At 38.5% G+C, this 72089-nt stretch overlaps 1 protein-coding gene across 1 annotated transcript; it reads left to right on the forward strand.

The window, feature by feature from the left end:
* The first annotated feature begins 6331 nt into the window (after positions 1–6331).
* Positions 6332–15450, forward strand: LOC107785592 (uncharacterized). The gene is made up of 10 exons (XM_016606934.2): positions 6332–6493; positions 6635–6862; positions 7483–7687; positions 8448–8538; positions 8901–9046; positions 12209–12452; positions 13124–13228; positions 13456–13638; positions 13736–13937; positions 14792–15450. The coding sequence occupies exons 2-10, from the start codon at positions 6640–6642 to the stop codon at positions 15277–15279; spliced, it is 1887 nt and encodes a 628-aa protein (XP_016462420.2). The 5' UTR covers positions 6332–6493; positions 6635–6639; the 3' UTR covers positions 15280–15450.
* The last annotated feature ends 56639 nt before the right edge of the window (positions 15451–72089 follow it).

The following is a 72089-nucleotide window of genomic DNA, read 5'->3' on the forward strand; positions in this document are numbered from 1 at the left end:
ATGACAGTTGTAAATCTGGCTATTTTTAAATCCCCCCCCCCCCCGCTTTTTTTGGGGGGGGGGGGTGTGAGGTACACAAATAGCCCCTCAAAGTAAATGGTCTTGAAAATTTAACCCAAATAGCCGCCCATCGAAACACTTAAACTAAAAATAATCGGTGAATAATTTATACTATATTATATGTGTATAATTATGCATAATTTATGTATATGGCTAGAAAAAGTAAACAATTATTATGGCCGGTTATTTGTGTAAAGATCTTTCCCCACTGGCCCCATGTGCAAAAGTTTAAGTTTAACAAGTGTTGCTCCTTGATTGTCCCATTGGCTACACTTAAAATATTTAGATTCGGCTCTAATATTTGTTCATATAATTTTCAATTTGCACTTAAAATATTAGATTGTGCTCTAGTGTTTACAATAACTTTCAAAACTTAAGATTGTGTTTAGCATTTTCTCATAAGATTTTTAGTTTGCTTAGCAAGAATCTTTAGATCATAGATTAAAAAGAACAACTGGACAATAAATTGATTACATTATTATACTCATAATTAAATTAATATATTAACTCCTCCCTCTCCCAAAATCAGTATTAAATTCAAAAATCTGAATTTTTTAAAAGTAAGTATAGATGGGAAATTAATTACATAATTGATGACCATGAGATCTTGGATCCTCACATTAGGGAAAATCTGATTTCTTGTTCACCATATTCTCTCACGAAAAATCAAAGTCTTTTTCTTTTTACTTCACTAATATATTGCTCTTTCCTTTTTATATTGTTCTTTGTACTAAAAAATGGACACATGTGCCTATCACATGATCACGATTTGCATTTAAAGAAATAAAAATATGAGTAATATAAAATGAAATACACAGAACAATTCTACTCAGATAAAAATTATTGAGATAAATAAAATATTTAATATTATTCTCCTAAATTTTTGAGTGATATGAGAATGTACCAAAAAGTTCCTTCTTGTTTGAACTTTTTACTCCATAGACCGAAGTGATTGCTCGTATCAAAGTTGGGATTTTTAACCCCACATGTTTTTTTTTTTTAATCTCCCTCTTTTATTCTTTATTTTTTGTGTATTGCATTTTATGTTAAAAATTTGTGAAGCAACATATTATCGGAAAAACAAATTAACTACTCTCTCCGTATCAATTTAGATAATGTAGTTTGACTTGGTACAAATTTTAAGGAAAAAAAAAAGACTTTTGAAATACGTGGTCTTAAAAGCTTAATGAGCAAAAACTTTGTGGGACCATGATATTTGTATGCCTATAAAAAAAAATTATTAAAGGTAAAGAGGGAAAATGAAAAGTTTAAAGTTGTAAGTTATTTTTAAATATAAAAATGTGTCATTCTTTTTGGAACAAATCAATAAAGACAGTGTCGTTTAACTAGAAACAGAGGGAGTATAACAATAACAAATTAATGTAAGTTCTCATGATATGTTGTACCATTGTTACGGCCCGAACTCATGACATGTATTGTCCGCTTTGGTCTAATAGATCTTACGAGTTTATACCTTGGCTTACGACATTATCGAGTCCAAAGATGTACGTAGCATATGAACTTGTAATATGACTTATAAAATTGTTCACAGTCCTCTCCTTATTCTAGCGGGGGTCGCCTAAAGTGTCATGTGCGCCCTTTCTTTAGAAATTTATCAGCCTAGAAGTTTGTCGATCCTTCTTTTTAACTCGCTTTTGTCAATCATTCTTTTTAACTCGCCTTTGTCAACCCTTCCTTCATCATGGGCGGCACAACTATTTTACAATGGACACTGCATATTGTATATTAGAAACAAGATTTCTAAGAAAAATATATTAGAAAACTTTAACCATATTGTATCTAATAAATATAGCAAGTTTCTACTATTTCTTAAAATGTAAGGATTTACTTTGGACAAACAATATGGATAATCATAGATATTTTGGTTGTAATAATGTTCAAACCAAATTTGATTTATCAAAGTTGTGGAGGGTGGGTAGGGGACCAACAACAAAAGTCTAGCTAGTGCAAGTTCTAGGCCAAAAACTCTTGGGACCAAATAGTTCCATGATTGCTTATTTGGTCCATTCACTTACTCATGAATTGACCAAGTTGGACCGAACATTATCATTTTCCAAAAATAACTTAATGTTTATATCAAGCTTATCTTCGAAATTGTCTATTTATGCCTTATTTCATACAAAAAGTATAATAGAACACCACATATTTTAGATATTTCTGAGATTTTCTATACTCTGTCACAAAGAAAAAATATCGAATGATCGATTCATCATTAAAAAAATATTTATATGAAATTAAAAAAATTCTCCATTGTGATGTTCTAAGGCAAATAAAACAAGAATTTGATGAGAGAAAGTCGCTAACAAAAAAAGGAGAAAGAATTATACATGTCAATTATATCGAATCGCGAGGTTCACACCGTGGTGAAGTTAGAAAATTCAATAAAGGTATTCAAGCTGGAGGCTGTGCAAGGGTGTTCAAAGTCTATTTTGTAGCAATAACAAAATATTTTAGGCAAAATACCTTAAAACCTCCCTAAACTTGACACAAATTATTAGTTACAGCCTTAAACTACTTGTGGTCTTAATTACCCCCTCAACTTGGCCTTTTAAGAGTCATTACCCCAGTGGATGCTGATGTGGCAAAGATTGTGGGTGCACTCGCCTGCCACGTGGATTTTTCCTGTATATGTGGCATTTTTTTTTTTGAAAAATAAAATTTATTTTTACCTTTTTAAGTATGCTACTTCTTTAGATAATTTTTTTCGAATACAATTTATGATAAACTTGGATAGAACTACATTATTTAGGCTAAATTTTTTTATTTGGCTAAAAGTAATAAAGTTTTAGGTAATCTTTTTTTGAATTTGACCTGAAAATAAAGTTTTATACAATTGAATTAAATAGTCAAGGTCATCTAAAAAGTTATAAAAAATAAATAGTTTGAAATTAATTATTTTGGTTATAATTTTTTATATACCTCTAAATTATGGTGCTTTAAAAATATTTTTTTTTTACAGACTTTACTTGGAAAAATAAAAATACACAGTTGAAATAAATAGCCATTGTATCAAAAAAAAGAAATAAAAAAAGTACACTCTTTTTATAGTTGAAGAAATTGTACACGGTTGAAGAAATAAAAATGCATAGTTGAAGAAATTGTACACTCTTTTTATTTCTTCTTTTGATGCAATGACTATTTATTTCAACTGTGTATTTTTATATTTTCAGGTAAAATCTGTAAAAAAAAAATATATATTTTTAGAGCACCATAAATTAGAGCTATATAAAAAATTAGCCAAAATAATTAATTTCAAACTATGTATTTTCTATAACTTTTTAGATGCCTTGACTATTTATTTCAATTGTATAAATCTTTATTTTCAGGTCAAATTCAAAAAAAGATTAACTAAAACTTTATTATTTTTAGCCAAATAAAGAAATTTAGCCTAAATAATGTAGTTCTATCTAAGTTTTGTTATAAATTGTATTCGAAAAAAATTATCTAAAGAAGTAACATACTGAAAAGGGTAAAAATATATTTTATTTTTCAAAAAAAATGTCACATATACCGGAAAAATCCACGTGGCAGCGAGTGCACCCACACTCTTTGCCACATCAGCATTCAGAGAGGTAATGACTCTCAAAAGGCTAAGTTGAGGGGGGTAATTAAGACTACGAATAGTTTAAGGTTGTAACTGATAATCCGTTGCAAGTTTAGGGATTTTTAAGGTACTTTGCCAATATTTTACCCTTTATATAGTATAATTAATCGGCGAAGATGTTCAGTTGACCACCATTGACCTCACATAACTTCGCCCCTGGGTTCACATGACCTCAAACTCCATTCATTATAAAGAAGGGGAAATCGATGTATTTATCCCGCCTATTCAATTGCCCGTCCAAGAGCATTTGGCTTCAGAATGTATTCTTTTTATTTTTCTCTTAATTGCATAAATCTTATCTTTCAGAAAATAATTGAAATGTCATAAGTTGGACCAAACATCACCATTAAAGAAAATTTATAAAAACATACAAAACATGAAAATATTGATTGTACCTATAACTACAGCTAGTAACAAGGCCAAATTCAAAGTAACAAACAATAAATTTTCGTGAACAATTGTCATGACAGCCATCGTCACATGTATTTCGTTGTTTGGTTATATATTGTCTAGAATTAATATTCTTTTTTTTTGGTTGTTTATTATATATATTTAATTAGACAACCTGTCTTAATTCTTTGTTCTCATTAGTGTAGACAAAATAACGGTGCTATACAATTGAAAATATCAAGAAAAAATTATACTATATACACAATATACATGGCCTACACCAATGAAATATCATGTGATTTGCTCCTTTTTTTTTTTTTTTGCCTTTTTGCCTAGTTAATATAGAAGTAAAGAAAAACTCAATAGGAACACTGATATAATTTAATATTCACTAAATTCAAAACTATTTATCGCATTAAATTTTTTAAAGTTTGCATTATTTTATTTCTATTAACTTTTTTTTGTTAAGTTACATATTTACCCCAATAGTTAGGTAGTGGAAAATGACAAAACCTATAGAACAACAACAACAACTCAGTAGAATTCCACTAGAGGGGTCCGAGGAGGATAAAGTTTACGCAGACCTTACCTCTACCCGAGGGTAAAAGTTATTTCCGGAAAACCTTCGGCTCATTACACGAGACAATAATATCCGAAAAGAACAAAATAATTAAAAAATCTATAGAACAAATTGAAAAGTAAAAAGTATAAGTGACGAAAAGTTTTTAAACTTTGTAGTCACTTCATTGTCATTTTTTGTACTTTAAAATAGTAATATTCCCTCTCCTCTGGAATAGAAACCAACATCAGAATAGTACAGCAGTGAGAAAGGGATGACGATTAATTACCAAGACAAGAAATTAGAAAAAAACAAAATTAATTAAGTGAAACCAACTCCAAAAAAGCCATCAAAATCGTGATGGAATGGATATGATTTCTTTACCTCTAATTAAAGATTCCGAGTTCAACCTTTGAGAATGAAAAAAATTTAGTAGGGATCACGTTCTTCTTTAATGAAGGGATCACCAAGGGGGTCAAAATATAAAAAAATTAGAAGTCAACGTGTATTAATGCATAACGTATGCATTAAAAAAAATTACCTAGTTAGACAAGTACTTAATTTTTTGACGAAGGGATGTCGGTTGACATCCCTAACCGATATCTCTCGAATACATTTGGCTCTGCCACTTTGCTTTAAATGACACAATCTGTATTAGGTGGGACCTAAAAAAGTATATCGGATACCAAATGAAAAAAAGGAAAAACTGTACTGTATAGCCGTTTTCAAAAAATAATAGTCGGCAAAATACATATTTTTTGTATATTGATGTATAATATGTATATATACAATCAGTATATATTAACTAGCAGATGTGATTATTTTTTACTAATCGGTTAAATATAAACGGCGCATTTGCATCTATACCCGCTTTTTGGGTCACGTTTTAACTTATACCCGCTTTGCAAAAAAAATTGCAAGCGTACCCACTTTTCGCGTAACTTCAGGCATACCGGCCTGAAGTAGCAAAGGGAATCGTGCAAACTTCAGCATTCTAGTAAACGGGCCTAAAGTAACAAATTGTTGAACAAAGTGTTTGCTGAAGTTTTTGTTTGTAATTGTTGAACTTAAGCATTCTAGTAGCTAGAGTTTTTTTTCTCTATTTGCTGAAGTTTTTGTTTGTAATTGCTGAACTTAAGCATTCTAGTAGCTGAAGTTTTGTTCTCTATTTGCTGAACTTCAGCAGAAGTTTTGTTCTATATTTGCTGAACTTCAGCACGTTTTAGCTGCACAACCCATGCTCTCAAGATACGTCAACAATCTTACCATAAGTTGAATATGAGGACAAAATCGTGAAGTACTCCGAAAACTCAACACATGTTTGTGAGGATTTCCCCATAAAACCATCAGATATGAATGAACTTCATATGATTTCAAGTAATATAATCTAATATATAGTTAAAAATCACATTGAAATTCTAATCTATAGTTATATATAAACTTCCAAATTTGGACTGAAACTAAATCATCAAGCTCAGGTGAAAACTGTAACCTATGAACTGAAGTTTCATAGCAGTACCAACAGCAGCAGAAGAAAAGAAGAAGAAAACAAAGGAGTAGAAGGAGGAGGAGAAAGAGAGCTGAAGTTATTTAAAAAATGAATACAAAATTAAAACTTTTAAAAAAATTGAATATAGGTTAAATGCGCCCGTGCAATTTTTACAATATAAACTTGCCAAGAAAATAAAACAATAGCTAACTCCTATATAGTCCCCTACCATGCTTTTCTCCCTAAGCCTTCCATTCAATTAAACAGTCCAAAAATTTCCCCCAACTAAAAAAACCCACCAAATTCTATCTTCAAAAAATCAACCAGAAGAAGAAAGCAAATAAGCTCTGGAGGCTTCATAATAATTTCAGTAAGCTCTTTTTTTTCTTCCATATTTACATATTTTATCATTTTCTGCCAAAAATATACCCAGAAAACAGTGAGTTTTGCTCTGTTTTTCAGTTCTATGTATCTGAATTTCATTCATTTTTTTTATTATGTTTTCTTGAAGGAGAAATGCAGAGGATAAAAATGGGATTTTTGATGAGAATTCTAGTGTTTTTTTGTTGGATGATATTAACAAAAGCAGAGTACATGAAATACAAAGATCCAAACAAGCCATTAGGCAGAAGAATCAAAGATTTAATGAGCAGAATGACTTTGGAGGAAAAAATTGGCCAAATGATACAAATTGATCGTACAGTTGCTACTCCTGAGGCCATGAAGAAGTATTATATAGGTAAATGCGACGGAACCCGCTAACTTTAAATTCTGAATCTGCCACTATAAATAGTAGTGCCCATATTTCAATTTTTTTTTGTCCTGTAAGTTTACTTATATACACAGTATAATTTTTCGATGAAGGGAATTCAGTTGAACCCCTAAAGCGAATGTGGCTTTATCAGTGACTATATAAAGAACATAATTCGCCGCTGATTTTGGTAAAGTTGTCTCCGTATGATCTAAGGTCATATGTTTGAGTCGAGTAATCAGCCACGAATGCTTGCATTAGGGTAGACTGTCTACATCATACCTCCTTGGGATGCGGTCTTTCTCCGGACCCTACATGAATGCGTGATGCTTCGTGCATCGGACTGCCCTTTTTTTACATAATTCATTGCTGATTCTAAATTCTTAATTCGCCCCTTAGGATGCGATCCTTCCCTGTACCCTGCGTGAATGCGGGATGCTTCGTGCACCACTAATTTCTTGACTACCCTTTTTTTAGAATTTATTGCTGATTATAAATCCTGAATCCGTCACTGTGAACATTAAGTGTCCATTTTTCAACATTTTATTGTGTGAGTTGTCGTATATGTGTGAACTTAATTTGATTTCTTGGTAATTTTTGATGAGCAGGGAGTGTATTGAGTGGAGGAGGAAGTGTGCCAAAGAAAGAAGCATCAGCAGAAAATTGGATTGATATGATAAATGGTTTTCAAAAGGGTTCATTATCAACTCGTCTTGGGATTCCGATGATTTATGGGATTGATGCAGTTCATGGCAACAATAATGTTTATAAAGCTACCATTTTTCCTCACAATGTTGGTCTTGGAGTAACCAGGTAACTTGAGACAATATACTTTATGTCAAATTTTTTAAACCATTTGGTGTTCAGTATTCATTGGTCCGACCAATTCAGATTCTGCGCTGCGTATGACCCATTAAAGGACGAGCGCCCCCTACCAAGAACTTTTTTTTAGAGTTTCATCCCTGACACCTCTAAAAGGAAGCCTTGGAGCAATGGTAAAGTTATTTTCGTGTGACCTATAGGTCACGGGTTCGAGACGTGGAAGTCAGGGGCGGATTTATGGGGCAGAAGGGGGTTCACGAACCCCCTACGCCGAAAAATTACACAGTATATATAAATTAAAATCTATTTTTTTATCTCTATCTATTATTTTTTGAACCCCCTTGACATAGCCCAAAAGCATAGATTAGTGGCCAAGGGGTTCAAAACCTTTGTAAAGTTATCGGTTCAATTTCCACTAGCCATAATTTTTTTAAAACTTTTTTTCTCTTTTAAACCCCCTTAGCGGAAATCTTGCCTCCGCCACTGATGAGTTGGTTGTCTACATCACATCTCTTGGGATGCGACGCTTCCTTGCATGAACGCGAAATGCCTTGTGAACCGGATTGTCCTTCTATCCCGACACCTCTAATTAGGGGTGGAAAAATTCCATAATGACAATATACTTTATGTCAGTTTTTTTTATGTTTGTAATAAGCTACCTTTGGATTAACCTTTCTTGAGATAGTTCATCACTTTTTTGATTGCTTTGTTGAGTTTTTCAATCTTGGATATACTTTCTTTTGATTAATAGGGATCCTCAATTGATCAAGAAGATTGGAGCTGCAACTGCATTAGAAGCTAGAGCAACTGGAATTCCTTATGTTTTTGCACCTTGTCTTGCGGTAATGCATATTTATAAGATCAGGTCACTTATTGTAAGTAGATTTTTAATAAACATTAATTAGTAACTTGGTAATGATAAGTTACCTACCATCATAGGTTAAGGTACACTTATGTAAAATATTCTTACATTATCAGTGTACAAAGACAGCCCGATGCATGAAGCATCTCGCGTTCACGCAAGGTTCGGGAAAGGGCCGCACCCCAAGGAGATGTAATGTATATAGCATACTCTGATGCAAGCATCAATGACTGGTTATACGGCTTGAACGTGTGACCTATAGGTCACACGGAGACTCCAAGTATTATATTATTAGTGTATATAACGTAAATCTTTTTATATATTAATTTAAATTTTTATCAGATTTGCAGAGATCCAAGATGGGGTAGATGTTATGAGAGCTATAGTGAAGATCCAAACATTGTTAGGGCAATGAGTGAGATGGTTCCTGGTTTACAAGGAGATGTTCCTTCTAATGGTAGATTAGGAGTCCCTTTTGTTGCTAACAAGTAAGTTTTTCTCCTTTCGGATTTAATTTATATTCACTGATAATATACTGAAACTTTTCTATTACAACCTCTCTATAGCAGTCACGTCTGTTTCGATAGGTTTTTGATGTTATTGTGAAGTGTTGTTATAGAGACATCTATTATAACATAACATAATAGATCGAATTCCGAAAAAAACTTACTTTTATAGTGAATTGTTGTTATATAAGAATGTTGTTATAGAGATATTTGACTGTATTAGTACAATTTAACCTATCGTAAGCGCACATAATTAAGTGTACTTTTTTAGACTAATGACTAGCTATTCTATAAGTTCTTGATCTATCTTTGTTTAATGTTGAAATTATATGTCATTAAAGAACACAAAAAGAACTAGTTCACTTTTGGTCATGTAGTGTCTACCCCTTCCGTTCCGGTGAACTTATTTTCTTTTTGGTCCGTTCCAAAAAGAATAACCCCTTTCTAAATTTGAAAACAATTTAGCTTAAACTTTCAATTCTACCCTTAATGAGAAGCTTTTATAACCACACAAATATTCTGGCCCCCATTTTGACTTGTTTATGACCACAAATTCAAAAAACTTTTATTTTTTCTTAAACTCCGTATCCAATCAAACAGATTTACATAAATTGTAACCGAGGGAGTACTATTTAATTATTAAATTTACCTTAGCAAAAAATGATTTATTGAGTTTATAAATCGTGATGTTGATTTCAGAAAGATATTTTGGCCTAACTCACATGGATTATCATAAGTCATAATCTTGAATTCAATCATATTCTGAAACTCACATGCATATATTGATAGCTAAGACGCGCTTTTTCTTTGACTTAAATGGATTTCTTGTCTTTATTTTTTCTTTGGTTGAAAGAGGTGGAGATTTTGTCAGTTTGATTTGATATCTTAGGATTTGGCAACATGCAAGAATAACCTTTTTTTCTATACAATAAAAAAAAAGTTCCAAAATAGTTAAAGTTGACTATATGAATAATAATTAATCATATTTTTTTATATTTATATTGTAAAAATTTATTATAAATTAACTAGTTTTACATTGGTTATCAGTCTACTCAACTCTCCAACTCTCATTTATTTAAATTCAGTACTGACAATGTGAGCAACCGATGGGCGGATTTAAGAATAACCCTTTTCTTTAACAAAAATAAATTCCTTTAGCGATTATTGTTTAAAGAATTAACCTAAATAATTGTTCAACTAGTCGCTTAAACTAAAAGAAAAAGAGCCCGGCGAATTTTTATACTAATGTGTGTGTGTAATTTTTATATAATAGTGTATAATTAGTGCGCAATTTATTTATACTAACTAAAAAAATAAATAATAAATTTAATTAATCATTTGTGTGAAGAAAAGTTGGAAAAAGTGGCATAATTGATTTTTAAGTTGGCATGTGATTTGGAGTTATTTGGTAGGATACAGAATTTTTGTGATCCATGTGATAATTTTAAAAAGCCAATAAGAAAAAGACAAGAATTGAAATAAAACAAGGTACAGCATTTTATTTTGGTCCCGTTGAGGATTAAAGTCTATCATTTGAATTATGACACAAAACAAAAGCATCTTTCTCGTATGGGATTTTGTAGCATGCCAATGGACCTACCAACATGGACCACCTTTTCCACTTATTAGAAACCAACAAAAAAGAAAAACAAAAACAAGGTAAAAATAATAATTAAATATTCAACCTTAAACAATTTAATTTGGTGACGTGTTATATCAAAAGCACAAGATTTCTACCTAATACATTATTCTTCAATTTTACATAAATATATATAATATAAATAAATAATATATAATGTATATAATTGATGTTAGAAAGTAAACAATTATTTAGTTGTAGGATGTGGGTGTGGTGTGGGTATGGTGTTTTTCAAGTGTTTTTTATGACATGACGTGTTGCACGGTGAACAGAGGCAGACACCTATGTGTATCCTTGATCGAACCCCGTAAATTTCAGTAGAAATATTGTATAGGTATATGTGTATATGTATATGTATATGCAGATGAATTTCACGTATAGACACTAAACTTTACCTGCTTCAAAAGTAAAATCACGACAGTATATTTTGTCACTTTATAGTTATTAAACTTTAACTATTAAAACAGTAAAGTCACAAAAATTTACTCACTATATATAGATATACATTCACTTTGATGGTTTATTTGTAGTACAAGGGATAAAGTCTAATAATTTTACTGTTATAATGGATAAAGTTCAGTTAATTTAACGTGACTGTATAACAGTAAATAAAATTCACTTACTTTGATGCGACAAGAGATAATTTTTTAACTTTTCTTTTATAATGGATAAAGTTCGTCAACCATACGTGAAATTACAAAGATAGGAGGTAATATGCCTTCTCCAAAGTTTAAGTGTAGAAATTCTGACTATGTCATGTTTAGGGGCGAAGTTATGTGTGGCCAACAGGGGCGGATGCACCTTTAGCGAAGCAGTGTCACGCGACACCGCTTCGTTGGAAATTTTTACCAAGTATATGTATTAAGACTGTCAGAAAACGGATAAATAGAAAAAAATGACATTATTTAACAAAAAAACGTCTCTTGATGGGTTGGTTATGTGCTTGATTTTGCGCTAAGAGGTCAAAGGTTCAAACCTCAACTAGTACATTTTTTTGTAAATATTTGAGAGAGCCGGCACTTATAAAAATTGCTGCGTACGACACCCTTCTCCGAAAGATTGTATTGTGTATAGGTTAAATGTTGCTTGTTATTAATCAAATTATAGGTAAAATGTTACTTGTTATTAATCAAATTATATATGTTGAATATATACTACCACCTTGCTCTGATGCTAAGCAACCTCCACTTCCAACCAAGAGGTTGTAAGTTCGAGTCTCCCCAAGAGCAAGGTGGGAAGTTCTTGGAGGGAAGGATGCCGGGGGTCTATTTGGAAACAACCTCTCTACCTCAGGGTAGGGGTAAGGTCTGCGTACACACTACCCTCCCTAGACCCCACTAAGTGGGATTATACTGGGTTGTTGTTGTGGTTGTTTGTTGTTGAATATCCTTGCATAGTTCACTGGCGAAGAGTTTTGAACACCTTTGGTTTTTGTTGAATATCCAACATTATATATGTTGAATATCCTCGCATAGTTCGTTGACTCACTATTGGTTTTTGTACAGGCAAAAGGTGGCTGCTTGTGCCAAGCATTATGTAGGTGATGGTGGGACAGTAAAAGGCATAAATGAGAACAACACAATAATTGATAGACATGGTTTGCTTAGTATCCATATGGCAGGTTACTATAATTCAATTATCAAGGGTGTTGCTACTGTTATGGTTTCTTATTCAAGTTGGAATGGTCTCAGAATGCATGGTAATAGAGAAATGGTCACTGGTTTTCTTAAAGGCACACTTCGTTTCAGAGTAAATTCCCCAATTCTCTCTTCAAATTTTGGCTTTGTAGTGTTCAATAGATAGGTTCAAGCCGTGGAGCCAGCCTCTTGCAGAAATGCAGGGTAACACTGCGTACAATAGACCCTTATGGTCCGGCCCTTCCCCGGACCCCACGCATAGCGGGAGCTTAGTGCACCGGGATGCCCTTAGTGTTCAATCGATACCATTTATTTTGTTTGAATCCTCCAAAAATATTGTTGCACTTGCGTCAGATCCTCCGAAAATGTATTTAGTTTGAAGGATTCGATTCGGTGCAATAATATTTTTGGAGAATCTGAGCAACATTATAGTGCTCAGTAGATGTAGTCTATATTGCTCAAATCCTCCAAAAATATTATAGCACTTACGTCAGATCGTCTGAAAAAGTATTTAGTTGGAAGGATTTGACTCGTTGCGGTAATATTTTTGGAGGATCTGAGCAACATTGTAGTGCTCAGTAGATGCAATCTATGTTGCTCGGATCCTCGAAAGATGTTGTCGCACTTGAGTCGGATCCTCCAAATTTTTTGGAGAATCTGACATAGGTGCTTTGACGGATCTGACATGGGTACAACGATATTTTTGAAGGATTCGAGCAACATATGATGCAACAGGACGGGGATTTCAAACTAATATTGTGAATGTTATGGAATTTGTTTCAGGGCTTTGTTATTTCAGATTGGGCAGGAATTGACAAGCTTACTTATCCTTGGCATGCAAACTATACATATTCCATTCTTGAAGGTGTCAATGCTGGCATTGACATGGTTAGTTACTAATCATCAATTTATTTAAAAAATGCAAGGTCATTTTCCTCTTTTCATTACATAATTTGTGCTATAATGTTCGAATCAAAACATATATTTATGATTGTTTAAATTCTGGATCTGCCTCATACTGTCACGTGATTCTAGAACCTCAAGAATGTGTTTCGACTCGATTTACATGACCTATAAAGAGCTAATTATTGCTCTTTCCTTGTTGTATATTGCAGGTAATGTTGCCTTACAACACAACAGAGTTCATTGATGGTCTAACCTATTTAGTGAAGAACAACTTTGTTTCAATGAGCCGAATCGACGATGCAGTTAAGAGAATTCTTAGAGTGAAGTTTCAAATGGGACTTTTTGAGAACCCTCTAGCTGATTATAGTATGGTGAAATATCTAGGTAGCGCGGTGAGTTCAACGTTTAGAGATAAACGAAATAACAAGTTACTATAAAATTAGAAAAAAATGATATCTTGATTCAACTTGTTGTGTTACAATATTGCAGGAGCATAGAGAATTGGCTAGAGAAGCAGTGAGAAGATCACTTGTTTTATTAAAGAATGGTGCAAATGCAGATGAACCAGTTTTACCACTTCCAAAGAAGGCATCAAGTATATTAGTTGCAGGAATCCATGCTAATAATATGGGCTATCAATGTGGTGGATGGACTATTACATGGCAAGGACTAAGTGGAAATACAACAATTGGTACATTTCTTTATCCCTCAACTTATTACCTTGTCTGCTCAAACAATGTTTCGATTCTCGATTCTAGTATTAAGCGAAAGGTTACGCCTAAAGTTTCTGTATTATGGGCCAATCCTACTCTACTAGCACTAATAAGCAGCATATGGGAAGAAGCATTACACCTAGGAATCAACAACACGAAAACTTTGTTCTAAGTCAGCCCTTTCCTTTGCGGGATTGGGACTAAAAGAATGGTTGGGACAACAAACGTTCATCTCGTTCATCCTTTGGACGCTTGTAAAGAGTCCTATTAAATCCAAGAATTATAGGCCTGCCTTTCATCCACACCAGAATAAATAGAGTTTTCCGGAAAAAACCTACTAGTAGAGGAAAACCTCTTAGGGATAAGAGATATAGGGCTAAAGAGAGAGCCAAAAAATGATCTTTTGTATATAATCTTGCATAATCTCGAAAGTTATCAGTTTCGGTACGTAGACCACTCCCACCCTCTCCCAAAAAAGAGAGAAGTTCGATGCACGAAGCATTTATGTTCATGCCCGATTTGAGGAAAGGCCGCATCCCATTGGGTTGCAATAAAGGCAGCCTTCCTTGACACAAGCTTTCAGTAAGTGGTTGACGACTCGAACCCATGATCTATAGTCACACGGTTCCCCTACTAAAAAAGAAAAAATGAAAAACTTGGAATATCAATCTTTTTTTAACCATAAGTGTTATATGTCCGAGTTTGAGTTGGACGGGTCCGACTACGACCCATTGCTTAACCTATTTTGACTCTACTGCAGTTTTCAAAATTTATTGAACAAGTCCATAACTCTATTGTGCACTAATCAATTAGTCACTTTTTTTTTTACTAGGTACTACAATCCTCTCAGCCATAGAGAATACAGTTGATCCAGAAACAAAAGTTGTGTTCAAGGAAAATCCAGATGCTGAATTCATCAAGCCCAACAACTTCTCCTACGCCATTGTCGTGGTGGGCGAGACACCATACGCGGAAGGCTCTGGTGACACCCTAAACTTAACAATCCCCGCACCTGGTCCGGACACCATGACCACGGTTTGTGCCACGGTGAAATGCGTGGTCGTGCTCCTCACGGGCCGGCCAGTCGTGATTCAACCATACCTAGCTCAAGTAGATGCACTTGTTGCAGCTTGGTTACCAGGAACAGAAGGGCAAGGTGTAGCTGATGTCTTATTTGGTGACTATGGTTTCACTGGTAAACTTGCTAGGACTTGGTTCAAGACTGTTGATCAACTCCCTATGAATGTTGGTGATTCACATTATGACCCTCTTTTCCCTTTTGGATTTGGACTGACCACAGAACCAACCAAGGCCTACTAATGAAACAACAGTTTTCACACACACACGCGCACAACAAGAAGTCCAAACATACACAGCTATATGTTACCTCTTTATGATTTGAGTTTAGCAAAGATTACATATGTAACAGAGGCAATGTCAGAAACTTTGACAATTAGAGTCATGGAAATGAAATTTTTTGTTTTGTCTCAATGTGTTATCTCCGCAGCTGGGGTTTGTTGGACTTTAAGCCATTGGGCTTTAAAGACTAGAAGTGTGAATTGGGAAATGGTGGGAAATAAAATGGAGGAAAATGAAAATTTTGGATAATTTGAATCAAGTGAGCTTTGTCAAATGAACTTTGTCCCTCATTGGTGAGGGACAACTACACTTGTGTGTATATATATAGGATCACTTCTTAGAGCTCTTAAAAGAAGTTGAAGAGAATGAAGTCTCGCGCCGTCGTTGTCGCTCGGCTTGGATTTGGAGTTGGATTTGGAAAATGATCGATGAGATTAATTTTTTGACAAAGTTTATTTAATTAATTATTTAAGAATTAATTAAGGGCCAGTCAGATAATTAACTGAAATCCAAAATGCTGAACGTTGGTTTTCCCTTTTGAACAAACACCTCTTCCTTTCAAATATCTGTTCACATTCGATCGATGAGATTAATTTTTTGACAAAGTTTATTTGATTAATTATTTAAGAATTAATTAAGGGCCAGTGAGTTAATTAACGGAATTAACTGAAATCCAAAATGTTGAACGTTGGTTTTCCCTTTTGAATAGACACCTCTTCCTTTCAAATATTTGTTCACACTATGAACAAATATCACACCTCTTCCGACAATTGCCTATAAATTTCCAAGGCATGGCTTCATTTTCACACACTGAAAAATACAGAACTTCCTTCTGAAAATCCTGCATTCTACTTCGCAGTTTCTCTTTCAAATTCGTAAGTGTGATTTTGCTCTGTTCTTTGAGTTCGTTGGTATCCTGCAGTTTGTATTGCCACTGTTACAGGAAGGCTTATTTTGTTTCATCATGGGAGGATTTAATCCATTACCTTGACAACTTGTGAGGGGGTTAAAATTCCTTAAGGACGCACAAGGAAATTGTGGACTCGGAATATTTCTTATAGTTTACTTATTTTTTTACAGTTTCTTCTAATAGTTTTTTTCTAATTTCTGTTTTAACACAGTAGCGACCACAAGGTTTACCAATTACATGACCCTTGATAGAAGGGTGTGATGATCGAGGATTAGAGTAGAAGGCTAGTACGTAGTCGAACGTTTTTCTTTTCTTTATCGGGTAATATTAGTGCTAGTATGGTATCCGTCTTATTCGTAGATTGCTATCACCACATATTGTTGATTGCTATCTTTCGCTTCGGTTTTCTTAATATCTTACTGTTGTTACTATTTTTTGCCACTGTTTTTTATTTATTTTCTATTTAGCCGAGGGGTCTATCGGAAACAACCCCTTTGCACTCCTAAGGTAGGGGTACTGCGTACACATTACCCTTTCGAGACCCTACTTGTGAAAATTTATTGGATTTATTATTGTTGTTGTCTCTATATGTAATCTTAAAGAATACAATCAAATAAGGGGAGCTACAGTGGCTGAAGAGTGATCAGTTGAATAACCTTCGCTGGAAAATTATACTATATATATATAGGTCAAATATTACTTTTTTACATATATATTAAATCTTGAACGCCCTTGATGCAATTGAGAGGGGTAGCCTAGAGGCAAATGGTGTTCAAAGCGATAAGGTTGCGCATACATTATTCTCCACAGATCCCACTTGTATGATTACACTGATTTTTTTTGTTGATATAGAATAAAAAATAAACATATTGTACAAGTGACTTGATATCGATGCTAGTGGGAGGTAACAAATACTACCGGATAGTCAAGGTATGCGCGCGTAAACGTGTCCTAACACCACTATTATAAAAATGATTTTCATGGTGCTCTATGTTTTCTCAAGTATTTCATCTTTGTCTATCTTTGGTTTGAGATTATCAGATTTGAACGCTTTGTAGGTTTAAGGCAGAGCTATTTTTGTTGATTCTCTTCAAAATACTAAATACATACACTTGTTTGACCAAACAATATAGACTTTCAGTTAAACTATTAAGTTTTATGTAACGAGGGGTTAAAGTTAGTAATAATATGAGTTATGACTATAAATAAATGGAATTTGCGGGACCCATCTATGCTGACCTATTGATATTGCAAAAAAAAAAAAAAGAAATAGTAAAGGATTTAACAATCGTCGCTGGTTGTACATGCGACCTATATGTTTGCACAGGGGTATCACGGTAAATAATCAAAAAAGACCTACTATGAGCTCGTTTGGACATAAGAATTTTTTCACTTTTTTCGATTTTTTTTTTCACTTTTTTCCGAAATTAGTATTTGACCATATAATTTCCAATTTTCACTTGAAGATGAATTCTGGAATTTTTCGAAAATTTGAAAAACTCCAAAAAGTTATTTTTCAAAATATTCACTCAGATCACTCACAAAACTTCAAAAACAACCCAAAATTATATTCATGTCCAAACACAACTATAATTTTCAAATATCATTTTTACTTGAAATTTTTTTTCACTTATTTGAAATTTTACGATTCTTGCGTCCAAACCCCCACTATATGTTTGCACGGGGATATGACTGTAAATAATCAAAAAGGGAGGTATGACTGCAAATAAATGAACATCAATCCTGACCTATTGATATTGCAAGTAGGGGTGTTCATAAAAATCCGAAAAACCGATCAAAAAATTAATACTTTTTGGTTTGGTTTGGTTTTGGTTTTGAAATTTAAAAATCGATCAAATTTGATTTGGTTTTGATTTTAAAAAAAAAAAAAAAACCGAACCAAACCGAATATAGGAGTAACTATTTTAAATTCATTATTACACCTATATATATGTATACTTTTATACAAAGTTTCAAAAATTTTATAGTATATGTTAATCGTTCGCACTTTTAGTACAGTTCTTTACCTTTACATTCTAGTTTGATTGGTAGTTTTCTTTTGTTAAGTGTAAGAATCTATTCATGTTAAAAATAATATATTTTTAATTGAGTTCTTAAATTATTCATCACTATTTGATTCAATTATCATCAATATATCTTGGTAAATAATAGATTTCTCAAAGGGCAATTGATTTGATAGTGTTACGTTAAAAATGTGGTCGCCGAAATATGTGTTTGGTAGTGTATGTCTTATATTTAAGAAAAAACCGACAAATAACCGGAAAAATCCAAAAACGACATAAACCGAATCGAGAAAAAATCGACTTAATTGGTTTGGTTTGGTTCTAATATTTGAAAAACCGACTTACTTGGTTTGGTTTCTTTTTAGGGAAAAACCGATCCAAACCAAATCATGAACACCCCTAATTGCAAGAAAAGGATTAAAAAAATAATTAAATCGTAGGGCCGTGTATACAATATGCGTGCTATATATTTGCGCAGGGGCTGAAAATAATCAAAATTGAAGGGTTGTTTTTACTGGAAATTGATGACTATTTGTGATGTGGAAAATTTAAAATCCGTGCAACTACACAGAGTGTCTTTTTTTTTTTTTTTTTGGTAATGAAAGACATACATTAATAATTAAGCAATTACAAATATGGACAAGTCTCGGCGATATGGTGCCTGCTTTGTCTCTTTCAAAAGAAGATACAACAAAAGAAGGCGGATAATAAAACAAGTTTAAATCCCCAAAAACATCAGAGCTGCTCCCTTTCTTAGCCAGCTTGTCTGCTAGTTCATTTGCCTCCCTAAAGATGTGCTTCAGCGATGGATCCTCCATCTCCTGTAATAGTGTCACGACCCAATTTAGGATCATGACCGGCGCTTAGGAGCAAGTGCCCCCAAGTAAGCCTCATCGATATTTTTCAGAAAATCGGACAGAGTTTCTTCTATTTTAGGACTATCCAAAAATTTAACTTGTCTCATAATTTAACAACAGAACCAACCTATATCAACCAAAATATCTCATAATCTTCATCAACTAATCAAACAGTTTTTCACCACTATTAATCAATAATTTGCAATACAAAAATCTTAAATTCATCTCCAAAATACTATAAGAGAATCTAATACTAGTCATGGGTCTAACAACGAATGAATACTCATGACACTAATAAAAATGACTATGGAGCGACTCTAAGAGTTCAAAAGGAAAAGACGATAACAAATAAATAAACTCTTCGCCCACGCGAACAAATGCGGGGCTCACCAGGAACTATCAACTCGTATACTCTAATTAACGGAATCCTCACATGCGTCTATTGCTGCCTCTGAAAAAAAATAATAGTGGGGAGTGAGTCGCTAGCCCAGTGAGTAATAATACTTAACCACAACCGTTTTTAATAGGGACAAGTCAGAAAACATGTTTGTATAATAATCACAAAATTAAATGCCCTTTTTAAAACGGTAATAACAATCAGTCTCATCATGTATTTCCTGGAACAAAATCAATTTAATAATTTAGTAATAAACTCTGTAAATACCGTGTCATAGCAAATCTTTATATTGGGAGGCTTCTAGAAAAGGATCATGTAATCTGTATCACTGTGGGGACCCCTTCGCAAAAGGAGTCAAATATAACTATAGGTCCCTACTCGAGAGAAAAACTGTAACTGTATGCTACCTTCCCACTAGCGATGGCTATAATTGTACTCGATAATCAGTAAATACAAGGTGCACCAGGTCTAACGAACCCGTCGTTAGCTACGGAATCCTTCAAAGTCTCCTCCTATTTATACTTTTTTCTTGTAACCAGTAAATATTCATAAAAAAGCATTTTCAAAATATCAAAGGGCATATCAATTCTTATCAAATCATGTAAATCCATTTCGGTAATGGTAACCATATCTCAAGTAACAGTAAAATATGTCTAGTAACAGTGAGAACATTTTAAATAACGGTAAACATCTCCAGTAAAATTTTCAGTACCATATCAAGTAAAGGACTTGTTGTGAGCACGTGATTTTTGCCTCGCAAGAACTACTCCAAAAGAAATCACAAATAATTTTTCTTTGCATGCAATTTTTGAATTTTCGTGACATTTCGTCTGTGCATGTGCATTTTATTCTAATTAAGGAAAAATACAGAGAAATAGTAATATAGGTACATGTGCATTTAGGAATTAATGTTGCATTTTTACAATTAATTAATCATTAGTTTATATAAAAGGATAAAATACAAAAATACATTTAGAAATTAATTAACCATAATTTGGTTTAAAAAAAAAATCACAAAAAATATAAATATGTGTTTCTTGTCTTTGGTTTATTTTATTTAATGTTTAACTTGTGTATTAATTATTATAGGTTAAACAGTATGTGTGAAATTTTATTTTTATTTCTTACGATTATTTAGGATTTTTTTTTGTTTAATTTTTGTAATTAAAGAAAAAAGGGAAAATGGATAAAGTAGTAAGGAAATTCGGACTGGGCCAGGAGAAATTCAGGCCCAAAACTCATCCCTGACCCAATCCAAACCAGCTGGTCTCAAAAGCAAACAAAACGACGTAGTAGGATGATAAAACTACCCCGTTTCGTCATCCTTCAATCTGAGCCGTTGATCGAACAAATCAAACGGTTCAGTGCAGCCCTGGTTTGGTTTGAAACGACACCGTTTCAAGTGCTCAATCTGAGCCGCCCATCTTCTTTGATCCAATGGCCTCCAGAGCTTGGACCAAACCCGATCTCACAACCCCGTTCACTTTTACCCGGTGAACCCAGTCTCTCAAAGAGACCAAACGACACCGTTTGTTTAAGTGAATTAATCCAGGCCATTGATCTCAATTGATCCAACGGCCAGGATCCATCCACCCCACCCCGTATATAAGTCCTAAACCATACCCCACCCCCAAACCAAACACCCCCCTTTTCTGTTCATTGTCTCCTTCAGAGACCAGATGAACCCCACCGTCAACCACCCACCGGAAATCGCCTCACGGCGGTTTCGGTGGTCCAAATGACTCCATTTTAACACCCTTAACTCCTCTCAACCTCCCCATTCCAACTATCATCATAGCTTACCTCGAATCAGACCCCAACATCTCGAATCTTCGATCAAAGTTTGGTCTGAAAACCTAACTTTCTCTGATGGCTTCCAAATCAACACCCTAGCTTATCCCGACTACCCTCGTCATAGATCCGGTAATGGCTTAGGTCGAATCTTCCTAGAACTGCTCGAATCTTCATTTGAAGATTCGAGCCAAACAAGAATTGCCCAGATCCTTTTCAAATTCATACCAGGTGACCCCCAGGCCTCCTTTACCCCTAAACCACCCTTGATTCCCTTCGAATCTGCCCAGAAATGTTCGAGCCCTAAATCTGAAAAAAACGGAACCCTAAAATTCCAATTATGGAATCTGACCAAATTAATTGAAGGGTTGGGGCCTAATAGACTTTAATCGAGGTGTTCTCAGTTGAGAACACTTCAATTAGAGTCTGTTCGACCTCAAAATGCTTAGGCCTGACTTTGAGCCTGGGTCCGTATAATTTTGAAGATTCAGAGGTATTTTCCCTATTTTTCTTTTGTACCCTATGTGTGTATTATTGCCTGTTTTAGTAATCTGTATAATTTTCCTACTTTTTTACTTGATTCTGTCTCATATCCACTATACCCCGTTTATTCGATCAAATTATAGCATTGTTTCTGTTTGTTGTAATTGTTTACAATGTGTGTAATCGACTCGATTAAGTTCGTCGATTAGTTGTCTTATTATAAATTCTTGTTCCTGTTAATGCTGATGGAAACAACCTGTTTGCCTAAATTGTCTGGGGTCTGATTGTTTGGTATCAGTTGTTATAAGCATGTCCATTAATTAGTTTCGACAGTTAATTCACTCTTGTTTGTTAAATCAGCAAGTTCGTCAAATGTTGTTGTGTATATTTGATCCAGGGCCATTTGATTTCAGGAATGAACTTGCATTCCTGATGTTTGTATTCATGTGCATATGTCAGTTTTTGTTTCAGGACATTGTCATTAAGCTGACAATGAACCTGCATTCACATTACCTTCATTCATGTGCATATTGATTCAAGTTTCAATTTCAGCTTCAATGATTCTGTTGAGTTCTGTGTTGTGTTAGTTTGGTTTTGATTTAATTTCAGTTCAGTTGTTTCAATAAGAACTCAGCTTTAGTCCTTCAGTAATCAGAAATAAGTTTGGGTACATTTGAAATCAGTTTTAATTTTAAATCTTTGTTAAAAGGTAAGCAGATTTTAAAAGTTGTAATACAATAATGTTTGTGTTAGGAGGGCAGTAATAACAGTAGGATTGCAGGGGTATTTTGGGAAGGGAAAATGGGCAGAATTGACTAATTTAGTGGTCCGTTAGTCAAGCACTAATAAAACAAGAGTTTATATATTAGTTTAAGGTTAGTGGAGGACAAGCCCATATATCATGCCTTGATTTAAGGAATAAAATAAGGAAAAACATTCCTTAGTGGGATTTTGTTGAAAATGGGCAGATTTTTTTTGGGATTTTGGTCGGGTTAAGTGAAGTTTTTCAAAGGAGGGAAGGTCTGTTTGGTTATTATATATACATAGAGTGAAGGAGATTTTTGGGAGAAGAATTTTTAGAAAGAGAGGAATTTTTTTAGGGGATTTTGGGGAGAGAACATTTTTGAGAGAGGAATACATTCTGAAAATTGGAAGAGAGTGTGATAGAGTTTAAAAAGAGAAAACAAAAATAAAGTGAGAAACGAGTTTAGTTTTGGGTTTTAATACACGCGTGGGTTGTTGCTGTTTAGTTTGTTTACATACTTTTGGGTTTGTTCTATTGAGTTGTTCGGTTTTTCTTCAAAGTTTTCTGGGCCTTGAATCTGGGCCGAATTGCTGCTGGGTTGCTGTTGTTGCTGTGTATTTACACTACTGCTGCTTCTACTGATCTTCATCTTCTTTCCTTGCTTTCCAAATACCAGGTACACAAGCTGATACACTAGTTCATCTTGTAAGCCACTCGAAACATGAATGCAAAAATGAGAAAGATATGAAGTTGTAGTTTAATGTAGTCTTTTCTTTCTTTTCCTGTCTGTATATAGAACATTATATCCGTTGTCCATGTAAACTCTTTAAACGACTCATTTTCGAAACTTGACTATAATAACTCGAAAGTATGTAAATAAAGTAGGACATTTTCTTCATTTATTTTAGAAAACGAACTTAATAGAAAAAATGTAGTCACTATAGGTTTATCCTTTTAAAAATAATGAGACGAGCCTCGCCAAATAAAAAAATGCAAATTGCGGGGCCCTCACTAATTGGTCATAATAAATAGTTAGAATTTGGGATGGACTGTTTAGTGAATTTCACTTCCTTTTCCAAAGATAATAACGCACTAGACTCTTTAGGCGCGACTTTAATAATTTAATTTTCTTAAACTCGGGTGCACATTTATGTGACCCAAATCCAAATCTCAACGGAGTGGAAATGTGCCAACAACCACGGGTGCATTGATGTGATGTGGTTCGAGATGTATTTCCATGATGTTGCAATTCTTGATAAAAAAATAATAATAATGACAAAAGCGGTTAAAAGTTAAAATTCGCACATAGGTTAAACATGTATAAAATCAGATAAACAAGCCGAATATGACAGTTGAGCGACCGTGCTAGAACTACAAAACTCGGGAATGCCTAACACCTTCTCCCGGGGTAACATAATTCCTTATCCGGATTTTTGGTTCGCAGACTGTAATACAGAGTCATTCTTTTCCTCGATTCGGGATTAAATTGGTGACTTGGGACACCCTAAATCTCCCAAGTGGCGACTCTGAAATAAACAAACAAATCCCGTTTCGATTGTCCTTTAATTGGAAAAAACTCCTTGTACCCTCGCGGCGGCGGAAAAAGGAGGTGTGACAGCTCTGGCGACTCTGCTGGGGAATATGATCCAGAACCACTGGTTCAGGGTTAGAAATTCGAGCTTAGATGAATTGTTATATTTGGTTTTATCTTATTTTGTTACATGATACATGCCTAATGTGCTAATTGATTGTCTTTACCGTTTTGATATTATGTGAACTGTATATAAACTGTGCCGAAACCCTTCTCTTCTTACCTCCGGGGAGAAGCTCGCTAGTCGAGACTCCCTATTCTGTTAGTGTCAATACCCGAAATAAGAAAGAGGCTCGGATAAGTTACAAAGCCGGATGACCCCGCGGGTCCCCGGTACGTAGCCCCCTTCTCGACTCGAGTTGTCCGCTCGGGTAAGCCAGGTCTAGAACAAAGCCCAGTTTGAAACTTAGTAAAACATGACTTCATGCCGGATCCCTAGTAGGAAAACGCTTATTTGCATCACGTTGCATCTGACTTAGGGGACTCAACACAGGGGTTGAGTCCGTCTAGGACTAGCAACCTGAAATGTAAAGACCATCCTGCTGCATCCTGTTTGCTTTATGCATTTATTTGCTTTAGACTTGCATGCTGACCGGCTTTAGAAAATCAGAGATATTGAAAATTGAAAAAAAAGGGACGAAGTAATAGTGTAGAGAATTAATTGCCTATTTTAGAAAACAAAAATAGTTTGTATTACCTGAACGAAGTAACAGTGTAGAGAATTAATTGCCTATTTTAGAAAAAAAATAGTTGGTATTACCTGGACGAAGTAATAGTGTAGAGAATTAATTGCCTATTTTAGGAAAAAAAAAACAATAGTTTGTATTACCATGAAAAAACGTTTTGTTTTTAAAATGATTTTTTATTTGTTTATTTATCTACAAAAAATGCCAAAAATAAATAAAAAGGCCGTATTTAAAGAATCAATTTTTCTTTTCCTCAAAATTAGGAAAAATAAGAAAATTAGTTATGAGTCAAATAAAGATTTTGCTTTGTCTAAATCCCTTAATAAATGTGCAGAATGAGCACGAGTAGGAATTCATCTGAGGCCATGGTAAATGGGATCCCTTTAGGCTTATGCATGTGGTGGAACGACTTAGAAGAATCAGGGCGAGATACAGTCAAGATGTACTTAGGAAACTTTGTTGGGCTACTGGACATTGTTCCGAGAGGGGACATTATAAGGGCACTAATCTCATTCTGGGACCCAGCACACAATGTATGTCATTTCTCAGACTTTGAGCTCACACCAACACTGGAAGAACTGGCAGGGTACATCGGGAGTCCCAAAGTCCCTATGAGAGAGCACTATCTTATTGCACCAAGGACCGTGACCATACACAAATTTCTAGACACCGTGAAGATCCGCAGAGTTATACACAACCCAGAATTATCTGAAGGTTTTTGTAGTTTTGCATTCTTGTACGACAGATACGGTCATTTTGGAGGGTTTAACAATCCTGAGGGAAAGATCTGCAGCGGGGAAAATCAGTTGAAATGGGAAGAACATAGGTGTATTGCTTTCATGGTAGCCTTTCTGGGCCTTCTGGTATTCCCTAGAAAAGACACGAAAATCAACATACAAGTCGCTGGGGTCGTCAGCACTTTGCTCAAGCAGAACAACAGCACTCTGGCGCCAATGATTATAGCAGACATCTTCCGCGCTCTCACTATTTGCAAAACCGGAGGAGGTTTCTTTGAGGGTTACAATGTATTACTGCAAATGTGGATGATAGAACACCTATGTCATCGCCCTCAGTTCCTGAAATATGAGTCGTCACAAAAGACTTGTATAGAAGAGTTTTCCACAAGGGTCAATGGGTTTAGCCTGCCAGAAGGGGTCGCCGAATGGGTCACTTTGTTGCGTTCAGTCTCAGCAAACCAGATAGAATGGGCATTTGGGTGGCTACCCATAGATGAAGTCGTACACATGTCAGCCACCGAATCTCATTTGTTGTTGATGGGCCTCCAAAGTATCCAGCCTTACGCACCATACAGAGTGTTGAGACAGTGGGGCGATACCAAATAGTCCCGAAGGAAGAGGATCTCAGTGGCCAAGTAATCGAAATCGGGCCTGGTGGGCAGTTCCCTGAAGCAGTCGTTCGGAGAATCTGGAATGAATGTCAAACCCTGAAAATAAATAGTCATGTACAAGACCGGGCCAAAGGCGAAGTATTGCCAAAATACCTCACATGGTACAGAAGAGAGCTTGAGCACCAGAGACCAACTAAGAGAGCTCACGTCCAAGACTTTGCAGAATCATCGCAAGCACAATGGGGTTGGCTAGCAAAAGAGAAGGAATATCGGGTCGAGATTGGCAAGTTAAAACAGCAAATTGAGGGGCTAAAATACCAAAACAGCTTGTGTCACACCTCCTTTTTCGCGCCCCGCCCCGAAGGGTAACTGCGCGAGGGAGTTTTTCCAATTTAAGTGACAATATTCGAAATGGGATTATTTATTTAATTCAGAGTCGCCACTTGGGAAAGGTTTGGCTTTTGGTGTCCCAAGTCACCGGTTTATCTTGAATCCCAAAATCGAGGAAATTTTTCGACTTTTCCAAATGAAGTCTGCGAACCAGAAATTCTAAGTAAGGAATTCTGTTGATCCGAGGGAAGGTGTTAGGCACCCTCGAATCCCGTGGTTCTAGCACGGTCGCTTAAATTGTTATAATGGCTAAATATCTGATTTAAATACATGTTGTGACTTATGTGCTTTTATTAAGTTTAAACCGCTTTTATTATTGTCATTTTTATTTTTTATAGGATTGCAACGTCGTGAAAATGCATCTCGAACCACGTCACAATCAATGCACCAGTGGTCGTCGACACATTTAGACTCCGTTGAGATTTGGATTTGGGCCACATCAATGTGTACCCGAATTTAAGAATGTAATTTAATTAAGTCGCACCTAGAGCAACTAACGTACTGTTATTTTGGGAAGGCCGTAAAATTCGCTAAACGGCCTGTCCCGAATTCTAAGTATTTTAGTATATACATTTAGAGGGCCCCGCAGCTTGTTCATTTTTGTTTGTCGAGGCTCGTCTCAATTTTATTTAAAGGATAAACCTATAGTGACTATATTTTTCTATTACGTTTGTCTCTAAAAAATAAAGGGAAGAGGATACCAAATTTACTTGTTTAAACAACTACATACTAAATCTTTAATATGTTTGCCGAATCCGAATTTTTTGTTTTATTACGTGATTGGTTGTTTATGAGAGTTACCTCATGACTTGTCTTCAACGAGTGAATACGCTTGTTAATTGGCTAAGGGAGATGGCAAACAAACTAATAACATATACTAAACTTACATTAAACGACCTTCAAATTTGAATTTTAAAACTAGCTTATTTGGGCTTTGATTAATGGAATCGGCTGTTTTATTAGGAAAACTACTACTAATTAAACTCAAAAATGCCTATTAGTTTTCCTCAAAAAGTCGTCTCATTATTTCGAAATAGTGAATCTATATCGAAACCCATATCGAGCCTATATCGGAACAAGTAATCTAACAAGGGAGTTGGCGTACATGGCCGAACTGTTAACGTAACCACATGAGAATTGTTTGGGGTACATTCATCCTGAAATCAAACGGAATCAAATACAACAGATTTGACAGTTCAGAGGTCTAGACCAAACACATACAGATGCTTGCCATGATTCTATGTTATAATGTCATAACTAAAACAAAACCCAATGGTTATATGCATTAAAACACGTCTGATCTAACAAACAAATGATATCTAATAGTTCATCTCAAATCAGAATGTATGTTAATTCATACAGAGCAATTGAAGTTTGAAGTTAAACAAATGTAGGCCAACTTATCATTTAAACTATGGCTATATTTTGAACATAAGCATCGTGAAGTAAACAACATTCGTTTCTTTATTTCTGCTTCAAAACTTCAAGCTTTCAACAACACATGGTTTCAGAAGTTGTGTACCTGGAAGTGTTTACAGTTGAAGAAGAAGGGAAGTCAGCAGAGTAACAATGGCAACAAATGCAGCAGCAGTAACAGCAGACAACAACAGGGACAAATCCCAGAACAAAGTGCAACTATAGCCGATAGAACAAGTAGTAACAACACAAACAACAACACCCAGTGCAGTAGACACAATGCTTCAAGACAAAACCAAGTCCAGGAGAACAAACAATGCTACCCAAACAATAGACTTAGTCGAGACTTGGAAGAAATCAGGATTGATTGAACAGGTTGAACAAATGAAGCCCAAACAACAGTAGGAAGAAACAGTTTATGATTTTTGTATGTTTTTCTCTCTTGTTTATGTGTCTGTATATGCCTCTCTGTGATATCCCTCTCACTATCTCTGTTCTTTTCAAAATCCAGTGCCAATTTCCAGTCTCGAAATCTGTCTGAGTTGCTCAAAAATCCAGTGCCCGTCCTAATGGAAGTTCTTCTCCCTTTTATATCCTAAATTCAAGCTATTCACAGCTTGTTAAACAACCAGAAACCCCTCCCATGTGGTCTGTCCTCTTTCAGTTTCCACTTACTATTTAAATATAAACAAACTCCCATGATATTCCCCTGGCAGACTTACCTTTTAAGTGAGGTTTATTATTTCTAAACTAAAGCAGGATATGGGCAGCAGAATATAATCTGACAGCATATGCTGTCAAACTATTTTAATCTTAACAAAGGCCTTTATGCACAAGTTGTGCACAAGTGCACATGCCCTCCAATTCAGCCGGGCCTGAACCGGACCAGACCGGGACCGCGGTCCTAACGGGCCTGGTGGGCCTGGTGGGCCGGTCCTGGGTGGGCCGGTCCTGGGTGGGCCGGTCTTGGTCATCCTCCTGAGCCCGTCACGGGCTGGTCTTCAAGGTTGAGCCCACGAGCCCGGGACCGTTTAGCCCGGGACCGGCAGGCGGGCCCAACGGCTATTTTTTTTAAAAAAAAAAATATTTAAAATTCTCCAACGGCCATATTTAAAATCTAGCCGTTTGGGCTGAAAATATGACCGTTTTTAAGTTTAAAAAATGGCCATTTGGCCCCCAAACTTTATTTTAACCCCAAACTTTATATAATTACACTTTTTCCCATTTCTCAACTATAAATACCCCCTCATTCTTTCATTTTTATTCACCAATTCATCAATATCTCTCAATATCTCTCAATCTCTCTACTACAATTACTTAATTTATTGTTGAAATTTCGTGAAAAATTGTGAAGTTGTTGAATTGAAGTTTTCAAGTGTTCAACGATTTTCAATTTTCAAGAAGTTGTTCGGCAATCCGGTAAATTTGTTTCAACTCTTACGTTTTTAGAATATATTTTTGTGTGGTTTAGTTTGCATAATTATAATTAATATGGCATTTACTTTGAAAAAAATGTTTGGTAAAGGAAAAGATAAAACCGGTGAAAGTAGTGGCCAACCAACTACCCTTCCCCCGGCTCCCCGACCTTGAAAAGATAAGCAAGTTGAAAGTAGTCGACAACCTAGACGTCCTCCTCCTTCCGTAATTCTTGATAGTGATCACCCTTGTTTTCAATTTACCGATAGTGAATTTTATCATAATGTTGCACCAGGTGATAGATTAGATGATGAAATTATGAATGCTTTTTATCCTAATGAAACCATCTTAGAAAATAATGAGGAAAATGAGGATGATGATGAAACCCAAGCACCGGATTTAGATGATACACCTACTAGTCCTCTTAATAACCCAAGTGATGCACCGGTCGACCCACCTGTAGAAACTCCTACTTTTAATAGAGAACCTGCTAAACGCCTAGAAACATCATTAGTTTGGAATTTTTTTACTCAAGTAAGAGAACAAAATAAGGCTAAGTGTAAAACTTGTGGGAAATTAATGTCGCATAAATATACTGGAGACCGTAGCGGCACAGGTAGTTTGACTAGACACATAAAAACACACCCTAGAGATAAGGCTAGATTTTTTCAAATGAAAGCGCAGCTAGAGGGGACAAGTGTAGATTCTGCGCTTAACCCTAGTACAGGTTCAAATTTAGTTCAACCAGGAATTAACACTGTCACCGGAGGTATTTTATATTACGATCCAAATAGAGATCGTGAAGAATTAGCAAAGATGATTACTGTTATGTGCTTACCTTATACTTTTGCTTCTAATCCTAATTGGGTTCATTATATTAGAAGAGTGTTTAATCCTACTTATAAAGGTTGGCCTCGCGCAACAGTTAAGAGTGATATTTATAAATTCAAACATGAATATGAACAATATTTGCGGTATTTATTTACTCATATACCTAATCGGATTTCTATTACTACTGATATTGGTAGAAGTGGTAATGATTGTGATTATCTAACGGTTACAAGTCATTGGATAGATGAGGAATGGATAATGCAAAAACGCATAATTGCATATAGAATAATTAATTCGCGTCACACAGGTAAGTTTATAGCTAACACTGTTGCAGATATTTGTAGATATTTTTGCTTTAGCGATAAAATAATGGCAATTTCAATGGATAATGCTTCTAGTAACACCAGTGCTATAGGCATGCTTACAACAACACTAAATCCTGCATTTACTAATATTTTCCATGTTAGATGTATTTGTCATATTTATCATTTAATTGTCGGTGATGGTATGCGAATATTAAACATAGAAATTGAAAAGGTTAGAATGGCTCTTAATTGACTTTTTTATTCAAATCGTAGAAGTAGACTTAGAGAGTATTTTAAAAAATGTGATGAATATGGCCTTAGAGAAAGAAAGGTTCCTAAACCTTGCCCGACTAGATGGAATTGTATGTATGAAAGTTTAGTAGTAGCATATGAATATAGAAACCCAATTAATGCAACGTTTAATTCTCGGGTAGGTGGTGAGGATGATGATGAAATGCTTACCACTCAAGATTGGACTAATGTTAAAATTCTTTTAGATTTTTTAGAACATTTTCAAATTGCTACAAATGCATTTTCTGGGCAATATTATCCTACTATTTCAAACTGTTTAGTTTATATTGCAGCACTATCTGATTTGTTTGTTGAATTTAGTGAGGGTGGGGATATTTATGAACTTTCTATAAATGAAATGAAACAAAAGTTTAAAAAATATTTTTTTCCTATCCCTCCTATTTATGGTCTTGCTGCAATGCTAAATCCTACAATGAAATTGGGAGGTCCTCATTTTTGGTATTCAAATATTTATAAGGCTTTAGATCTTTCAAATGAGGAAATTGCGACACTTGCAGATGCAAAAGCTTCAATTAAGATTAACGCTCAAACAGTTTATAATGCTTATCACCTTGCCTTAGAGCATGCTAGGCCAACTATTCCAACCCCTACTTCGTCTAGCTCACAATCCTCTAAAAGAGTTGCGGGCTTAAAAGCTCTTAAATCTTGGACGGAGTTCAGGGGGTCTCAAGGTGAAAATTATGATGAAACTTCACATCTAAATGAGCTTCAAGTTTATTTGTTTCAGGGACTTGAAAAGGAGAATCCAGACGACTCTTTTGATCTTTTGGAATGGTGGAAGGCAAGGGAAAAACATTTTCCTGTTCTTGCAAGGATGGCTCGGGATATTTTATCAATTCAAGCTTCAACTGTTGCATCAGAGAGCGCTTTCAGTCAAGCAAGACTGCAAATAGGTGATCATAGAGCGTCTATGAGGGATAGCTTGAAAAAATCAGTATTGTTTAGAGATTGGATCCGCTTGGAAAGAAGAAACTTTGGAATTGCAGAAGCACAACCGGCGATAGATGAAGCTTATGAAGAAATGATAGCGGAACTTGCGGAGGATTCGGCTTCGCCCGGAAGTGGTGATGAACAAGCTTCTTTTCCACCACCACCAACGCAACCTCCTCCGAACCTTGAAGGATTTATGAGATTTGTTAGAGATAATACATAGAATAATATGTAACTTGTATTTTGGCACATCTTCCTTAGTTTTTTTCCTTCTAATGGTGGTATTAGTACCTTGTTGTGCTCATTCCATTGGGGGAAGGATGACTAAGAAAGATATGTCATTTTTTGGTAATAAAATTTATTGCTTCTACCCATGAGCTTCTTTTCGCAATATTTCTTTGTCTATACTTAGAATTATTTATATGCTACAATATATACATAATATACAATATATATACTACAAGAAAATATATTTATAAGCTACAATATATACATAAGATACAATATATATACTACAAGAAAATATATAAGAGAATATATATACATAAGATACAATATAATATACTACAAGAAAATATATTATGCTACAATATATACATAATATACAATATATATACTACAAGAAAATATATTATGCGAACATATATACATAAGATACAATATATATACATAAGATACAATATATTATGCGAATATATATACATAAGATACAATATATATACTACAAGAAAATATATAAGAGAATATATATACATAAGATACAATATAATATACTACAAGAAAATATATTATGCATGACAATTTAGTGTTTTACTATTGTTTTGTTATTTTCTTTTTCGTCAAGCACTTTAATAATTAGATATACATATATACTACATATATATTTTTAATATAGCCATGATACTACAAGAAATTGTCTTAAAAAAAAAATAACCCGCTAGGCCCGCGAAGCCCACGAGCCCGGCCCGTTAAGCACAGGACCATGTGGGCTTAGGCCCGTCACGGGCCGGTTCCACCCATTGAGCCCACGAAGACCGGGATCGCCAGGCCCGGGACCGCCAGAGCCCAGGACCACGAAGCCCGGGACCGCGAGGCCCGGCCCGTTAGGCCCACTAAGGCCCGGGCCCGGGACAAAATACAGCATTACAAGTGCACATGCCCTCCAATTCAGACTGCAGTTACAGACCAGACCCTTAAATTTCTGATTCAAATACAACAACTATTAGTAGTTATACTCAATTCCTAATTTGATTTAAGTAGGACTTCAGTAGTGAAACAGATCGTATTGTTATCATTCAAACAGCTGAACTATTTGACGACACGTATCGAATCGACTATACTAATTACAACATATACAATCAAAGCCAAGGATTGGAATCAAACAGTATTGCACCAAGGGTTCAGATTGCACTGTCAAAACAGAGATTAACTTGGGGATTGATTACTCAAACAATTTCAATTCAGTCGATTATGCAGTTTACATACACACACATTATCGGTGAATGAGGAACCATTTGACCAAATACAGAGGTCCAGGCAAGGTGTGCAAAAACAGTTGGTAAAATTCAAAACACAAATTAAACAAGACGTTTGGCCATACGAACAGACCTTTAACAAACACACGAACTGAAATAAAGAAAAGAAAACAAACTTACCTTAAAATCTTTGAAAGAAAAAATCAAAAAAATCAGCTCGTGTTTGAACAGACCCTTTTTAGGGTTGAACGGACTTTAATCGAAGTGTTCTCAGCTGAGAACACTTCGATTAAGGTCCATTAGACCCTAATCACTTTAGCTCAAACGGACACAGACCAGGCTTGGGGTTTCTGGGGTTCATAGATGGTAGATTTGGGATTTGGGTTTCCATGGTTAGATTCGGACCAAACCAAGCATGGTTTGGTCACGAGGGAGGTCCGGGGACTGTCTGGTGTGAAGCTGGGGTACATCGGTGTAAGTCTAGGTTCTGCTCGAATCTTCAAATGAAGATTCGAGACGATGGGGGAAGGTTCGAGATCAATGGTTTGCAGATCTATATTCAGGGTGTCAAGGTGGTCCTAGGGTGTTAAGGTGGGGGTCACCGACGTCCATGCCGCCGGGTTTCTGGTGAGGGGAAAGGGGGCGGCTCTAGGGTTCCGGGGTTGGGTCTGTTGGAAGGGATGAGGACGAAGGAGGGGTATTTGGATAGGGGGTGGGGTACGGGTGGAAAGCTTATATATGGGGTGGATGGCCTGATCTCAGCCGTTAGATCAATCGAGATCAACGGCCTGGATCTGGAGGTTTAAGTGAAACGATGTCGTTTGCTTTCATACTGGGGTGGATTAGGCTGGGTTTCATTGGGTCGAGTCTGATAACGGGTAAAGGAGATGGAACGAGGGCTGTTAGATCAGCCCAGCTTGAACGACTGAGATTAGACGGCCTTATACGGCGTCGTTTGGGTAAAGGATTGGTCTGATCTGGACCGATCCCCTGAATCAATCAACGGCTCAAAAGGATGACGCCTATACGGCGTCGTTTGGGGCATCTCGCAGAAAGCCTGGTTGGACTGGGTCATTTGTATGAGTTTGGGCCTGATTTCATTTGAAATTATGGCCCAAATCCAATGTTTTCCTTCTTACAACTTAATAAAATTCCTAATAAAATCATACCAATATTAATTAATACTCAAAACAACAATTATCACTCACATTGACATTTAATTAAAATAAAATCACTTAATGACAACAAAAAATAGAATAAAAGACGCATATTTTTTACGATTTTCCTACACACGACACATTTTTTTTTGTATTTTGTTTTAATAAAAAATAAAATGGGCAAAAATCATAAATAATTAACAACATACCACGTAAAAATCCAAAAATTGTACAGCAAGACCGATTGCTATTATTTTTATTTCTTTTGGAGTGATTGTCGCGTAAAACAAAAATCACGCGCTCACAGCTGCCCCTCTTTGTTCGGAAACACGAAGAGTTTTCGTGCAAAGATAAAGTGAGCGGATATGAGCGATTTTTGCCTATTGTACTACTCCGTGTGAAGCATGTTTTGAAAGATCTGACCGAATCTTTGCTTCAAAGATTTCCTACATATCCTGGGCTAAACAGGAATCAGGTCAATGTAGTTCGGGAAGCTTTGGTAGCTGGGACTACCATGGGACTGCAATTCTTGCCGTTACTGCTGTTGCCGCTGCTGTTGCTGCTTACCGACTCCCTTATTACAAACAAAGGAAAATTGAAACTATACTAACTACGTATGCATGTCAACCGCTAGTTACAAGATTCCTATCTATGATCCTTTGGCGACTTGATCTTGGGTCTTAGCTGATTCTGCTTGTAGACTCCAATCTGAATCTTGATGCTTGCAAGTTGTAGTCGCCTATTTATTTCTGCGACACTGAGTAAGACGGGGTTGGTAGAATTCGGGACCTTGATTAAACCTTTGAACGATCCGCCCTTCGCCTTTCCGAATATCTCGGCACATCTTCTTTTTGTCTTTTTCTTCTTTTATTCTGAGTTGAGACTCATCTTGTAGGTCGTCTCCATCCATGTGTCTCGAGGTCAGACCTGCGGGGAAAAACAAACGAACGAAATTTTCTGCCCCAGTTCTACTAGGAAAATTTCGTGAGTTAGTTGCCGGGAAGTTTACAAAGCTGATGAAGGGATTGGACCATAAAATGCAACTTCGGGATTGGATCCCTAATATTGCCATAAGGTAAAAATGCTCAGTTCAGGGTTGGAGCCCTAATACTGACTAGCTGGGGAGAAGTTCAGTTTAGAGTTGAAACCCTAATACTGACTAACTGGGGAAAAGTTCAGTTTAGGGTTGGGGCCCTAATACTGACTGAATGGAAAAGTTCAGTTTAGGGTTTAAAAACCTAATACTGACTGACTGGAAAAAGTTCAGTTTAGGGTTTAAAACCCTAATGCTAACTAACTAGAAAAGTTCAGTTCAGGGTTTAAAACCCAAATGTTGGCTAAAGAAAAAGTTCAGTTTAGGGTTTAAAACCCTAATACTGACTGGATGGAAAAAGTTTAGTTTAGGGTTTAAAACCCTAATGCTGACTGAATGGAAAAAGTTCAGTTTAGGGTTTAAAACCCTAATGCTGACTAAAGGAAAGAGTTCAGTTTAGGATTTAAAACCCTAATGCTGACTGAATGGAAAAAGTTCAGTTTAGGGTTTAAAACCCTAATGCTGACTAAAGGAAAGAGTTCAGTTTAGGGTTTAAAACCCTAATGCTGACTGAATGGAAAAAGTTCAGTTTAGGGTTTAAAACCCTAATGCTGACTGAAGGAAAGAGTTCAGTTTAGGGTTTAAAACCCTAATGCTGACTGAAGGAAAGAGTTTAGTTTAGGGTTTAAAACCCTAATGCTGACTCAAGGGAAAGTTCAGTTTAGGGTTTAAAACCCTAATACTGACTGGCTGGAAAGAGTTCAGTTTAGGGTTTAAAACCCTAATACTGACTGAATGGAAAAAGTTCAGTTTATGGTTTAAAACCCTAATACTGACTGGCTGGAAAGAGTTCAGTTTAGGGTTTAAAACCCTAATGCTGACTGAATGGAAAAAGTTCAGTTTAGGGTTTAAAACCCTAATGCTGACTGAATGGAAAAGTTCAGTTTAGGGTTTAAAACCCTAATGCTGACTGAAGGAAAGAGTTCAGTTTAGGGTTTAAAACCCTAATGCTGACTAAAGGGAAAGTTCAGTTTAGGGTTTAAAACCCTAATACTTACTGGCTGGAAAGAGTTCAGTTTAGGGTTTAAAACCCTAATGCTGACTGAATGGAAAAAGTTCAGTTTAGGGTTTAAAACCCTAATACTGACTGAAGGAAAGAGTTCAGTTTAGGGTTTAAAACCCTAATACTGACTGAAGGAAAGAGTTCAGTTTAGGGTTTAAAACCCTAATGCTGACTGAATGGAAAAAGTTCAATTTAGGGTTTAAAACCCTAATACTGACTGAAGGAAAGAGTTCAGTTTAGGGTTTAAAACCCTAACACTGACTAAAGGGAAGAGTTCAGTTTAGGGTTTAAAACCCTAATCCTGATTAAAGGGAAAAGTTCAGTTTAGGGTTTAAAACCCTAATGCTGACTGAATGGAAAACGTTCAGTTTAGGGTTTAAAACCCTAATGCTGACTAAAGGAAAGAGTCCAGTTTAGGGTTTAAAACCCTAATACTGACTGGCTGGAAAGAGTTCAGTTTAAGGGTTTAAAACCCTAATGCTGACTGAATGGAAAAAGTTCAGTTTAGGGTTTAAAACCCTAATGCTGACTAAATGGAAAAAGTTCAGTTTAGGGTTTAAAACCCTAATGCTGACTAAAGGAAAAAGTTCAGTTTAGGGTTTAAAACCCTAATGCTGACTAAAGGAAAAAGTTCAGTTTAGGGTTTAAAACCCTAATGCTGACTGAATGGAAAAAGTTCAGTTTAGGGTTTAAAACCCTAATGCTGACTGAAGGAAAGAGTTCAGTTTAGGGTTTAAAACCCTAATGCTGACTGAGTGGAAAAGTTCAGTTTAGGGTTTAACCCTAATGCTGACTGAATGGAAAAAGTTCAGTTTAGGGTTTAAAACCCTAATGCTGACTAAATGGAAAAGTTCAGTTTAGGGTTTAAAACCCTAATGCTGACTAAATGGAAAAAGTTCAGTTTAGGGTTTAAAACCCTAATGCTGACTAAATGGAAAAGTTCAGTTTAGGGTTTAAAACCCTAATGCTGACTGGCTGGGGACAAAGTTCGAGGATACCAACTGACCTCTTTTTTTGAATTTTCTTGTTTTAGTAGAAGATAAAAGGGAATCTCTTGGAAACTTACCTTTCGAGTGAATTCCTTATTGCCAAACTGTTTCTTGTACTCATGTACCTTCTTCGTTGGGTGACACCTGCTTTTTGCATGGTTGTCTTGGATTACACTTGTTTCAACTTCTCGAACAAAGAACAATTGTTAGTTCGGAAATGGCGGTTGGTTCGGTGACCTTGATTGTTCCCGTTGCTTTGTTGCGTCCTTATTTCTGTTGAGAAATCCTGCCATTGATTGGATTCAAATGGCGAAACCCTTTTGGACTGCTCAGGCTTGTATTTCCAAATTCCGTGATGATTTGCCTTGTGATGCTCCCCTTTTTGTGTCCCGTTTTGCTTGGGGATTCTCAACGGGGATTTTATTGGGGATACTCTGTGGGAATTTGTACAAAGGGAAGCTCTGTGGGGGAATATTTACGAAGTGGATTCTTTGTGTGGATTTTTTTACAACGGGAACATGCTGGGGATTTGTTTCAAAATGGACTTTCCAGGATTTGTTGGGGTAAGCTCGCTGGGGAATTTTTACAAAGGGACTCGCTGGGGATTTGCTGGGGAAATCCTCTTTTTTTTTTTTATTAACAAAGGGAAGACCTTGTGGGGATCTGTACAAGAGAGAAAATCTGTGTGGATTTCGTTGGGGCAGACTCTTTGGGGAATATTTACGCAGTGGATTCTTTGTGCAGATTTGTACAAAGGGAAACCCTGTTGGGATTTGTACGAGGCGGACTTGCTGGGGAAATTTCTCTCTTTCCTCTTTACTTTGAACGCAGTCAAACATCATGATTCATCAGGTTTGGACAAACGTACCAATGAAATGAGGTGTTTTCCTTCATGAAACGGAATTCCGTGAAACCAAACCTGCCACCTATCCTTTCCGGTATATCTGGAACTTGGGGTTAAACATGAAAGGGATTCGAAGAAAAACAAAGAAAGGAGAAAGCAAATTTCAGAAAAGGAGTGTCCCTTTCGGGACGAGAAAGACTTATCTGAGGAAGACAATGCTGGCTTTAAATGGACATGACATGCTCTTTGGACTGGACGCCTGACCTTCAATGAACTTGCGTTTCCCCGAACCAAAACGAATCTGTCATCCCAAACTGGTGGAACTTTTGCCGAGACCTCCTTGGGTGGAGTCATTCTTTCGGCCAACAGCGCCCTTTGCGGGTTTTCGCTGGCTGACCTCTCTCATTTCTCTTCCTGTCATCGCTTGATAGCACTCTTTGCGAGTTTTTAATAAACAAGCTCTCTCATTTTGGTTTCTCTACTCCCGTCGCCTCGCGGTGCCCGAAGGTTTTCACCGACGAGACTCTCTCATTTTATCTCTCTTAATTTAGAGTGTGCCGGCCTCCATTCGTGACGATTCTTTGCTTCCCGCTATCTTTGGTAATTGATCTGAAGGCTTGTGCTTGGTAAAGAGAGGTAGATGATACTAACTTCTAAACCGCTTGACGTGCCCCGGTTTCAATTTCAGGGTAAATGGGATTTTATTGGTGGTGTGACTGAACCTCAGGGAGAGGCTGCCTACGTATCCTTTCGGAATCAAGTCAAACGTAGTTCAGGACTCGATCAATGTTTTGTTTTGTTTGTTTTTGTTTATTTTTTTTCTTTCTTCTTTTTTTTTCTCTTTTTTTTTGTAACCGGCTCAAAGGCCTGTAGAGAGAGTTGATAGTGGGAACAAAACCTTCAGCATTTCAAATGTGTCAGGACCGCTGGGACGTCACTCAGACATAGTATCTTTTGACCGCGTTTGCATTTATTGCTGTTTCGGGATCATTTCCTTCAATGTCACCTAGGTACAATGCTCATCTCGGCAATATTTTCCTGATGATGTATGGGCCTTTCCAATTTGGAGCAAATTTCCTTTTGCTTCCTGGTGATGTGGCAGAATACGCCTCAGTACCAGCTGACCTACTTCGAAATTCCTGGGTCAGACTTTCTTGTTGTAAGCGCGGGCCATTCTTCGTTGGTACAACTGTCCGTGACAAACCGCGGCCATTCGTTTTTCATCAATCAAAGTCAACTGCTCCAATCGAGTCTTAACCCATTCGCTGTCCTCGATTTCTGCTTCGACAATGGTTCGAAGCGAAGGAATTTCTACTTCTGCTGGTATCACAGCCTCGGTCCCATAAACCAAAAGATAAGGAGTTTCTCCTACTGACGTGCGTACCGTAGTGCGATATCCCAACAATGCAAATGGTAACTGCTCATGCCACTGTCGGGAACTTTGGATCGTTTTCCTCAAAATCTTCTTGATGTTTTTTGTTCGCCGCTTCTACAGCGCCATTGGCCTTTGGCCGATAAGGAGTAGAATTCCTATGCGTTATTTTGAATTGCTCGCATACATCTCCTATCAAGTGACTGTTCAAGTTTGCTGCGTTATCTGTAATGATAGTCGCAGGAATACCGAAACGACAGATAAGATTTGAGTGTACAAAATCCACTACAACTTTTTTAGTGACCGACTTGAGAGTGATAGCCTCTACCCATTTTGTGAAGTAGTCGATGGCAACCAGTATAAATCTGTGTCCATTTGAAGCCTTTGGCTCGATTGGTCCAATGACGTCCATGCCCCATGCAACAAATGACCAAGGTGCAGACATGGGATGCAGTTCCGTGGGAGGTGCATGAATCAAATCACCGTGCACCTGACACTGATGACACTTCCGAACGAAGCTAAAGCAGTCCTTTTCCATGGTCATCCAGTAATAACCTGCTCGAAGGATTTTCTTCGCTAAGACATACCCGTTCATGTGAGGTCCGCACACACCTGCGTGTACTTCGTGCATGATCTTTCTCGCCTCCTCGGCGTCGACACATCTTAGTAGGTTGAGGTCCGGGGTCCTCTTGTACAACAATTCACCGCTCAGAAAGAAACCACTTGCATGCCGCCTAATGGTTCTCTTTTGATCTCCAGTAGCATGCTCAGGGTATTCTTGTGTCTTCAAGAACCTCCTGATGTCATGGTACCAAAGCTGCGTATCTGATCCTGCCTCGATTATGTTGCAGTAACCGTGTCTTTCCCTGATTTGGATTTCCAAAGGATCGACGTGGGCGTTGCCCGGGTAGGGTAGCATTGAAGCCAGAGTAGCAAGTGTATCCGCTAGTTCATTGTGACACCTCGGGATATACCTGAACTCTATTGTTTTAAAACGCTTGCCGAGGTCCTCCACGTGCTGTCGGTAAGGGATAAGCTTGACATCCCGAGTTTCCCATTCACCTTGGGCTTGCCGGATAATCAGGTCAGAATCTCCCATGATCAGTAAGTCTTCGACATCCTGATCGATCGCCATATGCATGCCCATGATGCAGGCTTCATACTCAGCTGTATTGTTTGTGCAAAAGAAACGCAGTCTAGCTGTGGCTAGATAATGCTGACCGGAGGGCGAGATCAAAATTTCCCCAATCCCTACACCTTTGGCGTTTACAGCTCCATCAAAGAACAACTTCCAAACATGAGCGTCCTCCGAGACCACTTCTACGGTGTTTACTTCTTCATCTGGAAAGTAGGTACTCAATGGCTGGTATTCCTCATCGGCCGGATTTTCGGCCAAGTGATCTGCTAGCGCCTGGGCTTTTATTGCCGTGCGAGTAACATAGACTATGTTGAATTCAGTAAGCAAGATTTGCCACTTAGCCAGTCTTCCAGTAGGCATTGGTTTCTGAAATATATACTTCAAAGGATCCAACCTGCTTATGAGGAAGGTAGTGTGAGTTTGAAGATATTGTCTCAGTTTTTGAGCAACCCATGTCAGAGCGCAACATGTTCTTTCCAGCAGAGTGTACTTGGCCTCATAGCCAGTAAATTTCTTGCTCAAGTAGTAGATTGCTTGCTCCTTCTTTCTGGTTATGTCATGTTGCTCGAGGACGCAACCGAAAGAGTTTTCCAAGACTGTCAGATACAAGAACAGCGGTCTCCCTGGCTCTGGAGGGACCAAAACTGGGGGATTCGAAAGGTAATTCTTTGACTTTATCAAAGGCTTCTTGACACTCAGCTGTCCATTTGATCGCCGCATCTTTCCTTAACAGCTTGAATATGGGCTCACCCGTGCTTGTCAGCTGGGCAATAAATCGATTGATGTAGTTCAACCTGCCCAACAAACTCATCACGTCTTTCTTCGTTCTCGGGGGAGGTAGATCTCTGATAGATTTTATCTTAGTTGGATCTAGTTCGATACCTCTCCTGCTTACGATGAAGCCCAAAAGTTTGCCCGACGGAACTCCGAAAGCACATTTGGCTGGGTTCAGCTTCAAGTCATACTTCCTTAGTCTCTCGAAGAACTTCCTCAAGTCTTGGATGTGATTATCCTGCGTCCTGGACTTGACTATCACGTCGTCCACGTACACCTCTATTTCCTGATGCATCATGTCATGAAAAATGGCAGTCATGGCCCTCATGTAAGTAGCCCCAGCATTCTTCAGACCAAATGGCATGACCCGATAACAGTAGGTGCCCCAAGGCGTGGTGAAGGCAGTTTTCTCGGCGTCCTCTTCATCCATCAATACCTGATGATACCCAGCATAACAATCTACGAAAGATTGTATCTCGTATTTGGCGCAATTATCAACGAGGATGTGGATGTTGGGCAGTGGGAAATTATCTTTGGGACTTGCTCTATTCAAATCTCGGTAATCTACACATACCCGAGTTTTCCCGTCCTTTTTCGGTACTGGAACCACATTTGCCAACCATGTTGTATACTGGACTACCCGAATCACTCCCATTTTCAGTTGTTTGGTGATCTCCTCTTTAATCTTGTCACTGACCTCAGTTTTGAACTTTCGTTGCTTTTGTTGAACTGGAGGACAATCAGGATGAATTGGCAATTTATGAACTACTAGATCAACACCTAATCCCGGCATGTCATCGTATGACCAAGCAAACACGTCTTTAAATTCAAAAAGAAGTTGAATTATCGCATCTCGCGTTTTCTTGTCCGTGTGAATGCTTATTTTGGTCTCCCGGATTTCTTCAGGAGTTCCTAAATTAACCAGTTCGTTGTCATTCAGATTTGGCTTAGGTTTATTCTCAAAATGTTCCAACTCTCGGTTTATTTCCCTAAAAGCTTCTTCTTCATCATATTCCGGTTATGGGTTCATTAATTCACAGTTAAATAGCTCGTTGTGATCTTCACGTGAAGTCCGCAAGCATGTCATATTTAAAGCCGCATTATTATAACTGAAAGGAAAGATAAAAGGAAAAATAACAAAAAATCAGAACAAAAGAAAAAAAAAATGGGAAAGCAATGATGATTTTTTTTCATTTTCTTTGGGAAGTTGGAAGACAACATTGTTTACAACTTAGGAATTCAAAACAACAATTGAAAGGAAGAAAACGTTCAAGTTATGTCCTGGAGATAACTTGTGACACAGGAAAGGTGGCAGGACAGGTCTACCCGGACTTCCGTCTAGTCGGGAATGGCGTGGCCTCCCAGTTTCGAAGTTTGGCATTCGGCCCCACGTACAGCATCTCAGTAGTGCTTGTGCCTTCAACTGGTTGAACCATGTGAGTCTCGTAGAGCATTTCTCTCATTGCCCCACATATCTCCTCGATTTCCTCAACCGTGAAGACCTCATCGTCTTCTTCTTCGGTGTGCCTTGGCCTGATGAAAGTTTCATATAAATCCGGCAATGGTCGAGGTAACTTCCAACCCTCATTTTTCCTTTTCTTTGCCCACTCTTCATCTCCTGGAGTGGGTTTGAAACCTAGTCCAAAAGGTTTCTTGGTGGTCGGTAAGGTGACGGGTTCTGTTATTCCCTGCAGGGTTCGTCCAAGCCCTTTCCCTGGCCTAAATCCGTGTCGGATCATCTCTTTGGCCACCATAACCGAGGCGTTAGACAAGAAAGGCTGGGGGCAAGGTATTCCCTCTTCATGCCGCTCTGCTAGTACAATCTCGAAAGCTTGATAGACCGTGTGTTCGCTCCCCTCTCTTGGTTCAAGATATGGGATGGATGGGTCCCGATAAATATCATGCTCGTCTTCTCCATGGACCACGATCTCTCGGTCTTCGTACTCAAACTTCCCCATCTAGTGAAGAGTGGAAGGCACAGCTCCTGCCGTATGGATCCAAGGTCTGCCGAGGAGAAAATTGTAGGATGTATCCATGTCGAGCACCTGGAAGGTTACTTCAAACTCGACTGGTCCTATGACCAACAACAGGTCTATTTCCCCCATGGTATCTCTCTTGATGCCGTCGAAAGCCCTTACGCAGACATTATTGGGTCGGATTCTTCCGGTCCCAATTTCCATTCTTTGTAGCGTGGAGAGCGGGCAAATGTCGACACCTGAACCTCCGTCCAACATCACCCTCTTGACATAGTAGTCTTCGCATTTAACTGTTAGATGCAGGGCTTTGTTGTGAGCTGCTCCCTCTGGAGGTAAGTCATTCTTGCTGAAAGAGATCTGGTTAATGGCGAAGAACCTCTCCGTCATCCGTTCCAGTTGTTCAACTGAGGTTTCAACTGGTACGTATGCTTCATTCAAAGTCTTGAGCAAGATCTTTTGGTGCTCGGCCGACCTCATCAATAACGATAGCATGGACATTTGCTCGGGGCATTGGCGTAGTTGGTCTACCACTTCGTAGTCTGGCATTTTCATTTGTTGGAAGAAAACTTCTGCTTCTTCAACGCTTACAGGCTTCTTTGGTGGGAAGCGTCTCCGTGTGGCGTTGTTCAGCTCTTGGGTGTTTGAATACCTTCCAATGAGAGTACCTTCTGGAAGTTCCCCTGTGACTTCTTTACCTTTGTATATTACCACGTCCTCTGATAGTTCCATGGTACTGTGGACGGGTTTGTCATCGGCTTTTGTGGCACGCGTCCGATAACCACTGGCTCATTTAGCCGAGGTGGTTGAATCATCCCCCGGACCACATATGCCCCTTTTGGTACGTACATAGGTTTTGCCTTTTTGACCTCGAAGTTCTGCGGCTTCTCTGCTCGACCTCGTGGAATGTAAAGAACTCCATCCTTTACCGGTACCGCTTTTTTCTCCACCTTCTTTTCAGGCTCACGCTTTGCAGTATTGGCCTTTTCCCTTTTTTCTGGTTTCTGGGCTGTTTCAGGCTTTTTCTCTGCGTCGACAATGGCGATTATAGCTTTCAAAGCAGGGTCAAATTCTTTGTCTTCGCAAATCATCCCGATCAGCGGTCCGTTATTATGAGCAGGTAATGGATTGTTAGTCACATTTGGGACCTCCTCGTCCCTTAGCACTATTTTCCCTTGCTCTATCAAATTCTCGACCACTCTTTTCAACGACCAACAGTCATTTGTATCGTGCCCCTCGGCCCCTGAATGATAGGCGCATCTGACTCCAGCTTTGTAAGAAGGTGACGTCGGGTTTTGCCTTGTTTGAGGGACTGGTTGCAGGAAGCCCAACTGGACTAGCTTCGGGAACAAAGTAGAGTATGGTTTACCGATGGGCGTGAAAGTCCGCTTTCTAGGCGGCTCCTAAGGGCGGAAGTTATTCTGCGGAGGTTGTGGGTTATAGTGGTTGCGGTAAGGAGGCTGATTTCTGGGAGGTGGAGCTTGGCCTCGGTTGGCTTGTTGCGACAGATGGACATAAGGCTGGGCATTCATGACCATATAGGGTTGATGAGCATATGCCAGATTTGAGTGGGGGTAGTAGTGTTGTGGGGTTCTTTCCGGAAAACGGGGTCGGGGATTACGATATTCCCTTGTTCCTGAGGCTGCCATGGCCGTTTCTTCCTTTTTCTTCCCTCTTGCCATTCCTCCGGACCCGCTTTGGACGGCTTGGGAGGTCGCCCTTATGGCTGCTTGACTCAAAATCCTACCTGTTTTCAGACCATTCTCCACCATCTCTCCAATCTTAATTGCTTCTGCAAACGACTTTCCCATGGCTGACATCATGTTTTGGAAATAGTCAGACTCTTGAGCCTGGAGAAAGGTAGTGACCATTTCCACTTCATCCATGGGAGGCTTCACCCTCGACGCCTGCTCGCGCCACTTAATAGCATACTCTCTGAAGGTTTCTTTTTCAAGTTCGACAGAGAATTTCGGTCTGGTGCGATGTCGATGTTATACTGGAATTGTCTCACAAAATCTCTAGCGAGATCATCCCAGACATGCCATCGGGACATGTCCTTGTCCATGTACCATTCCGAGGCTATTCCTACCAGACTTTCCCCGAAATATGCCATTAGTAATTCCTCTTTTCCGCCGGCTCCCCTTAATTGGTTGCAATATTTCTTTAGGTGAGCAATGGGGTCACCGTGCCCGTCGTACTTCTCAAACTTTGGGGTCTTGAAACCCACTGGTAGGTGTACGTGAGGGAACATGCATAGGTCGGCGTAAGAGACGCTTTTCTGTCCGCTCAAACCTTGCATATTCTTCAAACTCTGTTCAAGGTTTCTCATTCTTTTGGCTATCTCATTTTGTTCCGCAATTCTGGGGTTCTGATCCTGCCCAGGTGCAAGCTCGCACTGAGGCTGTGGAGGATTAGTGCTGGTAGCGAACCTAGTTGGTTCCATCGAGAAAGATGGGGCTTGGAATGTAAACGAGGACGAGTCAAAAGTCGGCTTGTATACAGCAGGTTGTGCCGTGATCGAGCAAGGTGGTGCAGTAAAGATATTGGTGTTTACATCCGTCGTTGACACTCGAGGATGAGACTCAGAGGGCGATCCCGCAGAGAAGGCTGAAATGGTTGGGTATCCGAATGGGGTAGCAGGATAACTTATGGGGACATTAGAAGTCCCGCTTGTCCTGGAGAATAACTCAGGGAATCTAGGGACGATGCTTGGTGGCTCTTTTCCATTATTCCAGTCATCAAGCATTTCGAGCATGCGAAGCTGCAAGATTCTATTTTCCTCCGCAGTTGCGGATTCGGGCGTGGGGACGGCTGAGATAGAACTTTCCTCGGAAACAGGGATTGTTGGCAACGGAATCTCTGAAGACATTTCTACACTTCCTTTTGACCTTGTGAAGTAAGTGTGAGCACTGCCTCCTGTCTTAACAATAGGTAATTGAACACTCCCTTTGGATCTCGTGAAATACGGGTGCGAGGCCAGACTTTCACCAAACCAACCACCTTTTCCAAAACCTGGAGGAAACTCAATGACATACGAATGGTTAATTCGAATCAAATAACAGATAAGCAATCTCACGTTGGGGCATGATGCACCTATACAGTTAAATGGATTCCTACATGTTTGGGACGAAAGCATGTGTCATTCCGGCATTCTTTTAGGCTTTTATTATTTTTCCCCTTTTTTTTTCAATTTTTCTCTTTGGTTAAACCGCGACCGGATCCGATGAGGATTGCCTACGTATCACGATGCCACGTGAATCAGATCATTACGTAGTTCAAAAACACAAATGAGCGTAAAAGAAACACACCTTTTATTGTTGAAACGGTCTATTACAAACTACATTTTGCAAAGAAAGAGCAAACTTTGAAAATAAACCTAGACTCAACATAGACTAAAACAAACTGATGGGAAAAACAGGCAGAAGATGCTAAGATACAGACTCGACTTATGAGTACATTATGGTTTTGAAAATTGGTGCCCGCGGGGCATCATTCGTCCTCACCGCGGTCCTAGGTGTGAGATCCTTCTCAAGATGCTCCAGCTCATGCATGGTCTGTTTGACATAACCCATCACTGCCGAGAGGACGGTAACACTGGTCATGTCCTCACATCGTAGACATCGTCTGGTGATGGCATGGGCAATGGCCTTGATCCTATCTCTGGTTTGCTTCTTCTCTATGAGTAGGCGTTTTATCTGATCGCTACACATCTTGAATACCTGAGAATCCTGTATATGCTGATTCTTCAGTCGCCGTACTTCTAACTTCATTTGGGCTAACAAGTCGTACCAGTATCTGCTCTCAATTTGGAAATCCTTGGCCTGATTAGCTGCTTTGATCTCAAGTATAGCCATCTCTCTCTTCATTTTGGCAACAGTTTTCTCGTGGTCGCGTTTCAATTGGTTCAAGTATCGGCGATGCTTCTCTACTCTTATTCCCCACTGTGCCTTGTGCTTTGCCATAATCTTTCCCGATTCTTCTAAACCATCTCGCCATTCCGCGACTTCTCTTTTTAAACCCTTAATCAACTGCTGGTCTGATCGACTTCTGGGCTGTTCATCAAGAGACAATCTCAATTTTTGGATTTGGGCCTTAAGTTCTTCATTCTCTTGGACCAATTTATTCTTTTCGCTTCGATCCGCCGCGATTTGTATGCTGTTATTGAATTTCAGACTGTTAATTTGTAGCTTCAAATCACCGATCTCTGCCCGATACCCCTTTTCTTTTGCTAACCAGTTCCATTGCCCTTGGGACGATTCTACAAAATCTTTGAGATGCGGTCTCTTAGCTGGTCTTTCGCAAGATAGGTCGCCTCTAAACCAAGCGTGATACCCTGGGGCAACTTCCCCTTTTGCTATATCCATCACACAAGTTCTTGCTGTCAGATGTTGGCACTCACTCCAGATTTGGCGAACTTCTTCTTCGGGGAAACGACCGTCTGGACTGATTTCAATCACTTGGGTACTCAGATCTTCATCTTTCGGCACCACTTGATATCTCCCAAGTTGCCTCAAAACCCGATATGGTGCGTAGGGTTGGATGCTTTTAAGTCCTATCAACAGAAAGTGGGGCCTGGTTGCCGGCATGTATATGATTTCCTCAATAGGAGACCATCCGAGCGTCCACTGGATTTGGCTAGCAGTGAGAGTTCGGAAAAATGAGGTCCATGATGTGACGCCCTCAGGTAGATTGAAACCTTTGATTCTAGTGTAGAATTCTCCAATACAAGTTTTTTCGGGCGAACCGTAACCCAAGAGCGGGGAGCGGTGGCATAAATGATCGGTCATCCATATTTGCAACAGTAGGTTACATCCTTCGAAAAAGTCGCCCCTGGCTCGACAAGCAGTGAGAGCCCGGAAAATGTCAGCCATAATCATAGGCGCCAGAGTACTTTTATCTTGGGTAAGCAAAGTACTGACGACCCCAGTTATTTTTAGATCGATGTTTCCGTCCTTCCTTGGGAACACTATAAGACCCAAGAAGGCCGTCATAAAAGCTAACAGCCTGTGTTCGTCCCACTTTTGTCGGTTGCCTTTACTACACAGTTTGAAATCCAGCTTATTGAACCCGCCCTCGTGACCGTATCTAGCATACATGAGGTGGAGACTGCAGAAACCTTTGGCAAGATCTGGATGGTGAAATGTTCGGGGTATTTTCAGAAAATCCAGAAACCGGTGTACCGTGACGGCCCTAGGTGCAATTAAGTATTTGAACCTTAACGGAGCTTTATTACCCCCAATGTATCCCGCTATTTCTTCCAAAGTCGGGGTGAGCTCGAAGTCTGAGAAATGAAATACATTGTGCGCCGAATCCCAGTAAGTGACCAATGATCTGATAATATCGCCCCGAGGCTGAATGTCTAGTAAATTCGGGAGATTTTTCAGATATTTCCTCACTTTGCCTTGCCCCTCCTTGCCTAAGTCGTTCCACCATAATCGCAACTCAAAAGGGATCTTGGTCATCATTGAAAAAGGTTCGTTTTGTATCGTGCTCATCCTGCACATTTATTTAGGGTGATTAAAAAAAAACTTTTATTAGACTCAAAAATTAAAATTATCTAGATCTTTTTTTTTTAAAAGATTTTTTTTTTGCAAAACGGGAGGTTGGACCCGATGAGAGTTGCATACGTATCTCACACCGTGTGAGAATCAAACCAGCGTAGTTCGGTCGGATCAAAATAGGGGAAACAAAAATAAAATCCTTTAAAGAAAAGAAGAATAACTCTTTTTTTTTTGGAATTTTGTTATATATATTTTTTTATTATAGTATTTATTTTTGAAAAGAGACCAAGGAAATACTTATACATTTTAAACTTCCTTTTTTTCATTTTTTTGAAGTTTCGAAAATCTTTTAAAGAGGTACTACAAATGAAACAAATTTTTTTTTTTGATTTTTGTTTTATTTATATGTATTTTGGATTTTGAAAGTGATTAAAAGGAATAGTCAAACTGAAAGACAAGCTTTGTTTTTTCATTTTTTTTTATGTATATTTTTTAAAAGAAAATTCCGGTGAGGTTTTGACATTACTTGGACATTGGTTTTTTTTCAAAATAATAAGTAATTATCTCCCTACCCCGCTATTCTCTTTTTTTTTTGAAAATTTTTCGGAAACCGGTCGACATGCGGATCTGAAGCAAATAGATGCGCAAAACAAATGGGATGCAGCGGGATGGTGTTTTCATTCCAGGTTGCCTGTCCTAGACGGACCCAACCCTTGTGTTGAGTCCCCTATGTCAAATGCAACATGATGCAGATAAACGTTCCTACTAGGGATCCGGCATGAGGTTTCGTTATACTATGTTTATAACCTGGGTAGATGTTCTAGACTGTGTACCCGAGCGGACAACTCGAGTCGAGGAGGGGCAACTTACCGGGAACCAAAAGGCCGTCCGGCTTTGTAACTTATCCGTCCTCTTTCTTATTTCAGGTATCGACACTAACAGAATAGGGAGCCTCGACCATCGAGCTTCTCCCCGGAGGTGAAGAGAGAAGGGTTCGGCACAGTTTATATACAGTTCAGATAATATCAAAGCAGTAAAAAACAAACATTGCAGCACGTTATGTCAAAACATGTAATAAATATCAGATAATAAAGCCAAATATAACAATTATTCTAAGCTCGAATTCTTGAACCCTGAACCGGAGGTTCTGGGTATAATTTCCCCAGCAGAGTCGCCAGAGCTGTCACACCTCCTTTTTCGCGCCCCGCCCCGAAGGGTAACTGCGCGAGGGAGTTTTTCCAATTTAAGTGACTATATTTGAAATGGGATTATTTATTTAATTCAGAGTCGCCACTTGGGAACGGTTTGGCTTTTGGTGTCCCAAGTCACCGGTTTATCTTGAATCCCAAAATCGAGGAAATTTTTCGACTTTTCCAAATGAAGTCTGCGAACCAGAAATTCTAAGTAAGGAATTCTTTTGATCCGAGGGAAGGTGTTAGGCACCCTCGAATCCCGTGGTTCTAGCACGGTCGCTTAAATTGTTATAATGGCTAAATATCTGATTTAAATATATGTTGTGACTTATGTGCTTTTATTAAGTTTAAACCGCTTTTATTATTGTCATTTTTATTTTTTATAGGATTGCAACGTCGTGAAAATGCATCTCGAACCACGTCACAATCAATGCACCCGTGGTCGTCGACACATTTAGACTCTGTTGAGATTTGGATTTGGGCCACATCAATGTGCACCCGAATTTAAGAATGTAATTTAATTAAGTCGCACCTAGAGAAACTAACGTACCGTTATTTTGGGAAGGCCGTAAAATTCGCTAAACGGCCTGTCCCGAATTCTAAGTATTTTAGTATATACATTTAGAGGGCCCCGCAGCTTGTTCATTTTTGTTTGTCGAGGCTCGTCTCAATTTTATTTAAAGGATAAACCTATAGTGACTATATTTTTCTATTACGTTTGTCTCTAAAAAATAAAGGGAAGAGGATACCAAATTTACTTGTTTAAACAACTACATACTAAATCTTTAATATGTTTGCCGAATCCGAATTTTTTGTTTTATTACGTGATTGGTTGTTTATGAGAGTTACCTCACGACTTGTCTTCAACGAGTGAATACGCTTGTTAATTGGCTAAGGGAGATGGCAAACAAACTAATAACATATACTAAACTTACATTAAACGACCTTCAAATTTGAATTTTAAAACTAGCTTATTTGGGCTTTGATTAATGGAATCGGCTGTTTTATTAGGAAAACTACTACTAATTAAACTCAAAAATGCCTATTAGTTTTCCTCAAAAAGTCGTCTCATTATTTCGAAATAGTGAATCTATATCGAAACCCATATCGAGCCTATATCGGAACAAGTAATCTAACAAGGGAGTTGGCGTACATGGCCGAACTGTTAACGTAACCACATGAGAATTGTTTGGGGTACATTCATCCTGAAGTCAAATGGAATCAAATACAACAGATTTGACAGTTCAGAGGTCTAGACCAAACACATACAGAAGCTTGCCATGATTCTATGTTATAATGTCATAACTAAAACAAAACCCAATGGTTATATGCATTAAAACACGTCTGATCTAACAAACAAATGCTATCTAATAGTTCATCTCAAATCAGAATGTATGTTAATTCATACAGAGCAATTGCAGTTTGAAGTTAAACAAATGCAGGCCAACTTATCATTTAAACTATGGCTATATTTTGAACATAAGCATCGTGAAGTAAACAACATTCGTTTCTTTATTTCTGCTTCAAAACTTCAAGCTTTCAACAACACATGGTTTCAGAAGTTGTGTACCTGGAAGTGTTTACAGTTGAAGAAGAAGGGAAGTCAGCAGAGTAACAATGGCAACAAATGCAGCAACAGTAACAGCAGACAACAAAGGGACAAATCCCAGAACAAAGTGCAACTATAGCCGATAGAACAAGTAGTAACAACACAAACAGCAACACCCAGTGCAGTAGACACAATGCTTCAAGACAAAACCAAGTCCAGGAGAACAAACAATGCTACCCAAACAATAGACTTAGTCGAGACTTGGAAGAAATCAGGATTGATTGAACAGGTTGAACAAATGAAACCCAAACAACAGTAGGAAGAAACAGTTTCTGATATTTGTATGTTTTTCTCTCTTGTTTATGTGTCTATATATGCCTCTCTGTGATATCCCTCTCACTATCTCTTTTCTTTTCAAAATCCAGTGCCAATTTCCAATCTCGAAATCTATCTGAGTTGCTCAAAAATCCAGTGCCCGTCCTAATGGAAGTTCTTCTCCCTTTTATATCCTAAATTCAAGCTATTCACAGCTTGTTAAACAACCAGAAACCCCTCCCATGTGGTCTGTCCTCTTTCAGTTTCCACTTACTATTTAAATATAAACAAACTCCCATGATATTCCCCTGGCAGACTTACCTTTTAAGTGAGGTTTATTATTTCTAAACTTAAGCAGGATATGGGCAGCAGAATATAATCTGACAGCATATGCTGTCAAACTATTTTAATCTTAACAAAGGCCTTTATGCACATGTTGTGCACAAGTGCACATGCCCTCCAATTCAGACTGCAGTTACAGACCAGACCCTTAAATTTCTGATTCAAATACAACAACTATTAGTAGTTATACTCAATTCCTAATTTGATTTAAGTAGGACTTCAGCAGTGAAACAGATCGAATTGTTATCATTCAAACAGCTAAACTATTTGACGACACGTATCGAATCGACTATACTAATTACAACATATACAATCAAAGCCATGGATTAGAATCAAACAGTATTGCACCAAGGGTTCAGATTGCACTGTCAAAATAAAGATTAACTTGGGGATTGATTACTCAAACAATTTCAATTCAGTCGATTATGAAGTTTACATACACATACATTATCGGTGAATGAGGAAACATTTGACCAAATACAGAGGTCCAGCCAAAGTGTGCAAAAACAGTTGGTAAAATTCAAAACACAAATTAAACAAGACGTTTGGCCATACAAACAGACCTTTAACAAACACACGAACTGAAATAAAGAAAAGAAAACAAACTTACCTTAAAATCTTTGAAAGAAAAAATCAGAAAAATCAGCTCGTGTTTGAACAGACCCTTCTTAGGGTTGAACGGACTTTAATCGAAGTGTTCTCAGCTGAGAACACTTCGATTAAGGTCCATTAGACCCTAATCACTTTAGCTCAAACGGACACAGACCAAGCTTGGGGTTTCTGGGGTTCATAGATGGTAGATTTGGGATTTGGGTTTCCATGGTTAGATTCGGACCAAACCAAGCATGGTTTGGTCATGAGGGAGGTCCGGGGATTGTCTAGTGTGAAGCTGGGGTACATCTGTGTAAGTCGAGGTTCTGCTTGAATCTTCAAATGAAGATTCGAGACGATGGGGGAAGGTTCGAGATCAATGGTTTGCAGATCTATGTTCAGGGTGTCAAGGTGGTCCTAGGGTGTTAAGGTGGGGGTCACCGGCGTCCATGCCGCCGGGTTTTTGGTGAGGGGAAAGGGGGGCGGCTCTAGGGTTCCGGGGTTGGGTCTGTTGGAAGGGATGAGGACGAAGGAGGGGTATTTGGATAGGGGGTGGGGTACGGGTGGAAAGCTTATATATGGGGTGGATGGCCTGATCTCAGCCGTTAGATCAATCGAGATCAACGGCCTGGATCTGGAGGTTTAAGTGAAACGATGTCGTTTGCTTTCATACTGGGGTGGATTAGGCTGGGTTTCATTGGGTCGGGTCTGATAACGGGTAAAGGAGATGGAACGAGGGCTGTTAGATCAGCCCGGCTTGAACGGCTGAGATTAGACGGCCTTATATGGCATCGTTTGGGTAAAGGATTGGTCTGATCTGGACCGTTCCCCTGAATCAATCAATGGCTCAAAAGGATGATGCCTATACGACGTCGTTTGGGGCATCTCGCAGAAAGCCTGGTTGGACTGGGTCATTTGTATGAGTTTGGGCCTGATTTCATTTGAAATTATGGCCCAAATCCAATGTTTTCCTTCTTACAACTTAATAAAATTCCTAATAAAATCATACCAATATTAATTAATACTCAAAACAACAATTATCACTCACATTGACATTTAATTAAAATAAAATCACTTAATGACAACAAAAAATAGAATAAAAGACGCATATTTTTTACGATTTTCCTACACACGACACATTTTTTTTTGTATTTTGTTTTAATAAAAAATAAAATGGGCAAAAATCATAAATAATTAACAACATACCACGTAAAAATCCAAAAATTGTACAGCAAGACCGATTGCTATTATTTTTGTTTCTTTTGGAGTGATTGTCGCGTAAAACAAAAATCACGCGCTCACAGCTGCCCCTCTTTGTTCGGAAACACGAAGAGTTTTCGTGCAAAGATAAAGTGAGCGGATGTGAGCGATTTTTGCCTATTGGACTACTCCGTGTGAAGCATGTTTTGAAAGATCTGACCGAATCTTTGCTTCAAAGATTTCCTACATATCCTGGGCTAAACAGGAATCAGGTCAATGTAGTTCGGGAAGCTTTGGTAGCTGGGACTACCATGGGACTGCAATTCTTGCCGTTACTGCTGTTGCCGCTGCTATTGCTGCTTACAAACAAAGAAAAATTGAAACTGTACTAACTACGTATGCATGTCAACCGCTAGTTACAAGATTCCTATCTATGATCCTTTGGCGACTTGATCTTGGGTCTTAGCCGATTCTGCTTGTAGACTCCAATCTGAATCTTGATGCTTGCAAGTTGTAGTCGCCTATTTATTTCTGCGACACTGAGTAAGACGGGGTTGGTAGAATTCGGGACCTTGATCAAACCTTTGAACGATCCGCCCTTCGCCTTTCCGAATATCTCGGCACATCTTCTTTTTGTCTTTTTCTTCTTTTATTCTGAGTTGAGACTCATCTTGTGGGTCGTCTCCATCCATGTGTCTAGAGGTCAGACCTGCGGGAAAAAACAAACGAATGAAATTTTCTGCCCCAGTTCTACTAGGAAAATTTCGTGAGTTAGTTGCCGGGAAGTTTACAAAGCTGATGAAGGGATTGGACCATAAAATGCAACTTCGGGATTGGATCCCTAATATTGCCATAAGGTAAAAATGCTCAGTTCAGGGTTGGAGCCCTAATGCATGCGGTTAGAGCAAAAGCATGTTAGAAATGATTAACTGCCTAAGAGCATTGCATCCCCCCAACGTGCAATTACAATATCTGTTAAGACTCTAACACTAACAAGTTTGTTGTTTTTCCAAATCAATACCAGTTAGTTGTTAGAGCGTACTGGCACCGTACCATTATCAAACAAGATCGAAAGGTCCTATACCAGAAAGCATGACTGGATCAGACAACAGTGTTGAGTCGGAAAAGACGGCACATCAGATGCTGAAGGAGGCGATGGAAAAAATGGAAAAAATGAGGCTGGAAATGAATGAAATGCAGATAGCCTTGGCTAGAGCCCAAAAGGGGCAGGAACTACCTATTACTCCTACTCTCCAACCAGGACACACGTCAGAATATCCCTCTCCCGGTCCTTCAACGAGTTTCCCAAGCCATCACTACTATCAGGGAAGAGAGGCTTATGATCCCCAAGCTCCACCACCCAGTCAAAACCCTCCTCCACTAAATGTTCCCGTCTTTGTGGCACCTCCCCCATCCCCATTGCATAGATCATCCAGTGAGCCACTATTTCAGGCTCACGACACACAATATTACCCCCCTGAACTCACATTCAAAGCACCCGAGCCACATACCTATAATCCCCATTTTGAGGTCCCGGCGGAGATTGAAAAACCGGCTAAGAGCCCAGAGCAGGACGAGGTGATGCAAAAATTTAAAAGCCTGGAGCAGTCCTTCAGGAACATACACGGGTTAGGCAACCAGGTCAGCGTGGCCTACAAGGATCTATGCCTTTTCCCTGACGTTCAATTACCAGCAGGGTTCAAAATTCCCAAGTTCGATTTATACGAAGGGCATGGCGATCCTATGGCACATCTACGGGGTTTTTGTAGCAAAATGAGGGGAGCAGGGGGGAAAGATGAGCTGCTGATAGCTTACTTTGGCCAGAGTTTGAGCGGGTCGGCACTGTAGTGGTATACAAGACAAGATCCGAGCAGGTGGTACACTTGGGATGACTTGGCACAGGCTTTCGCAGGACACTTCCAATACAACCTTGAGATAGTCCCAGACCGTCTCACATTGCTAAAGTTTGAGAAGAAACCCGGAGAGAGCTTCAGGGAATTTGGGTTCCGATGGAGAGAGCAGGCAGCCAGAGTTGATCCTCCAATGAGAGAAGGAGAAATGGTAGATTACTTTGTACAAACTCTAGAGCCGACATACTTCGGTCACTTGGTGACGTCAGTTGGAAAATCCTTCAATGAAGTGGTGAAAATGGGAAGCATGATAGAAGAGGGACTTAAGTCCAATAAGATCTTGAGTTACTCGGCGATTAAGGCAACAACTCAGGCCATTCAGAGCGGCACGGGAGGTGCGCTGGGAAAGAAAAGGAGAGAGGAGGTCACAACAGTAGAGGCGGGAAATTGGTCCAGATCTAAAGGCCCTTCCCCTCATTACCAACCCAAACCCCATCATCTAAACTACCCACACAATCCATACAACCCTCCACAACCCTACTACCCACCACAAGAACAACATTTTTCCATACATCACGCCCAAACTTATACCCAGCCTCTGGTTCGTCCGCAATGGTGTGTACCGGCTCCCCAACATACATATCCACCTCCACAAAGCACATATCCACCACCGAGGGCCTACAGGAATCCTTCAGGGCCAGGCTTCTGCGGGAATCAGGCTTTTCGAAACGAAAGGATACAGAAGCCAAGAACATTCACTCTGTTGGGAGAAAACTATACTACTATGTTTCACAAGTTGAAGCAGATAGGCCTACTAAGTCCTGTTGAAACCAAATTGCCAAATCCCCTTCCCAAAAATCTGGACCATTCAGTGAGCTGTGAATATTGTTCGGGTGCTCCCGGGCACGATACTGAGAAATGTTAGAAGCTAAAGACTGCTATACAAGATCTTATTGACACAAATAGGATCGAGGTTCAGGCACCAGGGCCCCTCAACATCAATGAAAATCCATTACCGGTGCACCATGAAGCCCACATGATCGAATTAGTGCACGAGGGAGGGAAACCAAAAACACCCTCACAAACGGTAATAATGATTTGCGCCAGTACTAATGAAGAGTCAACCAGTGGAAAGGCGGTGGTACAGTCGGGAAAAGTATATGACAAGCCCTTTGTGATAGCAGGGAAAGGGCCATCTATTACTGCGAAAAGGCCGGAGTCAGTCAAAGCAGTGTTGTAGGGAGTAGCAAACAAACCAAGGTTGGTAGTAAAAGGGGTCCATGTGGGACCAGTTGTTATCAAGCCGGTCATACAGTTGCCAATAACAAGTGAAAAGGCTGTGCCGTGGAGCTACAGTCAAGTGACGGTAACGCATAAGGGGAAGGAGGTTGTAGAAGACATATGCGAGGCACAAGGGTTAACTCGATCGGGAAGGTGTTTTGCTCCCACAGAGTTGAGAAGGGTTAATCCTGAAACAATAAAGAAACCTGTAACAGAGGAAGAGGCAGAGGAATTTTTGAAGAAGATGAAGGCGCAGGATTACTCAATTATAGAGCAATTGAGAAAGACCCCAACCCAGATTTCATTGCTATCATTGTTAATCCATTCAAGCGATCACTGTCAGGCCTTAATGAAGATTCTGAACGAGGCCTATATCCCGGACAAACTCTCAGTGAACCATTTGGAGAAGGTAGCACACAAGATCTTTGAAGTAAACCGAGTGACATTCTCTGATGATAAGTTACCGGTAGAAGGTACTGAGCACAACAAAGCACTCTATCTGACGGTAAAATGCGAAGAATCGGTGGTCACTCGAGCATTAATTGATAACGGGTCAAGTGCTAATATCTGTCCTCTGGCCACTCTCAACAAGCTAAAGGTTGCTGATGACAGGATCCACCAGAACAGTGTCTGTGTCTGAGGTTTTGATAGGGGCGGCATTAACACAGTAGGTGATATCGTACTGTAACTAACCATTGGCCCAGTCGAGTTCACCATGGAATTTTAAGTAATAGATGTGGCAGTGTCGTACAATCTTTTGTTGGGGCGACCATGGATCCATGCAGCTAAGGCAGTACCTTCTACACTGCATCAAGTGGTCAAATTTGAATGGGATAGACAAGAAATTGTGATACACGGGGATGATGGCACACATGCCATCAGTGATGCTATTGTGCCCTTCATAGAAACCGACGATGATAAGGGCCCGTGGGTTTATCAAGTTTTTGATGCAGTCTCGGTAGACAAAATTCTTGAGGGCGAGGGCCTCCCACTTCCCAGAATCACAGTTGCAGCCTTCATGATAGCAGCAGAAATGTTGAATAATGGGTTTGTACCAGGGAAAGGCCTGGGGGTTGATTTGCAGGGAATGATACAGCCAGTTTCTTTGCCCAAGAACCTGGAAACTTTTGGGTTAGGATTCAAGCCTACCGCAGCGGATGTGAAGCGAGCCCGCAAGTTGAAGAAAAGAGTTTGGGTCCTTCCTAAACCAGTCCCACGCCTGTCGAGATCATTTGTCAAAGCAGGATGCAGAAAGCTGCCAGTCCCGGAAGTTCTTGGACCTCTGATGGGGTCGAACGGAGATTTGAATGAAAGCTTCAGAAGAGTGTTTGCCGACGTCAACATGATAGAAGCTGGAGAGGGCTCTAGTAAGGCAGACATACAGTTTGTGGGTCCCAAAGTCAAGGTCAACAATTGGACAGCTACTCCTCTTCCTATTTGGAGGGAGTCTTGGTAGTTGATTCTGATTTTCCTTTTCTGTTTTCTGGATTATTCCAGGGTTGTAATCCAGATTTCCTTTTATTATATCAAATACAGTGTGAAACCTTGATTCAATAAAATGAAAAGTTTCTTCTTTATTATTTTCTATTATCTTAATTTTGTTTCTTTCGTTTCTTTTTCTGAACAGTTCTTTTCATACTGGTTCTAATGATATGGCATGCACAACGGATCTTCAACCTAGTCTAAAAGATCAATCTGATTCCAAATTAACCATGCAAGAGGTCGATTATGATAATGAATCAGAATACGACGAGGATGAAGCATTCGAGGAGATAAATAGGGAGTTGAGCCAGTTTGAAGGAAAATACAAACCCAACTTAAATGATACAGAAGCCATCAATTTAGGGGATGTCGGCGATATCAGAGAAACTAAAATAAGCATCCACATCGCACCAAATATCAGGGAGGAACTGATCAAAACACTTATTGAGTTCAAAGACGTTTTTGCATGGTCATATGATGACATGCCGCGGTTAAGCACAGATTTAGTGGTTCATAAATTGACCACTGACCCGGCATGCCCTCCCGTCAAGCAAAAATTGAGGAAGTTCAAAATGGATATGAGTGTGAAGATTAAAGAAGAAGTAACCAAGCAGCTGCAAGCAAAGGTTATTCGTGTCACTCGATATCCTGATTGGTTGGCTAATGTGGTGCCGGTACCAAAGAAAGATGGAAAGATCAGGGTGTGTGTCAATTACCGCAATCTGAATAGGGCAAGCCCTAAAGACAACTTTCCTTTACCCAACATCCATATCTTGATCGACAATTGTGCCAGACGTGAGATCGGATCTTTTGTGGATTGCTATGCTGGGTATCATCAGATTCTGATGGATGAAGAAGATGCGAAAAAGACAGCCTTCATTACGCCGTGGGGAACTTATTGCTACCGGGTAATGACATTTGGTTTGAAGAATGCTGGGGCAACGTACATGAGAGCAATGACCACTGTGTTTCATGACATGATCCACAAAGAAATCGAAGTGTACGTAGACGATGTAATCATAAAGTCCAAGCATCAGGAAGACCACGTAGCAGACCTAAGGAAGTTCTTTCAAAGACTTCGAAGGTATGATATTAAGCTCAACCCGGCTAAATGTGCATTTGGTGTTCCATCTGGGAAGCTTTTGGGATTCATCGTCAGTCGGCGAGGTATTGAACTGGATCCATCAAAGATCAAATCTATCCAAGAGTTGCCACCGCCGAAGAATAAGACAGAAGTAATGAGTCTGTTGGGAAGGTTGAATTATATCAGCAGATTTATTGCTCAACTCACAGCAACCTGTGAACACATTTTTCGACTGTTGAAGAAGGATGCTGCAATAGGATGGACGACGGAATGCCAGGAGGCATTCGACCAGATCAAAGAATATTTATCAAATCCACCTGTATTGGTTCCCCCTGAGCCGGGAAGACCATTAATTCTTTATCTAACGGTCTTGGAGAATTCTTTTGGTTGCGTGTTGGTGTAACACGGCATTATAGGAAGAAAAGAGAAAGCCATCTATTATCTCAGCAAGAAGTTTATAGTATATGAGGTTAAGTACACTCAACTCGAGAAGACATGCTGCGCCCTAACCTGGGTGACCCAGAAGTTGAAACATTATTTATCCTCATATACTACTTATCTCATTTCCCTGTTGGATCCGTTAAAGTATATTTTCCAGAAGCCTATGCCCACAGGAAGGTTAGCAAAATGGCAAATATTACTCACGGAGTTTGACATCGTCTATGTGACGAGGACAACCATGAAGGCCCAAGCGTTGGCAGATCACTTGGCTGAGAATCCTGTTGATGAAAAATACGAGCCGTTGAGGACGTATTTTCCTGACGAGGAAGTAATGAATATAGATGAGTTGAACTTATCTAAGGAACCAGGTTGGAATCTTTTCTTTGATGGAGCCGCGAATGCGAAGAGAGTTGGAATAGGAGCAGTGCTTATTTCTGAAACAGGACATCATTATCCTGTTACAGCTCAACTACGCTTCTATTGTACTAACAACATGGCTGAGTATGAGGCATGCATTTTGGGTTTGCGATTAGCGGCAGACATGGATGTCCAGGACGTTTTGGTCTTAGGGGACTCGTACCTCCTGGTGCATCAAATTCAGGGTGAATGGGAAATACGGGATTTGAAGCTCATACCATATCGACAATGTTTGCACGATTTGAGCAAGCGATTTCGATCAGTGGAGTTCAGACACATCCCAAGAGTTCACAATGAGGTTGCCGATGCATTGGCCACTTTAGCATCAATGTTGCATCACCCAGACAAAATTCATGTTGACCCATTGCACATCCAGGTTCGTGATCAGCATGCCTATTGCAACATGATAGAGGAAGAAGTGGATGGCGAACCATGGTTTTATGACGTCAAAGAGTACCTCAGGATGGGGATATACCCGGAGCAGGCCACCGGAGATCAAAAAAGAGCCATTCGGCGATTGTCAAATGGTTTCTTCCTCAGTGGGGGAGTGTTGTACAAAAGAACCCCAGATTTGGGATTGCTGATATGTATAGACGCCAGTCAAGCCACGACGGTTATGACAGAGGTACATGCTGGAGTTTGTGGGCCACATATGAGCGGATATATATTGGCGAAGAAGATTCTTTGAGCAGGGTATTATTGGCTCACTATGGAGCATGATTGTATCAGTTTCGTACGAAAATGCCATCAGTGTCAGATACACGGAGATCTGATTCATTCTCCACCAACGGAATTGCACACAATGTCAGCACCATGGCCATTTGTGGCATGGGGCATGGATGTCATTGGGCCTTTTGAGCCGGCAGCTTCGAACGGTCACAGGTTCATTCTGGTGGCCATCGACTATTTTACTAAGTGGGTTGAAGCCAAAACTTTCAAGTCAGTAACCAAGAAGTCAGTAGTGGATTTTGTCCATTCCCATATCATCTGTAGATTTGGGATCCCGAAAGTGATAATCACGGACAATGGTGCTAATCTTAACAGCAATTTGATGAGAGAAGTATGTGAACAGTTAAGATTACACACCGTAATTCCACACCTTATCATCCCAAGGCAAATGGAGCTGTTGAAGCGGCCAACAAGAACATCAAGAAGATACTGAGGAAGATGGTAGAAGGATCCAGGCAATGGCATGAAAAATTACCATTTGCATTGTTGGGTTATCGCACTACCGTCCGGACTTCAGTAGGTGCAACCCCTTATTTGTTGGTATATGGAACTGAAGCAGTAATACCGGCGGAAGTGGAAATTCCATCCCTTCGGATTGTCGCCGAGGCTGAGATTGATGATGATGAGTGGGTCAAAACCCGTTTGGATCAGTTGAGCTTGATTGATGAAAAGAGATTGGCAGCTGTATGTCATGGCCAGTTATATCAAAGGAGAATGGCAAGAGCCTACAACAAGAGGGTGCGCCCCAGAAAATTTGAAGTGGGGCAATAAGTGTTGAAACGAATCCTGCCACACCAAGCAGAAGCAAAGGGCAAGTTCGCCCCGAATTGGTAAGGACCATTCATTGTAACCAGAGTGTTGTCCAATGGCGCTTTATGTTTAACAGATATCGAAGGGAAATGCGTCAACATGGCTATCAATTCCGACGCAGTTAAAAGATATTATGTATGATCTCTTTTGATTGTAATTGTCATTTGTTTGTGGTTGGCATTTATCGGAGAATGAAATAACGGAGGCAATTCTTTCTTCTATCCAAACACCTTAACCTTTGCTTATCCTTTTGAGCCTTATTTATTCTTTCATATCCCTCTTTTGGAGTCAGTAATTAAAATAAAAGATAAAAAAGGAGAAAAACAATAACAAAGACAAAAGAAAATCACAAGAAAAACAAAGAAAGTGGGAACTACGTTTGACCTGATTCCTCAAAGAAGGATACGTAGGCGCCTCACGGCTCGGTCATAGTGTAACAAAAAATAAGAATCCCCAAGCAAGAAAACTGGGGCAAAAGCTGTGTTTATAATTTTGGGAAAGAAAGTTGGATTCCAAGAGTTGTAATATTTTACCCGTCAAAATTATTTTGAGCTTTTTTTATAGCCTTTTCTTTTAACTCCACACAAAAGTCCCTATTGATGTCCAAAAAAAAAGACCTCCCGATCAGTATCCGAGAAGTACCAAGTTCATGCACGTGGAAGTCGGAAACAACACTCTAATCCCGCAGAGCAGAGAAGAGGATCATAAACGGGAAAAGAATTGATAGCCGAAAGAATCCCCAACAAAGAGCGTCAAATCGACAAACGCTCCAATCCCCAACTAAAAAATAAAATGAGAGAGTCTTGTTGGTGGAAACCTTCACAGGCACCATGAGGCGACGGGAGTTGAGAGAAATGAGAGAGTCTTATTAGTGAAAACCCCTCGAAGGGCACTATGAGGCGACAAGGCGAGATTGGCGGAGAAGGTCCACCTTTGTCAAAAGTTGAGTATTTATTTATCCCCAGCAAGATGAGGCCATCCGAAAGATTTATTGATACAAACAGACTAGGTTGATCAATCCGGAATGCACGACATGATCGTTGGGATTGGTTATATCATTCAGATAAGTTCTGTTCTTTTCTTTTTCCCCAGCTTTTGTTCAGAAAGACTTCTTTTTCTATCTTTAACATTATCACTCTTTCGTTTTTTTTAGTTTAAAAGATTTTATTTCCCCAGTAGTTTATTTGTGAAAAGGATTTTCAGAGTTTACTACCAATTGCCAAAATGGTGCAAGGCGAAATGCGAAAAGGACAAACCAAAGATAAGGCGATAAAGCGAAAAGTAGTTTGTCGCCAAGACCAAATGATGAATGGGTCTAGATCCTAAGAGGCCCAAATTTCCAAGGGAAATTACGGATCGAATTCCAAGATGGTCCTCAGCAGATTTGCAAGATACAGGAACAACTCCGGCAGATTCTCGACCAAGCTCCGCAATGGTCGAACGACACGGAGTGGGGAAGGAAGAGAAATGACAACCATCCCCAGCGGGAATATCAGCCCCAGCAATCAATATTCTCCCCAGCAAGTTTTATAGCAATGCAGGGAAAGGAAAAGGGAAAAACCATCCTCAGCAGAAGTGGCACGACCAGTCGCCCCCATTTTAAACTAATGAATTTTTCTTTGATTTGAAACAGGGAAAAGAAATATTATTGACCGCAGGAAGACAGGGTCATAGAGAAGATCATCAAACTGGGGCAGAAAATTTTCTCTCATTACGAAAATTTTCTTAAAACCAGATAGTCATTTGGGAAAGAGAGAGGATAACACAAGTGTTGAAGAAAGGAAAATCCCCAGCAGTATACGAGAAGGGATAAACAAGTTTTAAGAGAAAAACAATCTTGGAAAAAACAAGATAAATCAGTATCATTCCCACCATTATTAAAAGGTGGAAGATAATTCCCCAGCAGTGTTATTCCCGGCAGGTTTCAGGGAAGCGAAAGCACCAGCTTTAAAGGAAATAGTCATTGAGGAAGGAACATGACATATTGGTGAAATAAAATAACGGTGTTATCCCCAACAATTTTCAGAGGAATAAAACACCAGTTTTGAAGGAAGCAGTTGAAGAAGTCAGGAACCCGCCTGTAGAATGGAGGTGTTAAAATTTAAAAAGTTGTTGAAGTCAGGAGCCCGCCTGTAGAATGGAGGTTGTTATATTTTAAGTTAAAGAAGTCAGGAGCCCGCCTGGAGAACGGAGGTGATAAATTTTAGAAGTTATTAAAGTCAGGAGCCCGCCTGGAGAATGGAGGCTGAATTATTTTAAGAAGTTGTTGAAGTCAGGAGCCCGCCTGGAGAATGGAGGCTGAATTATTTTAAGAAAGTTGCTGAAGTCAGGAGCCCACCTGGAGAATGGAGGTGTTACATTTAAGTTGTTGTTGAGGTCAGGAGCCCACCTGGAGAATGGAGGCTGAAAATTTAAGCAGTTGTTGAAGTCAGGAGCCCTCCTGGAGAATAGAGGTGGTAGAATTTAAGAAATTATTGAAGTCAGGAGCCCGCCTGGATAATGGAGGTGTTAGAATTTTGAGGAAAAAGTCGAAGTTAGGAGCCCGCCTGCAGAACAGAGGAACATATTTCCAGATCCAAACAGAAATCAGTAATCAGGAGGAATACAACGAAGATCCCCAGCATAACAAGCTTTAACATAGGAAGCAGTTGTCCTCAGCAGACAGAATGGAATAATAAAGCTTATGCTCAAAAAGGCAAAAGGCCAATGTCGTCCCCAGCAGTTTTCGAAAGAAAAGCACCAGGGAAAACACAAGCCGACAAGAGTGAGGCAACCAGAGCAAAGGGAAGACAGATAAGATTTCGTAATTCCTAGCTTAGTCTAGCTTCTTATTTTCTTTTGACACAGTGTAATAAGGAGATCGGGAAACAGTAGCAATAGCAAGCAACAACAGTAACAGCAATCCCATGGTAGTCCCAGCTACCAAAACTTTCCGAACTACATTGACCCGATTCCCTTTTAGCCAGGGATATGTAGGAAACCTTTGAAGCAAGGTTCGGTCAAATCTTTCAAAAAATGCTTCACACGGAATAGTCAAACAGGCAAAAATCGCTCGTATCCGCTCACTTTATCTTTGTACGAAAACTCTTCGTATTTTCGGACAAAGAGGGGCAGCTGTGAGCACGTGATTTTTGCCTCGCAAGAACTACTCCAAAAGAAATCACAAATAATTTTTCTTTGCATGCAATTTTTGAATTTTCGTGACATTTCGTCTGTGCATGTGCATTTTATTCTAATTAAGAAAAAATACAGAAAAATAGTAATATAGGTACATATGCATTTAGGAATTAATGTTGCATTTCTACAATTAATTAATCATTAGTTTATATAAAAGGATAAAATACAAAAATGCATTTAGAAATTAATTAACCATAATTTGGTTTAAAAAAAATCACAAAAAATATAAATATGTGTTTCTTGTCTTTGGTTTATTTTATTTAATGTTTAACTTGTGTATTAATTATTATAGGTTAAACAGTATGTGTGAAATTTTATTTTTATTTCTTACGATTTATTTAGGATTTTTTTTGTTTAATTTTTGTAATTAAAGAAAAAAGGGAAAATGGATAAAGTAGTAAGGAAATTCGGACTGGGCCAGGAGAAATTCAGGCCCAAAACTCATCCTTGACCCAATCCAAACCAGCTGGTCTCAAAAGCAAACAAAACGACGTAGTAGGATGATAAAACTACCCCGTTTCGTCATCCTTCAATCTGAGCCGTTGATCGAACAAATCAAACGGTTCAGTGCAGCCCTGGTTTGGTTTGAAACGACACCGTTTCAAGTGCTCAATCTGAGCCGCCCATCTTCTTTGATCCAATGGCCCCCAGAGCTTGGACCAAACCCAATTCTCACAACCCCGTTCACTTTTACCCGGTGAACCCAGTCTCTCAAAGAGACCAAACGACACCGTTTGTTTAAGTGAATTAATCCAGGCCATTGATCTCAATTGATCCAACGGCCAGGATCCATCCACCCCACCCCGTATATAAGTCCTAAACCATACCCCACCCCCCAAACCAAACACTCCCCCCTTTCCTGTTCATTGTCTCCTTCAGAGACCAGATGAACCCTACCGTTAACCACCGTCAACCACCCACCGGAAATCGCCTCACGGCGGTTCCGGTGGTCCAAATGACTCCATTTTAACACCCTTAACTCCTCTCAACCTCCCTGTTCCAACTATCATCATAGCTTACCTCGAATCAGACCCCAACATCTCGAATCTTCGATCAAAGTTTGGTCTGAAAACCTAACTTTCTCTGATGGCTTCCAAATCAACACCCTAGCTTATCCCGACTACCCTCGTCATAGATCCGGTAATGGCTTAGGTCGAATATTCCTAGAACTGCTCGAATCTTCATTTGAAGATTCGAGCCAAACAGGAACTGCCCAGATCCTTTTCAAATTCATACCAGGTGACCCCCAGGCCTCCTTTACCCCTAAACCACCCTTGATTCCCTTCGAATCTACCCAGAAATGTTCGAGCCCTAAATCTGAAAAAAAACGGAACCCTAAAATTCCAATTATGGAATCTGACCAAATTAATTGAAGGGTTGGGGCCTAATAGACTTTAATCGAGGTGTTCTCAGTTGAGAACACTTCAATTAGAGTCTGTTCGACCTCAAAATGCTTAGGTCTGACTTTGAGCCTGGGTCCGTATAATTTTGAAGATTCAGAGGTATTTTCCCTATTTTTCTTTTGTACCCTATGTGTGTATTATTGCCTGTTTTAGTAATCTGTATAAATTTCCTACTTTTTTACTTGATTCTGTCTCATATCCACTATACCCGTTTATCGATCAAATTATAGAATTGTTTCTGTTTGTTGTAATTGTTTACAATGTGTGTAATCGACTCGATTAAGTTCGTCGATTAGTTGTCTTATTATAAATTCTTGTTCCTGTTAATGCTGATGGAAATAACCTGTTTGCCTAAATTGTCTGGGGTCTGATTGTTTGGTATCAGTTGTTATAAGCATGTCCATTAATTAGTTTCGACAATTAATTCACTCTTGTTTGTTAAATCAGCAAGTTCGTCAAATGTTGTTGTGTATATTTGATCCAGGGCCATTTGATTTCAGGAATGAACTTGCATTCCTGATGTTTGTATTCATGTGCATATGTCAGTTTTAGTTTCAGGACATTGTCATTAAGCTGACAATGAACCTGCATTCACATTACCTTCATTCATGTGCATATTGATTCAAGTTTCAATTTCAGCTTCAATGATTCTGTTGAGTTCTGCGTTGTGTTAGTTTGGTTTTGATTTAATTTCAGTTCAGTTGTTTCAATAAGAACTCAGCTTTAGTCCTTCAGTAATCAGAAATAAGTTTGGGTACATTTGAAATCAGTTTTAATTTTAAATCTTTGTTAAAAGGTAAGCAGATTTTAAAAGTTGTAATACAATAATGTTTGTGTTAGGAGGGCAGTAATAACAGTAGGATTACAGGGGTATTTTGGGAAGGGAAAATGGGCAGAATTGACTAATTTAGTGGTCTGTTAGTCAAGCACTAATAAAACAAGAGTTTATATATTAGTTTAAGGTTAGTGGAGGACAAGCCCATATATCATGCCTTGATTTAAGGAATAAAATAAGGAAAAGCATTCCTTAGTGGGATTTTGTTGAAAATGGGCAGATTTTTTTTGGGATTTTGGTCGGGTTAAGTGAAGTTTTTCAAAGGAGGGAAGGTCTGTTTGGTTATTATATATACATAGAGTGAAGGAGATTTTTGGGAGAAGAATTTTTAGAAAGAGAGGAATTTTTTTAGGGGATTTTAGGGAGAGAACATTTTTGAGAGAGGAATACATTCTGAAAATCGGAAGAGAGTGTGATAGAGTTTAAAAAGAGAAAACAAAAACAAAGTGAGAAACGAGTTTAGTTTCGGGTTTTAATACACGCGTGGGTTGTTGCTGTTTAGTTTGTTTACATACTTTTGGGTTTGTTCTATTGAGTTGTTCGGTTTTTCTTCAAAGTTTTCTGGGCCTTGAATCTGGGCCGAATTGCTGCTGGGTTGCTGTTGTTGCTGTGTATTTACACTACTGCTACTTCTACTGATCTTCATCTTCTTTCCTTGCTTTCCAAATACCAGGTACACAAACTGATACACTGGTTCATCTTGTAAGCCACTCGAAACATGAATGCAAAAATGAGAAAGATTTGAAGTTGTAGTTTAATGTAGTCTTTTCTTTCTTTTACTGTCTGTATATAGAACATTATATCCGTTGTCCATGTAAACTCTTTAAACGACTCATTTTCGAAACTTGACTATAATAACTCGAAAGTATGTAAATAAAGTAGGACCTTTTCTTCATTTATTTTAGAAAACGAACTTAATAGAAAAAATGTAGTCACTATAGGTTTATCCTTTTAAAAATAATGAGACGAGCCTCGCCAAATAAAAAAATGCAAATTGCGGGGCCCTCACTAATTGGTCATAATAAATAGTTAGAATTTGGGATGGACTGTTTAGTGAATTTCACTTCCTTTTCCAAAGATAATAACGCACTAGACTCTTTAGGCGCGACTTTAATAATTTAATTTTCTTAAACTCGGGTGCACATTTATGTGACCCAAATCCAAATCTCAACGGAGTGGAAATGTGCCAACAACCACGGGTGCATTGATGTGACGTGGTTCGAGATGTATTTCCATGATGTTGCAATTCTTGATAAAAAAATAATAATAATGACAAAAGCGGTTAAAAGTTAAAATTCGCACATAGGTTAAACATGTATAAAATCAGATAAACAAGCCGAATATGACAGTTGAGTGACCGTGCTAGAACCACGGAACTCGGGAATGCCTAACACCTTCTCCCGGGTTAACAGAATTCCTTATCCAGATTTTTGGTTCGCAGACTGTAATACAGAGTCATTCTTTTCCTCGATTCGGGATTAAATTGGTGACTTGGGATACCCTAAATCTCCCAAGTGGCGACTCTGAAATAAACAAACAAATCCCGTTTCGATTGTCCTTTAATTGGAAAAAACTCCTTGTACCCTCGCGGGGGCGGAAAAAGGAGGTGTGACACTTGTCCCACATGCAATTTTAAACATTCAGTAACATATTTTATTTTCAAAATAACGTATAAACCATGCAGGTTATGAAAACACAAATTGTGGTAAGATTACTACTCACAGTACTCGTGTCGAAATACTAAACTCGTCACCTTGAGCGATCTGTACGGCTTTCTTCAATCAATCTATAATCACATCAATATCGATCTTGTGTTAATTTCTTTGTTTAAGCTAATTCATAGCTAAATTTAGCTTCCAAATCCTCGGCTTTTTTATGTTATACCATCAATTTGCTGAATTATATTTATCCATGTTATGAGTAATTTAACTAGTCTATAATCTATCAATTCCAACTTACTCGTATATTTATTTATTTTTCAATTTTCTTTTACCCAAATTATGCCAATTATGTGTATATATCTAAATCATATAGGATCACTATCGACAATACTTTCTTTCTTACCTAACAAAATTATATACACCTAGAAGATAATCTTAAGCAAGTGAAGTAAGAAAGTTTATCCTTTGAATTAAAAAAAATACGTTCAACAAATTGCATTTGTTTCTATGTATGTTCCCATATTTAATTCATATTACTACATACAAAGATATAAAGAATTTGATTTGTTTTAAAAAAATAAATCTTCATTACAAAGTATTCTACAGGTACCCGTGATTCTTCCACAAAGTGCTATGAGTTAAGGGAAATATTACTTAATCTTTTCTTGTTTCTAATTATATTAGTCAATCTCACTATATTACTCAAATTATTTAATTTATATACTCTCATATTAGTAAAATAAAATATAAGAATATTATATTACCTATTTTCCAAAGTTAGATTCCAACCTCTTTTTTCTTCTTCTTCTTCTTCTTCTTCTTCCCTTCTCTACGTTTTTTTTTGTTTCTGCTGCTGCAGCAGCACTGCTTTCCCTTTCCCCCAATTCCCTTTTCTTTCTTTTGGTTTAAGTAGGCTTTTGCCCTTATTTTAAATTAATTAGGTTTTCTTTCTTTCTTTTTGTTTTCTTTTCTTGTATTATTTTTTTTGTTATGTTAAAAGACCAACATACCCTAACTTAAATATGGGTCATGACATCCTACCCACTTTATAAAATTCGGTCCCCGAATTTAACTCAAGTATGTACCTGTAGACCGAAATAAATGAGAATACTTGACTTATATATCATCTTCCACTTTCCAAGTAGCCTCTTCAATGGTGTGATTCCTCCACAAAACTTCAACAACCACAATTTCTTTTGATCGTAACTTCCTCACTTGTCTATCGACAATAACCATCAGCTCCTCCTTGTAAGTTAACTTCTCGTCGAGTGGTATAGTAGGTGCTTCAAGCACTTGAGAGGAGTCTGATATACATTTTTCTTTTGGCATGGGGACATGAAACACTAGGTGAATATAAGATAACTAAGGAGGAAGTTCCAAATTATATGCCACAGCTCCCACTTGGTCAAGTATTTCATACTGACCTATAAACCTCGGGCTCAACTTACCTCTTTTCCGAATCGCATCACGCCCTTCATAGGAGATACCTGTATGAACACTCTGTCTCCAATTATGAACATTAAGTCTCTTCTTCTCTTATCCGCATAAGATTTTTGTCTATTTAAACAGTGAGCAATTGCGGTCTAATCAATTAGACCTTGTCAATAACTTCTTGTACTAAGTCGGGTCCCAATAAGTTTGTCTCACCAGCTTCAAACCTTTCGATAGGAGAACGACATCTTCTACCATATACTGCTTTGTATGATGACATCTGAATACTGGACTGGAAGCTATTGTTGTAAGCAAATTCAGCTAAAGGTAGATAAGCGTCCCAACTACCTCCAAACTCAAGAATACAATCTCTCAACATATCCTCCAAAATCCGTATAACACATTCGGACTTTGCGTTTGCGTGCAATAAAACTAGTACTAAGATCTACTCGTGTACCCAATATTTCTTGAAAAAGTTTTCAAATCGTGAAGTGAATGTGATCCTCTATTAGAATTGATGGATAATAGAGCTCTATTGAGTCAGATAATTTTTTGTTCATGTATATCTATGCATATTTTACCTCACTATAAGAGGTTTTGACTAGCAAGAAATGTGCCTACTTGGTAAGCCAATTTACAACTTTCCCATATATAATCATACCTCTAATGGTTTGAGTAATTTAGTCATATAATGTATTGTTCTATTGTATTTCCACTTCACAATCTTGAGTTGTTTTAGTGGGTCTGTGAGTCGCAAGTGCTTGCCTTAACATACTAACATGCCAAATAGTTAGAAACAAAGTTAACGAATTTATTTTTCTTTCTTTTCCAACCAATCAATTTTTTTATAGTCATGGTGCATCTTATAGACCTGATATATACAGTGTATCTAGAGTTGTGCGCTCCATCACGAATAACTTGTCTCAATCCATATATGTTTGCTCACACAATAATTACCTAGTCGGAGAATACCCTCACTATTAACAGTCATATCCTTGCTTTTACCAGCTAGAAGCTAATCTCGGTAATTAAACAGTCGTTCATCCTCGTATTGGCTAGCCTTTATATACTCTACATCGGGCTTGACCAACATCCAATAATGTCTTTGATTTTTTTTCTTTCACATTGAATCTAATACGTGTACCCTCTAGTCTATGCATATCTTCATCCAGAAGTATCTCTACAGAAGCTATATGCGCCAAATCACCCATACTTTTTTTTGCATAAGC

The sequence above is a fragment of the Nicotiana tabacum genome, chromosome 16 (assembly GCF_000715075.1).
Source record: "Nicotiana tabacum cultivar K326 chromosome 16, ASM71507v2, whole genome shotgun sequence".
In the NCBI taxonomy this organism is placed as follows: domain Eukaryota; kingdom Viridiplantae; phylum Streptophyta; class Magnoliopsida; order Solanales; family Solanaceae; genus Nicotiana; species Nicotiana tabacum.

What these genes read in the sequence shown, in the direction of transcription:
- LOC107785592 (XM_016606934.2), top strand. Translation starts at nt 6,640, where the DNA reads ATGCAGAGGATAAAAATGGGATTTTTGATGAGAATTCTAGTGTTTTTT. An exon ending in CATGAAGAAGTATTATATAG is followed by an intron (nt 6,863 to 7,482) that starts GTAAATGCGACG and finishes TTTGATGAGCAG; the next exon opens with GGAGTGTATTGAGTGGAGGA. An exon ending in GTTGGTCTTGGAGTAACCAG is followed by an intron (nt 7,688 to 8,447) that starts GTAACTTGAGAC and finishes TTTGATTAATAG; the next exon opens with GGATCCTCAATTGATCAAGA.